Below are 72,089 nucleotides of genomic sequence, written 5' to 3'. Positions count from 1 at the left end.
GCCCCAGTAGAAGTTCGAATTGAAGTCCGGTAGCCCCACAGAGCAAATGGCAGCTTATCTGGGCAGTCCCGGTAGGTTTCCACCATCTTCTACAAAATGTGTTTGATGTTCTTGTTGGCGGCCTCGACTGCTCCGTTGGTCTGTGGCCGATATGTAGATGATTTGTCAAAAGCCACATTGTATTTTTCTAACAAGTCAATCACTTCTTTCTTGAAGTGGGAACCATTATCTGAGATGATCTCGTTTGGGATCCCATAGTGACAGATGATTTTGTTCCTGATAAACTTCACGACATGTGAAGCCTTCAACACCGCATAAGATTGGGCATCAACCCACTTCGTAAAATAGTCTATCGCGACCAGAATGAACTCATGCCCATTAGACCCCTTCGGAGTAACAGCCTCAATCACATCAATCCCCCAGACTTAAAATGGCCATGGTGAAGTCATATTGTACAGCTTCGACGGCGGAATGTTCATGCGGTTTGCATAGATCTGACATTTGTGGCATCGCCGGACAAAACCAATACAATCCTCCTCCATGGTAGACCAGTAGAAACCCTGTCTCAGGATTTTCCAGGCTAGCATCACCCTGTTCATGTGTGCTCCGCACTCTCCTCCATGGATGGCCTCCATCAGGCGCTTTGATTCTTCAGCATCAACACACAGCTTATGCATCCCCAGATGACCTCTCTTATACAGTTTTCCTCCGCAGATGATGAACTGAGAAACCATTCTTCGGATTGCCCTCTTGTCTTTGGCATTTCCCCTGGTGGATATGCTTCTTTCTCCAAGAAGTTCCAGACATCGTAACACCAGGGTTCTCATCTTGAACCTCTTTTATGGCAGCAATCGACTCGTAGGCTGGCACAAACTTCTGGTCAATGATGATCGGACGCATCTGGACTCCAAAAGGGATGTCTATCATGGAAGATAGAGTTGCTAATGAATCTGCGAACCTGTTGTTCACTCTTAATAGATGAGCGAAGTTCAACTTCTCAAACCGAGGAATCAACAAATCCAAGGTCTGGTGATATATTCTCATCTTTTCTTCTTTGACTTTCCAATCTCCTTTAGCTTGAGATACAACAAGGTTCGAGTCCCCGATGACTTCTAACCGTTTTGCCCCTAGTTCTAGGGTAGCTTCTAAACCAGCAATGCATGCTTCATACTCTGCTTCATTGTTTGAGACTTTGAATCAGAGTTTAAATACTAGAGGGATACGGGAATTGTCAGGCGCTATTAGCAACACCCTTATCCCATACCCGTATTAGTTTGACGCTCCGTCAAAGTACATCGTCCAAAATTCTTCTTCGACATGCAGAATGGCCTCATCTGGAAATAGGTACTCAACTGCTTCATCCCCTTCAACTGGGTGATTGGCTAGGAGCTCTACTACCGTTCTCCCCTTCACTAACTTGCGCGTCACATACTTCAGATCGAATTCGGAAAGCAGAAGCAACCAACGGGCTAGCCTACCCGTAAGTGCCGGTTTCTTGAAGAGATATTTGATGGGATCTAATCTTGAAACCAACATTACAGAGTGAGCTAACAGGTAGTGCCGCAACTTCCTGGTAGCCCATACCAAGGCTAAGCAAGGCTTTTCCAGCGGAGTGTAACGGGTCTCGTAATCCAGCATCTTCTTGCTTAGGTAGTAGATAGCTCTCTCTACTTTGTCCTCAGACTCCTGTGCAAGCATGCAGCCCATTGTAGTTTCAGTCACTGAAAGATACAAAATCAACGGTTTTTCCAGCTCAGGCGGTGACAACACAAGTGGGTTTTGTAAATATTGCTTGATATGTTCAAAAGCAGCTTGGCATCGGCCGTCCCATTGGAACTTCTTTCCTTTCTTCAGGAGACCAAAAAGTGGTTCACAAGTCAAGGTTAATTTTGCGATAAACCGTCTTATGAATTGCACTTTACCCAGAAAGCCTCGCACCTCCTTTTTAGTCCTTGGTGGTGGTATTTCTAAGATGGCCTTGATTTTGGAAGGGTCGACTTCGATACCTCTTTGTGTAATCAAGAACCCTAACATCTTCCCTGCTGTAACACCGAATGTACACTTCTGAGGATTCAGCCGCAACCGAAATTCTCTGATCCTTTGGAAGAACTTTTGCAAGGCGGTGTAGTGGCCCTCTCTTTCCTTGGACTTGACAATCATGCCGTCCACATACACCTCCACTTCTTTATGGATCATGTCGTGCAATATCGTGGTCGCAGCCCGTTGATATGTAGCTCCAGCATTCTTTAACCCAAATGGCATCACCCTGTAACAATATGTCCCCCACGGAGTGGTGAAAGCAGTCTTCTCCCAGTCTTCGGGTGCCATCAATATCTTATTGCAACCTGAGAATCCATCCATGAACGAAAGCAGCGCATGCCCAGCAATGAAATCCACTAATTCATTGATATGCGGCAAAGGAAAGTCGTCCTTCGGACTAGCTTTGTTCAAATCCCTGAAATCCACACATACCTGAATCCTGCCATCCTTCTTCAGCACCGAAACTATGTTCGCCAGCCAAGTCAGGTACTCAGATACCAGCAGGAACCCTGCGTCAATTTGCTTGGTGACCTCTTCTTTAATCTTAAGAGCCTAGTCCGGGCGGATCCTTCTGAGTTTCTGCTTAATGGGACGGTCCTCTGGGTCAAGAGGGATCCGGTGCTGTACAATCTCAAGATCGATTCCAGGCATGTCTTTGTAGGACCATGCGAAAACATCTTTGAAATCTTCAAATAAAGCGATTAAGCGCTCGCATTCCTCCGAAGACAACGTGGACCCGATCTGGACCAGTCGTGGGTCCTTCTCAGTACCAACATTAACTGTAGTGATTTCATCAACCAGGGGTTTAACAAATCTCTCCTGCTCTTGATCAATTAAACGTCGCAAAACCGGAGGAACTTCTTCCTCGTCGTTTTCGTCAAAATTTTGAAAGTCCTGATTAATACAATAAATCAAAGGCACAAAAAAGTACTCAAAAGCCACAACCATTCCATTCTCATTAGTCACTTCCAAATCATCTGATTCCTCTATTACAACAGACTCAAAAGAGAAAGAAAAAGACAACCTAAACAGGACTGTGGCATCCGGGTTGTCACCCCCGGGAATACCGGACTCAGACTCAAACGAGCTGGAACCTGGTTCCGACTCCACAGACTCAGTGGAATTAGATTCCGGCTCACTACCTGACCCGGTGCTGCTTGATAAAAATCCCTCCTCGTATTGCCAGATGAGGGAGGGTGCAATAGATGTATCCAAAATGTTTGAAGATGGGCTCACAGTCGTTTCATTCCCAATCATGGACACCGAGAAGTTATCCCCCAAGCACTTCTATACGATCGGAGGATCTGAAAGTAGACAAGCCAGTGCTACCCCCATTTCAATCTCGGTGCACTCAGAATCCACTCCCTTATACTGCTCAACTTCAGCTAATGGGTCTGTCTGCTCCTCGGCAACGTCATTCCCGGATAACTGCAGGTCAAAGAAGATCTCAAACCCTGGCAATCGACACTTCTCTGCATTCAACCATGGCTCTGGGAAGCCACAGAATGGAAAATCCTGCCCCTCCCAAACAAAGCGTCCATTTAGGGTACCCTAGATGGGTCGGTGCATTAACTCATAAGGCTTCCCCGCCTACTTTGCTCTGGCTCTCCCAACCATCACCTTGCCTTTCCTCACCCAGTCCTCTTTGGTAGGCAGATAACCTAAGCCAAAGGCATGCGGGTTGTGCGGCACTTCGATCGATACTGCAATGCCCTTCCGGCCACTTCTTCCTAGTCCCATCCTAAGGATGTGCTGGAGTTTGTTCATGAGGTATACTGACTGAGCGCTAATGTACAACCCCTCATCAACAGCTAAGATGTTCTGTATGACTCAGCTAGGGTAAATCTCGATAGGAACACATCCTCCGTGCCATGCTCGATTTCCAAAACCGGTGTAGACACTTCTGGCGGTGGATAAATTGATGAATTCGCAAAAACAATAGCCACTCCCTTCCTGTGGGGGTATTTCAACATCTGGTGCAGGGTGGAAGAAACTGCCTTCACCTAGTGCAGCCACGGCCGCCCTAGAAGTAAATTAAACGTTGCGGGAACATCCAAGACATGAAAGTCAATATCGTGTTGTCCTGGACCAACCTGAGTCTGAATCTGCACAGTCCCCATCACTTCTCTACTAGTGTTGTCATATGCTCGAATCACCTGGGCAGTAGGTATGAAGTCCGCGGGCTTCAATCCAATTGCATATGTTGTCCTTGACGAACATACGTTAATGGCAGATCCTGTGTCGACAAGAACCGCCGGTATCCACTTGTCTCTACATTCCAGAGAGATGTAGAGTGGTTTGTTATGGTTTGCGCCCTCGGGTGGTAATTCCTTGTCGGAAAAGGTCAACATCGGGGAAGCTCCTCCCGAAAAAACCAATCCTACCAACTGCTCAGGCGTGGTGTCTATTGAGAGTTTGGCCTTGTCCATTGCAGGTAGGACAGCTTGTCTATGAACTCGTGAAGCCATAAGCAGTCCCCAGATGGAGATGTCTGCTTGTATCTTTTTCAACTGTTTCAGCGCAGCCTCTTCTTCGAGTAGCTTTTCTTTCTGCTTCTCCGCCTCCTTGTCCTTTCTGGACGCCTCTGGTTGATCTAGGTGTGGGGGTTTGAAATACCGCCCGCTCCTAGTCATGTGGTCAACTTCGCCAATATAGCAGGTATCGTCCGGCTGGTTATTCCCCCAATCCTCATCGGTGTGGGCAAGACATAGGTCATCGTCTTCCCACCACATGCCATCGGCAGCAGACAGACATCTGTCCGGCTTCGTTACAACGATCCCTGTACTCATAGCGCCTTCCATCCATGTGCTCATATCATGCTCTATTCTTGTGCACACAGCACGTTCAGTCCCCACAGGGGCTTTGGCCTTTCTGGCTCTCTCAGAATCTTCGACCCCTTCCCGTTCAAACTGTTTCAACGCAACCTGCTGTTCAACATCTCCTGTATTCAAAATGCCCAGATCCCGAGCGAAATTCTTGGCACCGGCGCTCTCCGGCGATGCGTTCTGATTTCCGGCCCTTCAGGCCACAACTGATGTCCTTGTCCCTAACTAGCCCTGTTCTAGCTGAGATTCTTCAACAACATCTGGTTGGTCATCAAGCCACCCTGTAACCTCTGCTGACCCATCAAAATCAAACTAGTTGACTGTCATGTCTCCTGGATCTTATTCGTTGAAAAATTAAACGTTAGCCTCTGATCAAGTCCATCTTCCCGTACTACGCAAATCTCTGCCCCCATTGGCAATTCCACATTCGGCCTAACCTAGCCCACTGATGTAATGTAGCCACCCGGATTGTATACCTCCTCAGCAAAGCCCCCAAATTCCTCTGACCCTGAATCACTAGTCCCACTTTCTTCCAAAATCATCCCTGTTCTATCTTCGATAGTCACCACCATGGGTTCAGGTTGGGCTCGGGAGATGTCAAACATGCACAAGTCTGTGCTGTCAGGAATGAACACCTCTGGCTTGGGTAGGTAAGACGGGGTGATATATATGCTAGGGTCATATGAAACAACCCCAGTTTGGATTGATTTGATGCATTTGGGAGGTGGGGCTTGGTTGTGTGGTGGGAGAGGGTTGGTTGTGACATTCGGTTTCTCCGGAGGCACGATCACCCTGTTGTCAATGAGATCCTGAATCTCATGACGCAATCTATAGCACTGGTCGGTGTCATGACCATGCTATTGGTGAAACGCGCAGTATTTAGCTGGATTGTGGGAGGGGAGATGTTTTTCTAGCAACGGCCGCTGCTCTAGGGGCTTCAAGTGCCCTTTCCTGATCAAAACCCCTAAAGCCTTTGACAAAGACATGTATAGTGGGGTGAAGGTTCTTTGACCTCGAGGTGGGTGTTTGGTTGTTTATGAGTTACTTCCGGATGCGCCGATGAATGGTGTAGCTGTAAGGGTTCTTGGGGTGGTGGTGGTGACCATGCTCACATCTGAAGCTCTGGCAGCTGCAGCACTGCTTGTGCCTGCATTCGTACTGCGGTTGAAAGTCTTCCTAGGCTGCTCTCTGTCATTGTCAATCAAACCCTGTTTCAAGGCGTCCTCGATCTGCACCCTAATCTCATGTAGATCTCCAAAAGTAGGGAGATGGAGGACGATCATCTTTTGCATGAGCTTGGGCTGGAGGTTGCGCACAACCATTCGTACTTGATCTTTGTCAGTCGGCCTAATGGTCATCATCGAGGCCTTGGCCCTCCCGCGAGTCACAAAATTGGAGAAACTCTCCTTCGGCTCCTGCCTAGTCGTCTCGAGATCACGAGTTGTAATCTCGATCTATGTATTGTAGGAGTATTGAGCTACGAAGGCCTTAGTCATCTCCTCCCAGGTTCTCTTAACGGAATCTTCTAATTTTGCATACCAAATGGCCGCTACACCCGACAGTGTCCGACCAAACAGAGAAAGCTTCTGTAGTCTGGTGAGGCCCATCGGCCTTGGTATGTTTGAAAACAACTGCAGATGCACCATAGGATCACCGGATCCATCAAAATGGTCAATGTGTGGCATCTTAAACCGGTCTGGCAGCGTCACGGCCGAGTCGGCGTATCCATCCTCAATATCTGGAATGGACTTGACACCCTGAGATTTCTTGAACGGCTTTTCAAGCTTGCTCACTTTTAATGTCGTGGGGTCCACCTCGAACTCAAAGGGAGAATCCGGTAGGTTGGTCTATGCTTTGGATAGCTGGGGTAGGATTGCGGGCAGAACTAGCCATGTTGGAATGTCCGTATCTTCCTAGACATTAGCTGTCTCTTCGAGTATTGGCACTCTTGGCGGGAGAGGAGCTTGGTGTGAAGCGGATGCTCCGGTTTGCTGTTGTAGCCTGGTAATTAACTCTGCCTGTTGGGCCATGATTTCGGCCTGTTGTTTGGCAAATTCTACTTGACGAGCAACGTCCTGTTGCATGGTTTTCATACTCTCTTGGAGCTGACACATCATCTCTTCCATTCCTGCCATACTGTCGTGATCTAGCTGAACTACCGGTATATCTATCTCTACGGTAGGCTCAGAAATCTCAGCCTGACTACTCAAAGACCACTGATCTAGCAACTGCGGTACTGATACACTACGCCTTACCGACCTCTGTCTGGCAACCAGGGGTAAAGAGCGGAACACTGGTTGTCCGTCTATCAGATCATCAGATCGATGGAATCTGCGACCTCTAGTCCAGAGTGCTTAGGGAATATCTGCTTGGTCGGAAGCAATTGTGCTAAACTACCTAGCAAAAAGATAAATAAAGAATAATAAAGAAATAAACAACCAGAAAAACAGACAGCATAGCGGCTTAAATAAACACAACACACAGTCGGTATGACAACACACAGTTGGCAATTGTAAGCTGAATATACTGTTCTCAACTACTGATCATTGTTTCCAAATCACTGCCCCAAATCTGAATCTGATACCCGCGGATATAACTGATTCTTAAAACACTGATACCCACAGGCCTGATACCCAGACTTGCAAACAGATACATGCAACCTGTAGAGGCACACTCTAAAAGCACATGGCAAGTAAGTGAGAGCCAAAACACCCTTATGGAGGGGTAGGGTTTTCCTGTCCTAGTTTCGTCAAGAACTAGGATTCACTACGCACGCAGCGGTTTCAAACAACCTACAATCGGGTAAGCAACCTGTCCTAGTTTGGAATGGTCACTATAGATTCCGATATGCACTAGGTCGAATGGTCAAAAAGGGTGCCCCGGTAAAAATCGAGGTTTGTGTTCCCATTGTGGCAGAGCCCGTAACCGGTCAACATTATGGCACGCAGCCTCTGGCAAACCGTTCAGGAATAGCAGATGGCAAACACGGTGTCCTAGGCGCACCAATGCAAATGCAATGCAAAGAAACACATAAGTGTAATCAAAACAAGATATCATAAGTTCGAGTCAAGTTCTCTAACGTCCCCAGCAGAGTCGCCAAAAACTGTAGACGCGCCCGAACGTCCCGGTAAAATCCCATTTTGTTCATTGGGGCTCACTACAGTTCGGACTCAATGTCACGATTCTTAATCTGATCTTACAAAGTGCAACGTAAGATTGATAAATCACCAAAGAGTCCAAATCCGGCAAATCATTTTGAAAAATTGATTTTTAGAAAGAAGTGCCAAACATGGACTACTTTGCCAGATATAGAGTCGCCACCTAAATATTTTATTTTTGAAAAACTTAGGAAACCCTAACTCATGCCTAAGGCCACGTGTCCGTCATCACCAAAGTTGCCTCGGCTCGGGAACTTGGGTACGAGAGGGGAAGGTCATGCAATGAGCACCCCCGCTCGCCCGATCAAAGATCGGCCTTTACTAACATGATATCTTATTTTTAAAAACACATGTGCTCTTATTCCGGTTTATTAACCTAGAATTACTATGTGATGCGCACAACATACAAGTATAGACTGGATCGCCTAAGTTGGAACAAAACATCTCATGTGTGTTTTTTAAAGCGGTTTACTACTCGCAAGTAGGCTAAAATGCGGATTTTTCCACCCTCAAGTGGACTTAGAAAACATGGTGATTTGTCACTCTCAAGTGGGCTTAAAACTCGCAATCAATGAATTGTTCCAATTCAAGTAATCCAACCTTCACCCACAGGCATTCAGGCAGTTGTATCACATAAGCAGTTAGCCTCATGGCAAGCATGCTATCATGGCAGCCACTCACACACATGCAGGGATGCTAAAGCATAAACACTTATCGAGTACTCCGAGCCAAAACAAAAGCTATGTTAGAAATCAATGCATGATCCTAGCTATGTCAAGAATGCCTAATGCAACACATACAAAATGCAACTAAGATAGGCTCGGCTATTCTAAAATGTCATGCGAAATGCAATTTGATACATGTATTCAAACAGGAATTGAAATACAATGCAGTTAGTATGATGCGCCGAGCCCGGTGCATGCAAGACAAATGAATAGATGCAAACATGCGAACATAAGGATGCTAATTGAAACATGTCCTAAAACTACCCATCGTAAGCTGGTAAATAAAAGGGAGAAAGAAGTGGGGGTAGGAAGACATGCATCACACACACGCACACTTATTTACAACAGTTTTGCCCTCTCGACGGAGGGTCCGAATGAATAAAACAGCACCAACTAGCTAATCTAAGCTAATCTAATTAAACTAGTTATTACACAACAGAATGAATAACAAGCTACATCTAATTATTACACAACTCTAACCAATTAACAAATTAACTAAGCTAGCAATTAAATAAGCATGCAAACTATGTAAAATGGGCTGCCTCAGCTCTGCCTTGGATGATGAAGGATGCATGCATGCCCGAATTGCCTTGCTTGGAAATCCATCGCGATGCCCCGACTTGCCTCTGTTTGCAATTGATCTTAGAATACTGCACAAAGCTCCAGAAGGCTGAAACTCCACCAAGGGAACCTGTAGGAAGGCTGCCGACCAGTTGTTGGCTTTGGAGACCACCTGCCGACTACTTTTTGTGGTGAAAACCAGAAAAAGTGGTTGGCCTGCCACTTTATCTGGTCGGCCGACCAGTTTTTGCTGGTGGTTTTTGGTTTGCTGCAACAGAGAGCAAGAAAGAGGCGTGGCAAAGTATTTCCAAAACATGTATGCACAACCATCCTCCCTATCATTACATAAGCTCAAGGGAGTATAGTTCTCGACCCTCAAGCCACTAATCACGCATCTCGATGCATGATGGTCGAGGAGCCAAATTGCACGGCTCAATGTGATATGAATGCACGCACAAACACATAAAGTCCAAAACTCCATCATGTATAGTCAAGAGTGTCAATGATCGGGAATTGAGGCACGTTTCATCACTTCGAGTATGAAATGTCCCTCGTTTCCTGTGTTTGGACTAACGCCTATTCCAAACACAATGCAACAAACATGGCATGCACAATGCGACTCAATCATGCAACTTAATGCAATACAACTTAGACATGCAAACGTGCAAAGGGGTAAACATGTGAACATGCAACTAGCATACACAATGCTATGCATTCCATGGCATACTCAGTGCACAATGGACTTATACCAAAATAGATAGGCCTCGGCCATGTCCAAATCAGCGGCCATTGGTGATGAAATCAAGGCACCAAAACACACACAAACATGCATAATACAATAGCCCAAGTCTAAGGCACAAAACACAACTTTCCATAAGCATTGAAAGGAAGAAACATGGATTACAATGGCATATGTTCCAGCACTGAAATGGCATGCAAGATGACTTAGAATCATGCAAACAACTCATGTTACGCATGTTGAAGGACTCAAGCATCAAAAGCTAGTGAGGAATATTACACTAGAGGCATGCAAGGCGATGCCCAAATGATCAAACCAACCCTAAACAGACCCTATGCAGGCCAAAACAATAGCGAAAAAGAGTTGGGATGATGGCTTGAAAGGCACAAAAATGAGGCTCATGCAATGGCTCACAAATAGGGCATAAAAGCACAACTCTAAAGAGCACTTGAAGAGTGAAAAATATGGAAGTGTAGCAGCCCTACATGTTCTGAAATAACATTCTCAATGATGTCAAAACATGCAAATACCTCAAGTTAAGCATGCAAGGGACCTCAAAACTCAAAACTAGTCAAGGCTATTACAATATAAGCATGAATGGCAAGCATCATTCGACTAAGGAGCCTCAAAATATAGAGCTAAGGCAGCCCAAAATATGAACAAAACCATGTTGGAGCATAGCCAAAATGTGCTAGAATAAAGAGCCAAAACATCATGCACTCGAAGCTAGTGAACAAGATTTACACTACAAGCATATGGAGCATGTGAAAGGCTGCTAAACCGGCTAAAAACAGAGCCATGATATGTCAAATGATGACCAAAAATCCATTGAAATGGAGCTAATACATGCTAGGATGACATGTTACTTTGATGAGCCATGAATGGGAATACACTACACATGCAAGAAGCAAACACAAGGTGACCAAAACAGCCATAGACAGAGCTAAGGCAGGCCCTAAAAGTCACTAAAAAGTGCCTGAACCAAGCCTTGAAAGTATGAAGATGCATGCTCCTTTGATAGGCCAAAAATGCAAGCAAACAAAACCAAAAGAGAGGGGGTCACCCCCCTCTGGTTTTAGGCCTCAAAACCACACGCCTACCACTGAAAATCCACTGGATTTCAGTGGCTAAAAGGCCAAGCAAGGACTAGCTCAAAGGTCCTAAGGCATGGCACAACACAAGGCCAACTAGGGCATGCAAGAAGGTAGAAGACGCTCAATACCCAAGAGGCCTTAAACAAACATCAAAAACACTTAAATACAAGACTTTTTTCAGTTGAAAGCAAAACCCAAATGAGCATGCAAATATGGCTAAGAGAATGATCAAGACAAAGCTTAAAGGGGGATAAAAGAGGTTACCCTTGAAGCACTGCAATACCAGCAAGTTTCTCAGCCAAAAACCAGCTTTTCAACCTCCAAAAAGGTCCTCCAAGAACCTCAGTTCAATGGTGGGTTGTATGGTTAAGAGTTGTAGTGTAAAGGTGAAGAACAACGCACACTTTAGGCACCAAATATAGAGATATAGTGGGAGATATACACTTGTGCCTTAGGCAAAATTCAGAACCTCTGGAATGGAGAGGGAGAGCCTTTCTTATAGAAAAACAAAGGGTTCAAGCTTCTTGGAGAAGCTAAACTTGGATGCAATCCCTCCATACACGTGTATGGAGGATATAGTCTGTGCCCTCCAGCTGGCACAACTGGCATCCATTCAGTCTGACAAAATAGGAAGAAAGTTGCCGACCACTTAAAGTGGTTGGCCTGCTACTTTCAGTGGTCGGCCGACCACTTCAAGTGGTCTCCCAGGAAAAAAAATGGTCGGCAGGGGGAATTGGTGGTCTCTACACTGAAAGCAAGCCAGTGGTGTGGTGGGAGACCAGCAAATGTGGCCCAAAGACCAAAAAAACCAGTATCCCGACCAGAAAATCGGCTGGCGGGAAGAAAAGTGGTCTCCAAGGAGAAAAACGGGTCTCCCACCCTTGTACTACCTTCCAAATAAGGGAAACAAGGTTTGTGCCAAAACAAACCAACACAGATGCAAAACGAGAGTTCGGGAGGCAAAGCATGTAGCCGGGAGCCTCGAAAATTGGCTGTTGAGGACCAAAAGTGGTATGAAACCACAAAAGTGGTCTCCCGGACCACAGTGTCCCTCTAGACAGAGGAAACAAGGTGTCATCCAAAAACCAAGCCAAACGGAGAACGTTAAGCGATCCCGAGACAAGGCGCACGGTCGAAGGCTCCGAAAATCGAAAACTGATCTCCAAACGAGAAAAGTGGTCTACGACTGCGAAAAGTGGTCTACGACTACAAAGAGATGGTCTACAAGACCTCTCCCTCCCTCCAGGAAGAGAAACAAAGTTCAGTCCGCAAACCGAGCCAAAGCACAACGAGTTCAGAGACCCGGAAGCAAGGCTCTCAGCCAAAACTCTGAAGCTCGAAATGAGCACAACATGCACTATCACCGAGCGCTCAATCGATGACGTCTGAGTCTTAAGGCTGTCAAAAATGGAGTGTCTACACTACGGTAATAACCGGCCAATCCCAGAAAATTGCAAATCTCAAAGACACTCTTAGGTTGTGTCCAATCCTGCACTGTCTCTATCTTGGATGAATCTATAGTCTCCCCTTTCTCGGATACCACATGGCCTAAGAACTTAACTTCTCTTAGCCAGAACTCACACTTTCCAAACTTGGCATACAGCTTATGGGCTCTAAGCAACTCAAGCACCACTCTCAAGTGTTCCTCGTTCTCCTCCTCAGAAGGTGAATAAATCAGAATGTCGTCCACAAAAACGACCACAAAGCGATCTAAGAACTCCCGAAAAATCTGGTTCATCAAGTCCATAAACATAGTCGATCCATTGGTGAGTCCAAAAGGCATCACCAAAAACTCATAATGGCCATACCACGTACGGAATGCCGTCTTCGGGATGTCTTCCTCCCTAACCCTTAACTGGTGGTAACCCGATCTTAAGTCTATCTTAGAGAAATAACGGGACCCTTTCAACTGATCAAACAGATCATCTATACGAGGCATAAGGTACTTGTTCTTAACCGTAGCCCGATTCAACTTTCGATAATCAATACAGAGTCTCAAAGCCCCATCTTTCTTTTTAGCAAAGAGGGCCAGTGCTCCCCACGGTGAAGTACTAGGGCGAATGAAGCCCTTATCTAGCAACTCCTGGAGTTGAATCTTCAACTCACTCAACTCGGCTGGGAAAAAATGATACAGTGCCATAGAAATTGGTGTCGTGCTAGGCACTAAGTCAATAGAGAACTCGATCCCTCGGTGCAGTGGTAAACTAACAAGATCCTCGGGAAAGACGTCTGAGTACTCACAAACCACTGTGGGCAACTCAATCTGGGTCTCATCACACTCACTACTCACACAGCTAGCGAGAAGACAACTAAGCTCACTCTACCCTCGCGGTTCATACACTGGTGGCAAAACTCTACCAACCCGATCTCCCAAGAAGTGAAAACAATCCCCGCTCAAGGTACATACAGTAACCCTCTGGCGGTAGCAATCAAAATCACATCAAAACCCGACATACCCATTACTACAAAAGAAAATGGAAATCGGCGATCGGCAACCTCTATATCACAGCCTCGACACCCTTGTTTCAAGGTCAACTCACCCCTAATAGAAGACACTACACAAATAGGAGAAGCTAACTGTGCCAACTCCAATCCCAAAACAGATGCAAATGCAGCAGATATAAAGGAATGGGATGCACCCGTATTAATCAACACATTAGCAACCGAGTTACAAAACAAAAAGGTACCTCTTATAACAGACGGAGCCGATACAAGATATGGCGCTGTAACAGCATACACGCACCCTGTAGGTCTCTGATCAACATGCTCACCTCTCGGAGCATAAGACTGCTGTACAAACTGAGTCGAAGAGACTCCCTGATTGGCCCTCGAGGCTTGAACTGATTAAGCTGGCTGAAAACTCTATGTCTGTCTCGAACCAGACGCACCAGATGTGTCACTCAACTGCGGGCAAAACCTTTTCAGGTGCCCGCCCTGCCCACACTAATAACAAGTGAGCGGCTGACCTCTACCCTGACTCTGGTTCTGAGGACGAGCCGAAGATGAAGCTATTCTCTGCCCTCCTCCCCTCTGCGGGCAAGCTGGAGACTTGCGGCCCAGCTGACCACATTTGTAACAAGTGATGTCTCCTTGGCTGCCCCTCCCAGAACCTGAACTCGGCACTGGAAAGGTAGATCTCGCGAACGCTCTATGGGACTGCTGAGGGTTAGAACCCCTCTGCCTCTTACCGTCCCCTTGGCCTTCCTGACTCCTCCTAGAGCCCCTCATCCTATCCTCCTCCGCCTGCATAATGGTCTCAAGATGGGCTGCAGCCTGCATCAGGCGCCCATACTCCCTAGTCATGGACCCGGCCACTCGAAACTGGAGTTTAGTCCTCAATTTCTTCTCAAACTCAAGGCAGCAGCGTTCCTCAAATGCCACAAACTTAGGTGTAAACCTCGATAAACTGGTAAATGCGGCCTCAAACTCGGCCACTGGTGTATTCAGCTGCTTGAGCTGACAGAACTGATCCCTCAACTTCTCCCTAACAGTGGGAGGCAAAAACTTCTCTTGGAAAGCATCTACAAAAGCCTCCCAAGTCCCTCCAATACGCCCACGTGCAAATTTCCACCACTGACCCGCGTCTCTCTTCAGTTGGAAGGACGCTAAGGTCACCCTCAAACCTCCGTCTTCGATGCCAAGTATCTCAAACATCTTCGTCATCTGCTCAAGCCACTCATCAGCCTTAAATGACTCTTTAGGATCCCCTAGAAACTCATCCGGATTAGACTAGAAAAACTCCCTCTTCAGAAAGGACGGCCCTGCCTTAGCTACATGGGCCTGGACTTGATTCTCAGCTCGGAGAATGTCCATAGACTCCTTCAATGCTCCTGCCATCTCGCAGGCTAAGGCGCCCATGGCCTGCTGACCTACTGGCTCGGCCACGTTAGCCTGACCAACCCCCTCCTGCTGCGCAGGAATCTCATTCGGTATAGGCATCTCCTGCCTCCTAGGCCTACCACGCCTACAACCACGTCCTCGTCCTGACATTCTAATAAAGGTAACAAGAACATTAGCACATTCACAAATGTTTTGAAACTATTTCACTCGCGTCCTAATACATTGGACAACAGTAATTCATTCCACGTAAGCACATAATCACATAAGCACTTACGAATTTCATTTCCAGATAATGACAGTCCCATGGCGTTGCTAGAGTTCCAGTTAGAAACGGAAGTGATCAAGTGCCTTTCCAACAGGACTCCCAGAAACCCAAGGGTCCAATCAACATCCTAGAAACTAAATCGCATACCCAAATAATCACGTAAACATATTATCACATAAGCACATAACATCATACATAAGTCTCTAACAAGAGAGACAAGCCCACTGTGGTACTAACCACTTCCCACGTAGCCAAAGTATTCAAACCTGATATGCTCTGATGCCAAGTTGTAACGCCCTCAAAATAATACATATGAACCAATCATTCTTGACATCCATAGACATAAGAGAAATAAACATATATTCATTTATCAAAGTATTCATTACAAAAGTATTACATATTGACAGCAAAAGTAAATACCCTACGGGCTTACAACTTTCCAAGCCAACACTTGGTTACAAAAAAGAGTTCTAACTCTAAACACATTAAGCCCTTGGCTTGAATTTACATGTAACACCAAAAATAACAAAACAACCAAAAGAGTCTTCAACTCCCAAAACCTTCCAAGCTAAGACCTTAGAGGCGGCATCTCACCTGTACCTGAAAATGATGTCCCATATAGGGTGAGTCAAAGCTCAGTAGAGATATGCTAAACCAAATATGAGGAATAACTAAAACATTAGCATTTGACAAATGGTTAACACTTGTAAACCAACTCACAACATTTCCCAGTTCAACGACAATTACATTCGTGTTTCATTCCACTTCCCTTTATTTATCCAATTCAATTCATAGACATGGCTCATCATTCAGTCAAACAATTTAAATGAGAGTACAACTCATATTAAAAATACTTCCCATATACATAATTCACATGAGACTACAACTCATATTAAAAATACTTCTCATATACACAATTCACATGAGACTACAACTCATATTAAAAGCACTTCCAATATCAACATCATTCAGATGCATATAAGGTTTCGGGACTTTCACCCTGGACACTTCGGCCAACTTAATTATCAATGGAGTCCATCCCCTATCTCCTCCCAAACAATGGAGTACATCCCCTATGTCCTCCCACACATTGGAGTACATCCCCTATCTCTTCCCACACAAATATACATATGCAATGTATTTAAACACTTCATCATATACAATGATCAATCAATACACATATTCGATGTATTAACCCAACCATAATATTCAATGACATAACTCAATCGATTAGTTTCAGTTTTCCCTAATCAACATACAGTGTCTACAACAATCACGACTACCCTCCACCGATAGTCCAAAACAGTTATTTCTAAAAAGATAATAAATTTATCCAACAGATAAATAATCAACATTTTCATAGGTGAGCGATAAATTAATCCAACCACACCATTCAATCTCACAATTTTCCAATTCCATGGTTTTCAACTCAATTTCACATTTTCCCAAATTAATTATACAAATTAATTATTTAATTTCCATTAGGGCTTTTTCTCTCTTTTCTCAACTATTGCTCTCAAGGCCAAATTTCATCAATCATATACAATAACCTCATTTTAGGGACCACACATACACTTGGAATCCTAAAAATAGAAAATCCCTCTTTTATAATTTCAATTTCAAACCCCAACTTCACCCAAAAACCCCAATTACCACCATTTATACAAAATGACCAATACTTATGTTAAAACTCATAGAGAAGAGTAGAATATCCCTACCTCAAATTTCGGAGCTCAAAGGAGAAGATAAACCACGCAAGTGGTGAACTCCAAAGATGGCGAAATCAACTTCTATTCGGATGAAAATGGAGGTCTTAAGAAGCTCCAACACTTTAGTGAAGGCACAAGGGTTGGGTCTCACTAAATCAAGATCAAAATGTAGAGAGAGAGAGTATTCTAGAGTGAGAAGCTCTCAACCTAGGGTTTTGGAACACTTTAGAGAGAGAGAGAGCCGAAAAAGTGATTCAAAATGGTTTCCTCTCGGACTGAAATACACACAGTCCGCTCGAGCGTGGGACGCCCGCTCGAACGTCAGACACAGACTCCTGCTCGAGCGTGAAAATCGACGCTCGAGCGTCGAAAGCACACTTCTAGCTTCTGCAGACCTACGAAAAAATTACTGAAGGTTGAAGAATCCCGCTTGAGCGTCAGACAGCCCGCTCGAGCGGAGGAGCAAATACAAAAAGGCCCGCTTGAGCATGAAAAGTCCCGCTCGAGCGGGGAGGCCAAAATATGGGTAGAAGCTATTTTCTTCTAAACACAACCAACTTGTTTCAAACCTGCCCAACACATCCCAAGACTCAAATACAAAGTGTTAAAGGACAGAAACACGATACAGACAACAACAATCATCCACGGAACCGTGTCTGGAATACAATAAACAATGGAGGGAAAAACCAGGATCGCTATAGCAATCTTATACAAACTTAATTTAATAATTTACTTTAAAATAAAATATTACATAACTTCAACTAAAGAGAGGGACTCTGATGTAATTTGGAAAGATAAACTTTTTAATTTTTTAAACTTTTTTAAATCAGAACACTTCTTTATTTTTTATATATAAAAAAACTAAAAAAATTAAAAAATCAACTTTTTAACATGTAATCGATCACAGAACCCAATATTCAAAGCTAAAGAACCAAAATCATCAATGGTGATTGGACAAAGGCGCAGGAGCTTAAACTATAACCCAGAGGACACAGGGTTTAAAGTTGTGGTAAATCCATCAAGGGCACAGCCCTAAACATCTGAGTAGTCCTTGCCAGTAGGGTAAGAAGGTCTTCTTCTTCATCTCCTCTGCCTGTGCTCTATTCGCAGTGTAATGGCGATCGATTTTTTTGGGAGAACTTGTTTGCTTCGCTGTTGCTTTTGCATTTCCATTTCCTTGCGATTCTTTTCCTTCTCGTCCCTTGAAGATGATGAGCAAGTGAAGACCTTGAATATCCACTTCTTCAAGTTCCTTCCAAACGATATAGACCTTGAAGACGAAGCAGAGCCTGACAGTGTTGTCTCGATCGACGGAGTTTCAGCTTCTTTGTTCTCAGAATCTTCCAACTCCAGAATGCGATGATGATGATGATGATTATGATGAGAGGCCTCATTTTCTTCGTGTTCTTGCCAATGGAACTGTGTTTTTCGTAGTGGTGACATCAGCCGGATCTGACCATTCGAGAACCACTCGTCGGCCGAACTCATACCGCTTGGTGAGGACCCACAAGAAGATTCAAACTTGAACGAGCCAGTTGACAAGAAAGAATTAGACTCAACGTTTGGTTCGCCATTGTTACGGTTTGAAAAGAGAACTATTGCTATGAGTTCGAGAGCAGAAATGACAGAGGACCCCCACAACAACAATACCCACATAGACATATCAGTGATGGGTGATAGAAGAGAGAAAAAAATAAAAAAAAAAAAACAAAAAGTAAAAGGTTGAATACATTGGTGGTGGTGGGATTTTTTCGTTTGAGAGAGAGAGAGAGAGTTGGGGTGGGCTTACAGACTGAAACGAGACAGAAAGCTATGTTCTGTGAATAAGGAGAGAATGCATACATGGTTATGCCCTGTGCTTTCAATAAATATTGGAATTCAATTTTTTTAAAAATAATTTTTTATTTTTTATATATTCTTATTTGGAAAAATTATTCAAAAATACCATTTCAAAAAAATGTTGCTTCATTTAGTCAATTAAATGTACACCAGAGATTTCACGAATGTTGTGGTGTATCATACCAATTTTGATTTGTTTAGTGCACCAGCTGCTAATTTGAGGGACACTTTCTATTGTCATATGGCTCCGAAACCTCCAAATCCAGAGGAATTGCCCCCTCCTTGCAGGTATGTTATGAAAGGTTACTAGTACGGTTATAAATCGCAGGACATATAACGGTATCAGGATGGAAAATTAGCCGTTTAAATTGGCCATTATGCACGAATTGACTGCTTTTTTAATTCTATGATTAAATTTCATAAATTATTTTTACTTCTTGTGACAATTAAGTTGGTCAATTCATGTTATGTTGGTGCCTCTCATTTCAAAAATTATAATTTTATTATTGCATTTCATATCTACAAATAAAAATAATTTATGAGATTTGTATATATAGGATATTTTCTTATATATACTCAAACTGCATATTATGGTCGTTATGAAGAGTCTCCATTAACAATTCATAGTTGACATAGGTGAAGGTTGGGATCTCTATACCCAAACTTTTGTTGTCTTTCACACTCCTAATTATGTGATATGATGAAAATATACGGGAATAATTTCTCTCCAATATATGATCAGAGGACAATCATGCAAGGGAGTCTCAGTATAAAAAAATTAAGTTTATCAAAAATTGATAGTCATTTAATTGAATCGCATTAAAATATATATATATATATATATATAGAGACGGATTATGTTCAAAATCATACTATCCATCCAAGAAGCTGCTCCAAATAGATTATTTGTGAAATTTGAAAATTGTTACATACCCTCTGAAAGTGAAGTGTACGGTGTAGATAATAAAAATAATTTACTTTCTTGCTATGATGATTATGTATTTTTTTTATTTTATTTTATTTTTTTCAAGTAAAGTATTTGAGAGGAAGTGTTTACATCAAGAAAACAGTTATGATAGGACCTATCTTTTCCTCCAGTGTTGATTAGTATAGTTTTGTTGCAGAGATATTCATTTAGTCAATTAAATGTTTTTAATGTTCTATAAATAAAAAATTTAAAAATTTTGTTTAAGAAATTTTAAAAATGGTCAAATCATAAGGAATAATATAAGACGCGTTATTTTATAAATAAATAAAAAAAAAACTCATAATTATATTATCAATTCACATATATCAAAAGAAATAATAACAACACTATAAAAAATATACAAACATCTACCAAAAAAAAAAAAAAAACTCTAAATCAACTCTCAAAACAAAGGTAGTTAACAGATATATATTTATTTTCAATTTAGTTGGAACTAAAAATACATTGGGAAAAAAAAGTCATATAGAGAAAAAAAAAAAAAAAAACTCATACGGAAATATAAATTTACAAAAAAAAAAATCACAAACAAAGAAACTTGAAATCAATTTGGACTATTGGCAAAGAGAGAAAATAACCATTGCATCATTACATTTGGGGAGGAGTTCGCTGGGTTGGAAAAAAGATCAAATATTAAAGTATTTTAAAGAGATAATTGTATTAAATTTTTAATTTGATTGTGTTTTTAAAATTTTAGATTTATATTGTTTTCGGAAAAAGGTGAGAGTGAGATTAAGGTGGCTTACCGTATTATGTTGAAGTTTGAAATTCAAAATCATAGATAATTAGCGTCTTTTTTTTTTATTATTATTTGAATTATTTTGATCAACATTGTTTTTGGAAAGAGTAGGTGTGACTTATCATATTGTTTTGAATTTTAAAATTCAAAATTGCAATTAGATCCTTTTTTTTTTGTTTTTGGATTTTTGACTTAAGGAATTAACCAATAGATTTTTTTTATTTCTTTAAAAATTAATAAATTAACAAAGTTAGTTTGGAAGTTTGAAACTTCTACAATCATTGTTCTTAAAATGACCCTTTTCCTTATATATATATATTGGAAGTTTGGAGTTTTCACAATCATTGTTTTTAAAAGGACCATTTTCCTTATATATATAGATTGGAAGTTTGGAATTTCCACAATCATTATTCTTAAAAAGATTATTTTCCTTATAAACAAAAAAAAATTGTACAAAATACGGTGGTGTAAGTGCTTTTATTTATTTCAAATCAAAAGATTCATTAAAAGGGCTTACAATTTTTAAAATATTTCTATCACACCGTTCTTATGAATTTTTTATTTGCAATTAATTTTCATTTAGTAAAATATGTTCTGCACGCTTTGTGTGGGAAATAAATTCAAAAATCAACATGCCTTTTGTAGAAGACTTGCAAAGATATGATCACAAGTTATTTAGGATGATCTAAATAAGTGTAATTTTTTTATAAAACAATGTGCAGAAAATTAAAAAGATAATGCGATCCAAAAAAAATAAAATGTTATATTAAGTATCAATCAATCATTTTATTTCACAAAACTATTTATTAAACTAGATAAACATTTTAAGTAAATTAATTCTTTTCATCTCATAAAAAAATTAGACAATTAAAATATCACTAAAAAAATCAAATTTCCAAATGCACACTTAGGCCTCATTTATGAAAAAAAAAAAAAAAAAATCAAAAAGCCAAAACAATTTCAACTCGTACAAAAAATATATATATTTCCATTTACTCTACCTCTTGTATTTTTTTTTGTGTAAAAAATTAAAATTTTATTTTAAATATATTATTTTTTATCTCATATTTTAGTTAAAAAAAATATTTAAAAAAAAATCATCTCCCAAAATAACCCTTTATAAATTGTTTGGAATCACATAAAAAAAGTCATATTATCTTTAGTAATTTTTTATTTAGAAGAATGTCAAAAAAAAAATTATATTCACCTCAAGTAAACGAACTCAAAAATTTTATTTTCTTATTTTTGAAAAGTTATATAAGAAAATTTAAAAGTCAAAATAAGCCCCAAAAAATTCATTATTTTTATTTATATATTTTTTTATAATAATTATTTAATTTTTTGATGTCTTTAAAAGGCTGATTTTTTATTAAAAAAAATTAAAAAGAAAATAACTTAAAGATGAAAATAAATCAAAAACAAAATCAAGCGAACCCCAACAAACATACAATTAGCATGGGCAACGCGAGACAAGTAAAATTGTTTTAAAAAGATAGTTAAAAATTAATTTTTTAATTTATTTTAAATATATAAAAAATATGAGAAGCAATATAATCCAAATTAATTTAAAAATTAACCATAAATAATGATCGAATAAACAATTAGAGAGAGAAAAGACATTTAGAAATGACAAAAAATACTAAAAAAAAACTTATTAGTGTATTTTTTTCAAACGTAACACTCACAGTTTGAAATTATATATTTGTTAAAAACTTACTAGGGAATATTTGTACTCCTTTTGGAATGGTTTGAAGAATCTCACATTCTTTTTTTTTTTTTAGTGTTACATTAGAGTATTTTGTTTAGGAAAAATACACTAATATTTTTTTTTTTTTGGTTACATTGGAGCGTTACGTTTGGGATAAGTATACCAAAGAATTTTTTTTGTATTACATTAAAGTGTTACACTAAGAAATTTTTTTGGAGTGTTATATTGAAATGTTATGTTTGGAAAAAGTATACTAAAAACTTTTTTTGTGTGTTACATTAGAATGTTACACTAAAGAGTTTTTGTGTATTACATTACAGTGTTACACTGAGGATTTTTTTTTAGAATATTATATTAGAGTGTTATATTTGAAAAAAGTATATCAAGAAGTTTTTTTGTATGTTACATTAGAGTGTTACACTAAGGAGTTTTTGTGTGTGTTGCATTAGAGTGTTACACTAAGGAGTTTTGTGTGTTATATTAGAGTGTTACGTTTGGAAAAAAATATACTAATGAGTTTTTTTGTGTTACATTAGAGTGTTACAATAAGAAATTTTTTTGTGCGTTACTTTAAAGTATTACAGTAAGGAGTTTTTTTTTAAAATATTATATTGGAGTGTTACGTTCGGAAAAAATACAGCAATGAGTTTTTTTTGTGTTACATTAGTGCTACGTTTGGATATTAATTAATGTCAATGTTATAATGTTAATGTTACAATAGGGATGAACACCACAAAAATGAACAAACACCACACCAATAACACCATAAACGGGATAACATTATCCACCTACAAATCACTCCATTAAATCCCCACAAAAAAAAAACCCCCATAAAAACTTACCTTACCCATGCACACCCAATATTAGGAAAAAAAAATCCAAACAAAATCACATATAAGAGCAAAAAAGTAAAATTTCAAACCCCCAAATTAAGGAAATACAATATACCCAAAATAAAAAGAACTAATTGATTTGAAAGTAAATTTCTAAGACTAAATGAAATAATTTTTCTCCAAATGAGATTTATGAGTAATTTGTCCTTATTCTAACTTAAATTTTGCTATCTATATAAGTAGAATTTGATAATTATATAAAAAAACAAACTTGATTTATTTTTAATAAATATATGAAGTGCCATGATAAAGCTTCGGTTAAGGCCCGAAAAACTCTTATCATCTCTAACCCAAAGGATGTTATGCAGCAAGTGGACTCCAGGCCCAAGGAATGTCCACAGAGAAGCCCATAGCCCAAGTCATCTTGTAGCCAGTAGTTTGATTTGAATCACAAAATCTATTTTTGTTTGGTGACTGATGGAAATTCATTTTTACATCTCAAGTAAATATATATATAATTATTCTATTTGGTTTTGAAAATTTTTAAAACTATTTTTGAGTTTATAATTTATATTTTTTGATTTTTGGTGAATTTTTTTAATTTTATTCAAAAAGAAAAAAGCTATATTACTGTTCACTCCAAGGGTTGGGCCATCTCTCACTAGTGGACTCCAAATTTTACATAAGACCTATGTTTTGTGGGAATTATTAATGGGGAAATTACAACCTAGTAAGGTGTAGAATATAGAGATATATATATTATAGAAAGTTTGTAGAATATTTATTAAGTTTTCAACTGATTTGTAATTATTTTTATAAATAATTCTATTATACACACCTTTTACTATTTTCTTATTTAGTAAGAGGTGTGTATCGTTAGTTATTCTATTTTCTTATTTAGTTATAACTAAATTTTTTATTTTATTTATTTATTTTTCTTTAGTTAAAGCATTTCCAATGGAGGTGTCAAAGGTATAATTTGGCAAATGTAAAAATTTTAAAATCTATTTTTGAGTTTTTAATTTATATTTTTTGATTTTTGGTGAATTTTTTAAATTTTATTCGAATAGAAAAAAGCTATATTACTGTTCATTCCAAGGGTCGGCTCATCTCTCATTGGTGGACTCCAAATTTTACATAAGGCCCATATTTTGTGGGAATTATTAATGGGAAAATTACATCCTAGTGAGATGTAGAATATATATATATATATAATATAGAAAGTTTATAAAATATTTATTAAGTTTTCAACTGATTTGTAATTATTTTTATAGATAATTAGTAAGAGGTATGTATCATTAGTTATTCTATTTTCTTATTTAGTTATAACTAAATTTTTTATTTTATTTATTTATTTGTCTTTAGTTAAAGCATTTCCAATAGAGGTGCCAAAGGTATAATTTGGCAAGTGTAAAAATTTGAAAATCTGTTTTCGAGTTTTTAATTTATATTTTTTGGTTTTTGGTGAATATTTTTAATTTTATTCGAAAAGAAAAAAGCTATATTACTGTTCATTCCAAAGGTCGGCCCATCTCTCACTGGTGGACTCCAAATTTTACATAAGACCACCAAATTTTACATAAGACCCATATTTTGTGGGAATTATTAATGAGGAAATTACATCCTAGTGAGATGTAGAGTATATATATACATATATTATAGAAAGTTTATAAAATATTTATTAAGTTTTCAATTGATTTGTAATTATTTTTATAGATAATTCTATCATACACACCCTTAGTTATTCTATTTTCTTATTTAGTTATAACAAAAAATTTTATTTTATTTATTTATTTTTCTTTAGTTAAAGCATTTCTAATGGAGGTGCCAAAGGTATAATTTGGCAAGTGTAAAAAAAAAAAGTTTCTAATGGTTTGCTATTCTTCCTGTCAAATATAGCAAATGTCATTTCTGCTGTCAAATTTGACAGGAGGTTTGGCATTTGCCAAACTTGCCATATCATCAAAGATTAATCAATTTATTTGGTTTGAGTTTTCTAAATTTACTTTTTAGAAAATTGAAATTTTTTGTTTCATATTTTTCTATTTTGTTTTTAATATTTTAAGCAATTTTTTAAAATTTTTATATACACCTAACATAAATACACTTAAAATTTTTAATATTTATGAAAAACCCGATAATAATTCATTTTTTACTATCATCTATACTGTCATCAAGACTAATTTACTAATTTATTCATATAAAAGGTGAATAGTGAGATTATTTAAAACCAAAAAAAAAACAAAATAGCAAAATTTAAGGTTTGGTTTGGTAAAAAAAAAAAAAAAACAAACAAAATTTTGATCTTTCGTTGGTTTTCGTCTCGAATGAATTTTCTTTTTTAAATTTCAAATAACTTTTTCACGTGTAGGTTTTATTAGACTTGGAAGGAAAAGAAAGGAAAAAAAAAACTAGATATTTTTTTACTAATTTCAAAATACTTTTATTGAATTAAAAATTTATTTTAACTTTTTCACTATTTTTTGAAGCCTTTTTTTACACAAATTTAATATTAAACAATGCTTTTGATGGCATTTGTCATTAAAATGATGTGAGTATATATATAAATACATAAAAATGTATGGAATTATGTAAAATATATATTAAAATTTTAATTTTAATTTTTTTGATATTATTTGAACCTTAACCAACGCTCATTGAGGGGTAGTTAGTGTAGGATCCATTTTTAAAATTAAAAAAATTATTTATTTAATTTATGATTGCAAAAATTCTAAAATTAATTTTAATTTAATTTTTGAATTTATTTTAAATATGTAAAAAATATGAGAAGTAATATAATCTAAATTAATTTAAAAATTAATCATAAATAATGATCGAATAAACAATTAGAGAGAAAAAAAAACAAAAAAAGAGAGAAAAGACATTTAGGAATGACATAATTTATAAAGAAAAACAAGCACGGTCTTAAATTCCAACTCACAATACAATAATAACAATTACCCTCATTCTCTTGCCAATTCTAGATTTTGATCATATTTTTTCTCTAAAATTATTGTTTTTCGTTTCTGCGTATTGTTTAATTCTGTACAATTTCATGCTTATTTGATGAAAATGACCTATTATTAGATATCTAGATCTAGGTTTGAGTTAATTGAATTTTTTTGACTTGAAGTAAGGTTTTTATTGTGATATTTGTTCTTCTCATTCTTGGCACTCTCTAATATCTTGTTGTTAGTTGTTAGCCCAAAACTACTGTTTGGTTGCTGGGAAAGCAAAGAAAAATGAAAGAAAACAAAATTAGAGTATCATGCTTTTTGTTCTTTATGTCAGTAAAATTACCAGAAGTAATAAAATTAGACAACCTACAAGACACTTGAATTTCCGTGGTTTAGCATTGAGAGAAATGTTTAGTTTTATGGTCTTATGGATGAATCAACTGTACCCATTCAGAATGATTTCTCAGGATTTATGTTATTCACAGATGATTGATATTGTTTTAGGAAAACATTTTTTACACATACATCTTTGCAATCTGTGTGCTGAGTCTTAAGAAGCTCATGGGTACTTGGTAGGTTTTACTTTAAATTTTTTTAATATGAATTCTGTTTCTCACATATAGTAATTTTGGGGAGTAAAATTAATTATACAAATAAGAAAATTGGCTAAATCTTTAGTGCTCCTCTCTTTATTTGATTTTTATTTTTTAATAAGTTGTTGTTCATAGAAAATTGGCTAAACCATTAAAGGTATCCAACTTCTTTAATGAGCTGGTGTACATTTTAATTTTAATTTCTTTTAAATTGCAGAGCACTGGCTAGTGTGCATTATTTGATATTTAACTTTTTTTTATATTTGATTTGTTTGGAATTGTAAAGTACAGTCTGTTAAATATATTTTTATAACTGTATTTTAATCTTAATATTATTTATACCGTGCCTTTAGGCACGGGTATAAGCTAGTATATATATATATATATATATATTATAGAAAGTTTATAAAATATTTATTAAGTTTTCAACTGATTTGTAGTTATTTTTATAGATAATTCTATTACACACACCTTTTACTATTTTCTTATTTAGTAAGAGGTGTGTATCTTTAGTTATTCTATTTTCTTATTTAGTTATAACTAAATTTTTTATTTTATTTATTTATTTTTCTTTAGTTAAAGCATTTCCAATGGAGGTGCCAAAGGTATAATTTGGCAAATGTAAAAATTTTAAAATCTGTTTTCGAGTTTTTAATTTATATTTTTTGATTTTTGGTAAATTTTTTTAATTTTATTCGAATAGAAAAAAGTTATATTACTGTTCATTTCAAGGGTTGGCTCATCTCTCATTGGTGGACTCCAAATTTCACATAAGGCCCATATTTTGTGGGAATTATTAATGGGGAAATTACATCCTAGTGAGATGTAGAATATATATATATATATATAATATAGAAAGTTTATAAAATATTTATTAAGTTTTCAACTGATTTGTAATTATTTTTATAGATAATTCTATTATACACACCTCTTACTAGTAAGAGGTATGTATCCTTAGTTATTCTATTTTCTTATTTAATTATAACTAAATTTTTTATTTTTTTTATTTATTTTTCTTTAGTTAAAGCATTTCCAATAGAGGTGCCAAAGGTATAATTTGGCAAGTTTAAAAATTTTAAAATCTATTTTCGAGTTTTTAATTTATATTTTTTGATTTTTGGTGAATTTTTTTAATTTTATTCGAAAAGAAAAGAGCTATATTACTGTTCATTCCAAAGGCCGGCCCATCTCTCACTGGTGGACTCCAAATTTTACATAAGGCCCATATTTTGTGGGAATTATTAATGGGGAAATTACATCCTAGTGAGATGTAGAGTATATATATATATATATTATAGAAAGTTTATAAAATATTTATTAAGTTTTCAATTGATTTGTAATTATTTTTATAGATAATTCTATTATACACATCTCTTACTATATGTATCCTTAGTTATTCTATTTTCTTATTTAGTTATAACTAAATTTTTTATTTTATTTATTTATTTTTCTTTAGATAAAGCATTTCTAATGGAGGTGCCAAAGGTATAATTTGGCAAGTGTAAAAAAAAAAAAAGTTTCTAATGATCTGCTATTCTTCCTATCAAATATAACAAATGTCATTTCTGCTGTCAAATTTGACAGGAGGTTTGACATTTGCCAAACATGCCATATCATCAAAGATTAATCAATTTATTTGGTTTGAGTTTTTTAAATTAACTTTTTAGAAAATTGAAATTTTTTGTTTCATATTTTTCTATTTTGTTTTTAATATTTTAAGCAATTTTTTTTTAAATTTTTATATACACCTAACATACATATACTTAAAAATTTTAATATTTATGAAAAACCCAATGATAATTTATTTTTTATTAGTAATTTACTAATTTATTCATATAAGAAATTGAATAGTGAGATTATTTAAAACCCAAAAAAAAAAAACAAAATAGCAAAATTTAAGGTTGGGTTTGGTTAAAAAAAAAAAAAAAAAAAAAAAAAAAAAAAAAAAGAAAAAAAAAAAAGCAGCAAAATTTTGATCTTTCGTTGGTTTTCGTCTTGAATGAATTTTCTTTTTTAAATTTCAAATAACTTTTTCACGTGTAGGTTTTATTAGACTTGGAAGGAACTAATTTCAAAATACTTTTACTGAATTAAAAATTTATTTGAACTTTTTCACTATTTTTTGAAGCGTTTTTTTTACACAAATTTAATATTAAACAATGCTTTTGATAGCATTTGTCATTAAAATGATGTGAGTATTTATATAAATACATAAAAATGTATGGAATTATATAAAATATATATTAAAATTTTAATTTTAATTTTTTTGATATTATTTGAACTTTAACCAACGCTCATTGAGGGGTAGTTAGTAGGATCTATTTTTAAAATTAAAAAATTTGTTAATTTAATTCATGATTGCAAAAATTTTAAAATTAATTTTAATTTATTTTAAATATGTAAAAAATATGAGAAGTAATATAGTCTAGATTAATTTACAAATTAATCATAAATAATGATCGAATAAACAATTAGAGAGAGAAAAAAAAAAAAGAGAGAGAAAAGACATTTAGAAATGACATTTTTTTTGCACACACCACTTCCCCTCTCCTCACACACTTAATGACATTTTTTTTATTACATTTTTATCCTAAAATAAAATTACCAAAATATTCCTTTCTTCTCCAACCAAAACCCCTTTCTTCTCCAACCAAAACCCTAACCCTAACCCTAACCCTAACCCTAACCCTAATACCCAATACAGAGCCTCCCCTCCAATCATCTCCTTCCTCCCTCCGTCGCCTCCCTCTATCGCCTCCCTCCAGCCTCCCTTTTCTCGAATCGAAGCCCCACGCCACCCCATCGTTCGTCGCTCACTCACCCTCCCCACCACCCCCGTAACCCCTCACTTCGGAACACAACACCGTCGCCGCCACAGCTCCCACCCCTTCGCGACCCTCAGTTTTGCACACCCACAGAGAGAGAGAGAGGAGAACCTAAATCTGAAAGAAGACAAATTTGGTTCGACTATCAACCTCCGAAACCCCATTTTCGCGACTGAGAGAGAGAGAGAGAGAGATCGAGGGGATGAGGTGGGGGTCGCGATAGTGTCGCCGGTGGTGGAGTAAGGGGTGGGGATGGCGACGGGAAGTGAAAGGGAACGGTGGTGCTGCGTCGCTGCCGGCGAGGTGGTCGCTGGTGTGTGGATTGGAAGGGTTGGAAAGTTGTGTGTATGAGGATATAATTGGAATAAAAGTGTGTGTAATAAGTAAATTTTATTTATTTATTTTTTTAAGGTGTGTGAACTAAGAAGGATGTGTAAAAAGTAGAATTGGTGTGTTCAAATAGAAGCTCTCCCCTTAGCCATTTAATTTTTTTAAATACCAATTTTGCCCTCACTAAGTAAATTACATTGACACCCCTCACATTTTAGAAATTACAATTCCCTCCCTAAGATTTAAAGTAACATTACCAATTGCCCCCTCGGTTAGTATTAATTAGAAAAAAATTAATCAAAAAAAAAATTAATCGGGAAAAAAAATATTTGAAAAAAAATAATTAATTGAAAAAAAAAAATTGTTAGTAAAATTTTTAAATTTCTGTTTAAAAACCAATGTAAACTCATTTTTTGAATTTACGTTTTTTTCTCAAATTTACAAACTGAGACAACCATTTATAAACCAAAAAAATTATCAAACAAGTTTTTATGACAGGTTTTAAAATTTTTGTAAATAAAAATTGAAAACGAAATGGTTACCAAACATGTTTCAGATGGTAAAAATATCATAAAATTGACAAATAATTAAATAAATTACCAACATAATAAATGACTTATTAAAAGATTCTTAAGCTATATATGGTTTGATTTTTAGAATTTTTTTAAAAAAATTAAAAATTAATTGGTTAAGAAATAAAAAATAAAAAATAATGATTATTTTTATATCATTTTTATCTTTCGAGTGGTTAGAAATAATGTTTTACAAATTAAATTGAAACAGTCATACGTATATATATAACCTGTCTAAAAGTTAAAATGATAATTATTTTTTACCCTAAAATGATAATTATTTTTTATTTTTTATCTCTTAACTAAATTAATTTTTAATTTTTAAAAAAAATTTCTAAAAATCAAACCATACATAGCTTGCGAATCTTTTAATAAGTCATTTCTTATGTTGGTAACTTATTTAATTATTTGTTAATTTTACGACATTTTTACTATCTGAAGCCTGTTTGGTAACCATTTCGTTTTCAGTTTTCAATTTATATTTACAAAAATTTTAAAAAACTGTCATAAAAACTTGTTTGATAATTTTTTTGGTTTGTAAAATGTTGTCTCAGTTTGTAAATTTGAGAAAAAAACGTAAATTCAAAAAATGAGTTTATGTTCATTTTTAAACAGAAATTTAAAAATTTTACTAACAAATTTTTTTTTCAACTAATTTTTTCTCAAATAATTTTTTTTTTCAATTATTTTTTTTTTCAAATAATTTTTTTTCCAATTAGTTTTTTTTTTCAAAGAATTTTTTTTCCAACTAATACTAACCGAAAGGACAATTGGTAATGCTACTTTAAACCTTAGGGAGGGGATTGTAATTTCTAAAATGTGAAGAGTGTCAATGTAATTTATCTAGTGAGGGCAAAATTGGTATTTAAAAAAATTAAATTGCTAAGGGGGAATCTATAATGAAACTTTAAACCTTAGAGGGAGATGTAATTTCCAAAACGTGAGGGGGGAAACTGTAATAAACATAAACCTCAGGAGGTGTCAGTGTAATTTACCCAAAAATATATAAAGATGATGTAATTAAAAAAAATTAAAGAACCAAAAAATTAACTTTTAATCCAAATGCCAAAATAAGCTAAAGTTTTTTAAAAAATAAACTTATTTGTTATTTTTCATCATGATAACACACCATCATGTGTTTTCAGCTATTTTTAAGCACAATAACCTTTGTAACTAGGTGCATTGAATATTATATCCTTACATTATGATTTATTTTTTACTCTCATCTAAACTATCATCAACACTAATTTATTCATATAAAAAAAAAAAAAGAATACGTGAGATTATTGAAAATAATTTAAATAAATATATTTTTTAAATTTTTATGAAAAAATATTTTTAAAAAATAAAAAAATAATGTAACAAAAACAATAAAATTAGTGTATCCCAAACACGCTTGTAATATTTGATATCACAATATTATCAAGATAAAACTATTTAAAGGAAAAATTATAGTATACACCTCTCAAAAGGTATGTATTAATATAATTTCTTATTTTTTAAATTATAATTAAAAAAAATCATAATTAAACACTTTTAGGATGAATGGCAATCTTATACAAACTTAATTTAATAATTTACTTTATAATAAAATATTACATAACTTTAACTAAGGAGAAGGACTCTGATGTAATTTGGAAAGATAAATTTTTTTAACTTTTTTAAATCAAAGCACTTCTTTATTTTTTATATATAAAAAAATTAAAAAATCAACTTTTTAACATCAGGCAATGGATTACAGAACCCAATATTCATAGCTAAAGAACCAAAATCATCAATGGTGATTGGACAAAGGTGCAGGAGTTTAAATTACAACCCAAAGGACACAGGGTTTAAAGTTGTGGTAAATCCATTAAGGGCACAGCCCTAGACATCCGAGCAGTCCTTACCGGTAGGGTAAGAAGGTCTTCTTCTTCATCTCCTCCACCAATGCTCTATTCGCAGTGTAATGGCGATCGGTTTTTTTCGGAGAACTTGTTTGCTTCAATTTTGCTTTTGCATTTCCGTTTCTTTGCAATTCTTTTCCTTCTCATCCCTTGAAGATGATGAGCAAGTGAAGACCTTGAATATCTACTTCTTCAAGTTCCTTCCAGACGATGTAGACCTTGAAGACGAAGTAGAGCCTGACGGTATTGTCTCAATCGACGGAGTTTCAGCTTCTTTGTTCTCAGAATCTTCCAACTCCAGAATGCGATGATGATGATGATGATGAGAGGCCTCATTTTCTTCGTGTTCTTGCCATTGGAACTGTGTTGTTCGTAGTGGTGACATTGGTCGGATTTGACCATTCAAGAACCACTCGTCGGCTGAACTCATACCGCTCGGTGAGGACCCACAAGAAGATTTGAACTCGAACGAGCCAGTTGACAAGAAAGAATCAGACTCGACGTTTGGTTTGCCATTGTTACGGTTTGAAAAGAGCACTATTGCTGTGAGTTCGAGAGTAGAAATGACAAAGGACCCCCACAACAACAATACCCACATAGACATGTCAGTGATGAGTGATAGAAGGGAGAAAAAAATAAAAAACAAAAAGTAAAAGGTTGAATACACTGGAGGTGGTGGGATTTTTCCATTTAAGAGAGAGAGAGAGAGAGAGAGAGAGAGAGAGAGAGAGTTAGGGTGGGCTTAGGGACTGAAACGAGACAGAGAGCTCTATTCTGTGAATAAGGAGAGAATGCATACATGCTTATACCATGTGCTTCCAATAAATATTGGAATTCAGTTTTTTTAAAAATATTTTTTTATTTTTTTATATTTTCTTATTTGGAAAAATTATTCAAAAATTTCATTTCAGAAAATGTTGTTTCATTTAGTCAATTAAATGTACACAAGAGATTTCACAAAATCTGTGGTGTATCATACCAATTTTGATTTGTTTAGTGCACCAGCTGCTAATTGGAGGGACACTTTCTATTGTCATATGGCTCCGAAACCTCCAAATCCAGAGGAATTGCCCCCTCCTTGCAGGTATGTTTTTAAAGGTTACTAGTACGGTTATAAATCGCAAGACATATAACGGTATTAGGATGGAAAATTAGCTGTTTAAATTGGCCATTATGCCCGAATTGACGGCTTTTTAATTCTATGATTAAATTTCATAAATTATTTTTACTTCTTGTGACAATTAAGTTGGTCAATTCATGTTATGTTGGTGCCTCTCATTTCAAAAATTATAATTTTATTATTGCGTTTCATATCTACAAATAAAAATAATTTATGAGATTTGTATATATAGGATATTTTCTTATATATACTCAAACTGCATATTATGGTTGTTATGGAGAGTCTCCATTAACAATTCATAGTTGAAGGTTGGATCTCTATACCCAAACTTTTGTTCTCTTTCACACTCCTAATTGTGTGATATGATGAAAATATAAGGGAACAATTTCTCTCCAATATATGATCAGAGGACAATCATGCAAGAGAGTCTTAGCGTAAAAAAATTAAGTTTATCAAAAATCGATAGTCATTTAATTGAATTGCATTAAAAAATATTTATACATATATAGATGGATTATGTTCAAAATTATACTATCTATCCATCCAAGAAGTTGCCCCCAAATAGATTATTTGTGAAATTTGGAAAAGGAAAATGTTATCTGCCCTCTGAAAGTGAGGTGTACGCCGTGCGGTATAGATAATAAAAATAATTTGCTTTCTTGCTATGATGATTATGTTTTTTTTTTTTTTTTTTTTTTTTTCAAGTAAAGAATTTGAGAGGAAGTGTTTACTTCAAGAAAATAGTTATGATAGGACCTATCTTTTCCTGCAACAACTGAACACAAGGATAGAAAATTAAAACGATTTTTGTTTTCCAGTTCCGGAACTGCAGTGTTGATTAGTATAGTTTTGTTGCAGAGATATTTATTTAGTCAATTAAATTTTTTTAATTTTTTACAAATAAAAAATTTTAAAATTTTGTTTAAGAAATTTTAAAAACAAAAATGATTCAGGCCTCGAATTTGAGGCTCGAATTTGCCTCGAAATCAATTTTTTTTTTCTTTTCTTTTCTTTTCTTCCAAAGCTGTTTTAGTTGGTTTTTTTTTTTTAATTTTTTTTTTCTCTCTTTTCTTTATAGGGGTGATTATGTATAAGGATGTACTAAAAAATTAGACATTTTGTAAGTGAGTTGGGTTGGACTGATTGGATAATAAAATTGACTGATCAATTTTTTTTTTAATTTAATTTAATTTTATTTGTTAGGTTGTGTTGGTTTTTTTTTTTTAAAAGTGTTTATATGTAGGGGTGTGCCAAAAAACTAGACATCCTATTCTAACTCATCGTACAAAATTATATAGAATTATCGAATTTTAACCAACAGTCTAATTGATCAGTCAATTAAGTTGGATTGATTAAATGATAAAAATTAAAATTGACTGATTAGTTAAACTGTTGGTTAAATTTTGTTAATTTCATATAATTTTCTATGATGAGTTGGTGGAAAATGTATAATATTTTATATTAGACTTAAAAAAAAAAAAAAAAACTAACACAGAAGCCCCAAAAAAAAAAAACAAACAAACAAACAGCAGTCGAGCCAAATTCGAGGCCTCTATCACTATTGTTTTAAAAATGATCAAATCATAAGGAACAATATAAGATGCATTATTCTATAAATAAATAAATAATAAAAAAAAAAAACTCATAACTATATTATCAATTCACATATATCAAAAGAAATAATAACAATATAAAAAATACACAAACATCCACCAAAAAAAAAAAAAAAACCTTCAAATCAACTCTCAAAACAAAGGCAGTTAACGTATATATATTTATTTTCAATTTAGTTGGAACTAAAAATACATTGGGAAAAAAAAGTCATGTAGAGAAAAAAAAAATACTCACACGAAAATATAAATTTGCAAAAAAAAAAAAAAAAAAAAAAATCACAAACAAACAAACAAAGTTGAAATAAATTTGGACTATTGGCAAAGAGAGAAAATAACCATTGCATCATTACATTTGGAGAGGAGTTGGCTGAGTTGGAAAAAAAATCAAATATTGAGTATTTTAAAGAGATAATAGTATTGAATTTTTAATTTGATTGGGTTTTTAAAATTTTAGATTTATATTATTTTCGGAAAAAGGTGACAGTGAGATTAAGGTGGCTTACCGTATTATTTTGAAGTTTGAAATTCAAAATCATAGATAATTAGCGTCTTTATTTATTTATTTTTATTTAATTGTTTTGATCAACATTGTTTTTGGAAAGAATAAATGTGACTTATCATATTGTTTTGAATTTTAAAATTCAAAATTGCAATTAGATCTTCTTTTTTTTTGTTTTTGGATTTTTGACTTAAGGAATTAACCAATAGATTTTTTTTTATTTCTTTAAAAATTAATAAATTAACAAAATTAGTTTGGAAGTTTGGAACTTCTACAATCATTGTTCTTAAAAAGACCATTTTCCTTATATATATAGATTGGAAGTTTGAAGTTTTCACAATCATTGTTTTAAAAAAACCATTTTCCTTATATATATAGATTGGAAGTTTAGAGTTTCTACAATTATTGTTCTTAAAAAGGCTATTTTCCTTATAAACAAAAGAAATTATACAAAAAAATTGTACAAAATACGGTGATAAAAGTGCTTTTATTTAGTTCAAATCAAAAGATTCATTAAAAGGACTTACAATTTTTAAAATATTTCTATCACACCATTCTTATGAATTTTTTATTTGCAATTAATTTTCATTTAGTAAAATATGTTCTGCATGCTTTGTGTGGGAAATAAATTCAAAAATCAACATGCCTTTTGTAGAAAATTTGCAAAGATATGATTACAAGTTATTTAGGATGGTCTAAATAAGTGTAATTTTTTTATTTTTTTATAAAACAATGTGCAGAAAATTAAAAAGGTAATGCGATCTAAAAAAAGATAAAATGTTATGTTAAGTATCAATCAATCATTTTATTTCACAAAACTATTTATTAAACTAGATAAACATTTTAAGTAAATTAATTCTTTTCATCTCATAAAAAAATTAGACAATTAAAATATCACTAAAAAAATCAAATTTCCAAATGCACACTTAGGCCTCATTTATCAAAAATAAAAATAAAAAAGCCAAAACAATTTCAGCTCGTACAAAAAATATATATATTTCCATTTACTCTACCTCTTGTATTTTTTTTTGTGTAAAAAATTAAAAATTTATTTTAAATATATTATTTTTTATCTCATATTTTAGTTTAAAAAAAATATTTTAAAAAAAAATCATCTCCCAAAATAACCCTTTATAAAGTGTTTGGAATCACATAAAAAAGTCATATTATCTTTAGTAATTTTTTTTTTAGAAGAATGTCAAAAAAAAAAAAAAAAAATTTATATTCACCTCAAGTAAACGAACTCAAAAAATTTATTTTTTTATTTTTGAAAAGTTATATAAGAAAATTTTAAAAGTCAAAATAAGCCCCAAAAAATTCATTATTTTTATTTATATATTTTTTTTATAATAATTATTTAATTTTTTGATGTCTTTAAAAGGCTGATTTTTTATTAAAAAAAATTAAAAAGAAAATAACTTAAAGATGAAAATAAATCAAAAACAAAATCAAGCGAACCCCAACAAACATACAATTAGCATGGGCAACGTGAAACAAGTAAAATTGTTTTAAAAAGATAGTTAAAAATTAATTTTTTAATTTATTTTAAATATGTAAAAAATATGAGAAGCAATATAATCTAAATTAATTAAAAAATTAACCATAAATAATGTTCGAATAAACAATTAGAGAGAGAAAAGACATTTAGAAATGACAAAATTTATAAACTCACAGTACAATAATAACAAATAAAATTACCATCTAAAAAAAAAAGAAAAAAAATAACTCGAAAATACAAAATTTATGAAGAAAAACAAGGACGGCGGAACGCGCAATCCGACGCCGTTCGCCGGTTTTTGTTTGGTTCGCTTTTGCATTTGCGATTCTTTTCCTTCTCGCAGTGTAGCCGACGGCGGAACCCTTCCGACGCCGTTCGCGATCTGCTATTGCTATTCTTTCCCTTCTCAGTGAGCCATTCCCTTCTCTCTCTGTCTCTGCCTCTTTTCTGTGACAGGTTGGATGTTAAAATCATCACAATTTTTTCAGTTGTCTGGAGTAAAGACAATTCATATTGTCTTATGGATAGACCTGAAGCTTCTCAATATCCATGTTGGTTGCTTGTTTGTTTTGTTGACTCCTTCTGCATGCATTAAAGGGTAATCGAAACAGATTAACAACACTTTTATTGCTATCATAAAGGATTATTAGTATTTTTGTTATGAATAAAGTACTATTGTTCCTAACTGTTTTATATCTATATATATATTTTATTATTAAAAACGGGACTGGGAATTTATATTTTACTGGTGGACAGGTATGTTATTTGTGAAAGTTCTGTATTTTTGTTGGATCACATGCCTACTTGACTTTCCACCTCTATTCACCTTTTGTGTTTTTGCTATTTTGGGTCGATTCAGGTTAGTTGATATAGCACCACACTACTTTGACCTTGCAAACTTTCCACCTTGCAAGGCACGGCGTGTTGTTGAGAAGCTTTACAAGAAACGGGAAAAGGAGAGGGAAGAGAGCAGGAACAGAAAGTGAAGCTGTCCCCATGTTTATGCTCTCCTTGAGAATGTGTCTCAAGAGCTTTTTAGTTATCTGGATTTTATTAGCCCAGCAAAACCTCTCAACAGATCCCAGTTTCAGGAAAAGCACAATGGACTAGGTGGCCGAATTTCATGTACCATTAATGATGTAGGTTTTAGTCAAGTTAAAATTAAGAGCTGTACGAATCTGTTGTATGAACTCCCCCTTTTCTATTTTTTTTCTCTCTTTTGGATGTGGTTTATTCGCATTTTATTTTTATTAGATAGATTTTTCAACTGAAGCAAGAAAGTGGAACGACCATGGGCAAGAGAAGATAAATTCATGAGCTGTATGAACTCTCCTTATTTGTTTTTGATGTAGTGATTTTCTTGCATTTTATTGTTATAGATTTCTTTCTCTAGTTTGACACAAGAAAGTGGGTCTTACCGTGCGAGGATGAAGACGTTTTCTCCTCTCACTACTCTCTTCCCTCCCAACCCGTTTCCCATCACTAGACCCACCTCCAATTCCTACACCAACAACCCGACCACCAACAGTCTCTGCCCCTAACTTCCATGCTTCAGTTATTCCCACCGCCAACAAAGCCACCAACGCCATTACAGCAAACATTGCACCATTCTTTAAAATCTTCCCCATCGTTCCCCATCGTTTTACTCAAACGAAAAGAGAGGACCAGAAAGAAAAGAGTAGCAAGAGCTTTGTTTACTGCATACAAGAAATGTAGTGTGGTATTTATAGGGGTCAATTAGAAGGAGAAAATATTTTATGTAACAAGTATATGACATGATTAAGCTATTGTGGTATATTTTTTAACTTATTATTTATTATATGGTAAAAGTGAAATTAAAGTTGATGTAGCCAAAAATTCAATATTTTGAACTGAGCTCAATTACTCGAAAAGTCACTTGGAGCTCAACCTAAAGTATTGAGTGTTTAACCATATCAAATTCAGATTACACATACTATTACCACATGACACAAATTATAAGTTTAGAAATATACAAATCAAACATAGAAAAACACAAAAAAAAAAAAAAAAAAAAATGATGAAATTTTGTCCATTCAATTTTTTTTTTTTTTTGGGGTTCAATTCTATGTTTGATTTTTGTATTTCTAATATTGTTGCATGGCAAAGAAAAATACACTTCAGGCAGTGTAAGCACCCGTTACATAAAATCATTTCTCAGAAATAAGGGGTATAAATGCATGCATATCATCATCCCCTTATCTCTCTATCTCTTCCAAAGTGCCAATAGACAAAAGAAATTCAACCAACCATGACCAGGGATGCTCCACGACGGTGCACCCATTATTGCAACCCTAATCTCAACCAACTAAATGCCATCTTCCACCGCTATCTCTCTCTCTCTCTCTCTCTCTCTATGTGTCTGCGTTTGAAGTTTTGTTAGTATATAGTATTATGGACATCATCGTCGGCGAGACTGTTGACATTGTACATACATAACGCCACCACCACAGATGACATCAAACTTTTTTCTTTTTATAAGTTTTGGACAAGTGGGATTAAACGTGCCTTCAATAGAGCAATTCCAGCGAAAAATCGAACCATCTTGATGATCTTGCTCTTGAAATTACAGAGACTCTGTACACTCTGTTATATGTTAAGGTGCTATCTTGCTATATTATCTTTGAGTTTGAACTTAATAATTAACAATTTAATAATTGGTAATTTTTGTTACATTCATAGCATTTTTTTGTCTAACATCAATGTAAATAACTTTTTTTAAAGACAATAAACATTAAAATAAAAATATATGCTCTTAAAAAACACTGACACTCCTAGGGTATTTCATTGCCTATATTTTTAATTTTTGTACAACTTTGAATATATTTACGAAACAATTAAATTTTGGTTAACCCGACAGTTAAACCAATGACTCCTTAACCCGAGCCCTTTGTTCAAAGGCTAAAAATATCATTTCATATCAATGATTTGATACACTGCTGATTTTGGCAATGTAAGCATCATTAGGAAATGTTAAAACACAAATGCAACATAAAGTGTGGCTTCCTGACTATACATTCAATTCCAATTAACTCCTGAAAGTATGGTTATTGTACTTCCTGCTAAACTCATTGGTTTCTTATACATTCAGTTACAATTTGCAGTAAAACCGAGGAGAGGAAAAACTGTTTGCTTTCACTGAAGAAGCTACAAAGATACATTTGCGAGTTTTACAAGAGAGAGAGAGAGAGTAGATTTTCGGATCACTTAATTACACAGAATACAAACGTTGGAAGCAAAGACCTTTTTTTAAAAAAAAGAGACAAAAAAACCCACATAGAAATACAACCTACTACAAGGGGATTGTTTGCAATTCAGGAATATGCTCCAATCTTGCAGTTTCAGATTGATTTCTGTCATCCTGAAGAATGAGGACTTTCATCGTCCCTGATTCTTTCAACCAGGCCGCCACTAGAGCTCCAGTTGCTATAAACCGCCCAATATTACACTGGGCAACCCGAAACGGTGCACCCATGCCAGTAAGAAGTGTCTCGATTGCTCGCTTTAACGTGCCATCACCAACTACTTTGCTGTGTTTGCCCCACCCTGTTAAAATGCTGCACAGTCGACAAAAGTTGACTATTCTCTCTCCGATTGAAATGTGATTTTAAATGGTGAAAGTACAGAATCATCTGATGGTTTTTTGATATGATGATATACCTTAGTAGTTTTGGCAACTCATGACCTTCGAACACAATAGAGCGTATATTGAGCAGCCAGGCATGAACCATTGCGCGTGCAGCACCAGAAGACATCAGATGCAGATCTAAGCAAGAATCAGACCATATGTTTTCCCAGACATGACGTCGTTTCCCTTCAAGCACCACCAGTTGGGCCCCTCGTCTCTATAGGAAAACAAATACAGAGTCAAGAACAAAAGTTTTGGGATCTGTTAACATGAAACTCTTTGGAGATTTCCAGTTGGAGGAGGTGAGAACTGGGAGGAGAAAACTGAAACAAACAGAAATAAAAGCTGTTCTAAGGAAAACAGAGGAGAGGACAGTCTATACAATATCAAGCAACGGAGATTTAGAAACCCTTGCAACAAATACCAGAGAAAGAATCGTGTTCGTTAAAGTAAGGTGATGCTGCAAAAAGTGAAATAGAATAACATTGAATTTCTATCATCTCCTTCATCTACACAATTCAGTTATATGTAAGGCAACCAACCAGAAAATTTTTGGAGACCTTTACAAAAACTTTGGACACTCTTCACTGGCTTTTGTGATATTTAAAAAATAAAAATAAATAAATATTTAAATTTCATTTAATTAGCAACTCCACACACTAGTATCTCTGGACACGCAAATAGTAAATGGGGCAAGTTATTAGATACAATGGTAACAGCAACTCTGGAGCCATTTTGTGCCCCATGCAATAGCCAAAATGACGTATGAACCACACGACCATGATGCCAACTTTTCAATTCCAGCACAATCCAAGAGAAAGAGAGTTAGAACCTATTGGAATCATTAAATATGTACCAGTTAAACAACCTTGACCTTATAGTGTCCCAATTACCTACCGAGAAAAAGGGAAAATTAAAATAAATAAATAAAATAGAAACCATGTAACTTCAATTAACAGCAATTACTAAGACATACCTGCCCAAAGTGCCATAGCATGTCAGTCAACGCATTGTAAAATGCAGATGACGTTGAAGAGTCCATATGCTTCACCTCATTAAAAAGAGAGAGAGCATGCATCCATACATTATCCCTATGGCCCATGAGAAGTCCATGTGCCACACCATAGACTTGATTATCAAATAAACGAAGTTCCTCCAATAACAATGAAGCTTCTTCAAATGAATTACAACGGCTGCAACAAGTCACCCAATTGAATGACTAAGATAAACCATAATTTTCAGCAAAATGCATAAAATAGTGCTATCAAGAAGTTGGAAAATGACACAGGCAAAAAACCAGCAAGTTTAAACTTCTAATACACTGATGACAATCTCCAAGTCCTGGGTATAACAAATCCTTCCAATCATAATGCCTATTAGTGGTTCCTTCACACACACACACAATTTGGTTACCATTATTCCCGCGCCCCCCCCCCCCCCCCCCCCCCTCCTAAAAAATATATATATATAACTGATAAAAATAATTGGGCGTTTTTTTTTTTTCCCCAACCTAAAAAAAATATATATATAACTGATAAAAATAATTGGGCGTTTTTTTTTTTATATATAACTGATAAAAATAATGGAAGGAGATTTAATAGAAGTCTCCCTTAGCCTGCACAAGAACCAAAGGAGACATAATAGAGAACTAGCTCTTAATCTACTGCAAAGCCACAAATTAAAACAAAGTTTTCAAAGATATCCTTGAGGAATGCCCTAGGATTAGGCAACACCAGTAAAACAAGAAGGCACAACATATAAAATTAAACATCTGAAGAGGTAAATTGCAAAAGGACAGGGATAATAAATATATAGAAAAACACGCTTTGCGCCATATTGCAGCATGACTTGAGTGTTCCTTTCTTACAACATTTTAAAGGTTTTTTAACATTGGGCTTTTGGATTTACAAATGATAACTTCCATTACTTGATAACCACCTCACCTCACCCACCTAGAGCATAATTGTTGTAGCAGTGCAAAAATGTAAGCTTGTGAGTCCCATAAGGCATATGTCACATGAGCCACAGTATTATAGTTTCAGAAGTTATCCAACAACAATAATTGATTTGAGACTTGTTGAGGAGTATTTTATGTCTTTTTTGATACATCTTCTAACTCGTTATGATTTTAAGGTTACTGATCTGGACTGATAACTCAATCAAATAAAATATTTTTGCAACCCATACTTTACCTTATGGTGAGCAGTAACTGATTGATACTTCAAGAATATGAACTTGAATAAAGATTTACTCAAGTTTAGAAAAATTTAGTTGATGTTTTGAAGCCCCAAATGAGTATGGATTAAGCACATACTTGACTTCGTCCAGCCAACTTCAGCTTGTGGTACAATTACTAGCACATAGGACTACAGGTCATACATTCATATTGTATTCCAAAATCATTTATTCAACATAAGATGCATAAATAGCATCTGAAATGTTTTCAATTCATGTGCTCGACTGGCCTGTTTCACGAAGCAAGTTATGTAAGAAGGTCAGCCCAAATAATGGGCTACAGAGTACAGGTGAAACCAAGACAGGCAGAAGTGAAATCTAACAACAGCACAACATGTCACAAAAATAATATAGAGGCTAGATAAAATAGCAGATACTAGGTATACAGCCACATTCTTCACTTTCAATATTTTCCACCGAACAAGGTATGCAATTTAGTGAAGGATGGTAGGGATCAGACAGAAAAGTATACCTGCAAGCATTCAAAATTGCCGAAAAGGTGACAACATTTGGTTTTATTTTCAGTTCGTGCATCTTTTGAAAAACCCCCAAGACACACAAAATCTCCTGTCTGCCCTGTGATCATTCTTTGAATGATATGAATTTTCAGTAGCCAACTCCTCAAAAATCTTTATGATCCTGTCATCCTCTGCATATTCAATCTTGCTCTGAAAGGCATCCCGAAGAACCATTGACTCTGAAGATTCAACCTGTGACTCATCCTCTGCATATTCTCCAATTGCTGACTGACCAAAGGCATTAATTATAGAATTGTAAGTGACTACATTTGGTTGAATCCCTCTCTCGGTCATCTCATCAAGCAATAACACAGATGACTCGACTAACCCCTTTTTACACAATGCATCAATGAGTTTGCTATAAAACACAACATCCGCTTTCAACCCTTCTTGCCTGAACTCTTTATTTGTTTCAAATCTTTGCCAAAAATGAAAAACCCACCATACACTGTTTGCATATGTGGTGGAAAATTAAGTATTGCTATAATTATGGATCTGGGGAAAAAAAAATATAAAAAGATACAGAACAAGGAAACTGCATAATTTCGAGCAGAAACATAATAAGCTTGAACAATGATCACAATTTTTTATTAGTATTCAGAAGATATATAGCTGGGATATAACATATACTACAAGAAATCAGCTTTTTAGGGGCAAATTTATTTCGTCCCTAAAAGCGTAATATTTGTTGGAAAAAACTTTAGCCAACAAATTTCCACCGTCGCGAGGTTTGTCCCAAATAGCCCGTCCGGAAAAGTCAAAAATTGACTTTTAGAGACAAAATTTTGCATTTGTCACTATAAATAGACTTTTAGAGACAAATATATGTGGTTACAAAAAGTTTTGATTTTGAGACAATCAAAATTTGTCTCTAAAAGTCTAATTATAGTTCAAGGCCACCGTAGTAGTTATGGAGACGAAATTAATTTTTAAGACAACACAAATTGGTGTCTAAAAGTTTTAATTTTTGGAACAAATGATAGTGGTCTCTAAAAGTTTTAGGTTTTTTAGGACAAATGAAAGTGGTGGTTAAAAGTTTTAATTTTTGGGACAAATAAAAGTGGTGGCTAAAAGTTTGTTAAATTTTTTTTGAGACAAGTAAAATTGGTCTCTAAAAGTTTAATAATTTTTTTTTTATTTTTTTTTTATTTTGTAACAATTATTCTAAAAATACTAGTTTGAACATCAACTTATATTCCTTTCTTGATTTCTCAACAACCAAATAGAAAATATTTATCACCAGACCATCTGCTCATCTCCAAATTAAAATTCAACTACACCAAAAAAAAAAAAAATGCTCATCACATTCAATAACGAACAAATACCATGCTCTGATTCATTAGTACGTAATATCTTGATTGTATATCTGATAGAGATTTCAAAAGTACCATTTCTAATTTGTAGCATTCAACTATTCAATGAACAGATTGTAATTAGAGTTATATCTACCTACATAACAAAACAACTCAACTCATCGCATCTTCTTCTCAATGGCTTCGTTGAAATGGCATTCAAAATCTAGCAGATAGCTCCTAAGCTTTAAATCGACGCAAGCTTGCAGGACCTGCATAGAATAGGCCAAACTCTCACAATCCAGAATGGTCAAGTAATATAAGCAAAAGTCAACCAACAATCTAGTGCTTTGATTATTAATTCCAAATATAAAAAAAGCCACAATGTGGACTAGGTTCTCAACAATATTGATTGAAATTCAGCAATTAACAATCATGGTTATGTTAAAGAAAACAATTAGCATTTGAAGAATTAACAAACCTTGATTTGGAATTTGGTTTTGGGAACATCGGTGCATTCGGGCCAAACCTCATAAAGAATCAGCAGGGGTTCCAGCATCCCTCCATATTTTTGAAAAACCACAAAACAAGAACCCTGCTAGGAATAATGAGAAAGATTAGTATTTAGCAAACAGAGAGCTTAACAGGACAGTGAATTACTATCGGGAAGATGATACAGCCTACGGCTAAAGCTACATATTGTACAATAAACAAGTAATGGAAGCTTCACTAATCGTCTGTACGGCCCCCCTGAAACAGGTTACCTGTTTGGAAATAAATAACTCGGTTATAATCCTTAATGGATACATGACACGGACCAAAAACTAGTAACAAGCATGCTTAAATAATTTTATAGAGCAGGCGTAAAGAAACATAACCGGATTGTGGGGAAACTATAAATGTTCACACCGATTCACCATTCATAACCCACATAAACAATTTTCTAGTTTCATCGTAACTGTTTGGTTTTCAAGTGGGATCAAACACAGCAAGAATGGCAGTTACAGAAACAAAACATGTTGAAAAGTCCACCCAAAAGCACCTATACAAAAAAATCAATAACTTTTTGGTTTTCAAGTGGGATCAAACACACCGATTCAACTTATTCTTGCCACATCTCACCTATTATTAAATGCATAAGTCATAGTACAAAGTGTTTCTTTTATTATTAAACATTTCTCATCTACAGGACATATAGAATTGGAGATAGCAGGTTGCACTTGTTTGTTGGTAGGCTTTCATCACTTTCACTTGCAGACTAGCAAAGTGAAGTACTAATGTAGAATTGTTTTCTAGTGACAATTTGAGTCCGTGATTGTGAAAATAATGCTTCCAAAACTTTCGCATGCCAATCATAATAAATCATATAGTCAAAAAATAAAATATGCATATTTTTCTTAATGCGTAAAGTAGTCTTTCCCATAATGCAAAAGCCTCTTAACAGTTGATCCAACAAAAATCTACAACTTCTCTCAGTTGTGTTAACTCTAGAATTACAAAGATGCATTTCCTTTTCTTTCATAAATTCCTTGTTTAAAGATTCAACAAATTCACAAGCATTCTGCAAGGTGATGTTTATTTTACATCAAACTCGGCATTTAACTTCGAATAGGAACACAATTACTGTTCATACCATAGCATATTATGACACGGAGCTTAGGGCACTTCATATTTAAACCACTATGTTTGACAGAAAATGAGACAAGATTGACAAAGTTACCTTATAGTCCTTGTCAGACCACTTTTCGCACAAGAACTTCCACGCCTCCTTTTCCATATTTTCAGGTGGATCTGCAAGGGCAGATTCCATTGTAGGGAAACTTCTAAAGCGTTGTCGTAGGTCATGGCGATAGCTCTTATACCGGTCGTGCATCAAATAGAGGATAGATTCAATAGCATAGGGTTCATTGGTAAACTTAAAACCTTCCTGTCATACCAAACAAGAAAAAATTAAAGCACATTAAAACCTTCCCTCAAAGTTATTTATGGTGCTTGTTAATTATTGTGCCAGAAACAAATAAATGGTACAAATAGTGCTATCAAAATGCTTGATGAAATAATGTGGGAAGAGGAAATTTACTGGGGAAATAACTATCTAGAAAATAATTTGGAAAGAGGAAATCTAAATCTCAGCAATTGTACCACTTACCTGAAGGTATGCAACCAATGTTTCTTTATCCTCTTCACTAATATCAGTCCACGATGGCACATTTTGTGGGGCAAATTGCCTAGTGACAATCCCTAATTCACTAGTAAATTTTTCAGATGCTTCACCATATGGTCGTCTACTAACCTTACAAATCTGAATAGGTAGTCGCACCCCTATTCAGATTAAATCCACAAACCATCGATCAGACTCTCTGAGAGCAGGGATGAAATCAACAATGAAATTAGGGATGAGAGAGAGAGAGAGAGAGAGAGAGGTGTGGAGAGGAAATGAAATCCCGATTATAATTGTGGAAATAGTGAAAACATAATAAAAAAATAAATGAGTCAGGTTTATTGGCAACCAACTAAAGACGTCTGCAAAAAGGCATTAACTCTTTTACAACCAAATGGCTTTGTCTTAAAAATATAATAATATGATTAAGTATTTCTTTTTTCAAATTTCCTTATTTTGTCCTTAAAAGTATAATTTTTATAGACAAATTATTTTTGTTCCTAAAATTTTGTCTTTAAAACTTTGATTTCTTGTAGTGATATAATTTTTGTTGCATTATTTCATTAACTTGGTACATAGTAAATCGTACACCTTTTCATGCTTATGATAGGCCCCATGCATGTCACGTCCTCCATCTCTATCTATTACCATGCCCCTGCCACATGACCACCCTTGCCACCCCTAGGACCACCGCCTCCACCTTCCCCACCCTCAATACCACTACCTTCACAACCCCTTTTACCTTTGTCATCACAACCCTTGCCACCGCCATCGTGGCCACCTCCACTTGGGGCGCCCCCATGACCTCCACCTATTCTTCCTCCACCATTGCCACCTTCTCCACTACCTCCACCCTTGCCACCTCCACCTGGGGCACCCCCAACACCACCACGACCTCCACCTATTTCACCTCCACCACCTTCTTTGCAATTGCCACCTCTTTGCTACCTCCACCTTTGCCAGCGCCACCTTCTCCCCCTACACCTCCACCGCAGCCCCTAGAAACACAACCACCATGGCCCCCTCCACCTCCATAGCCGCCACCGCCGGCATGGCCACCTCCCCCATCCATGACCACCTCCAAATCCAAGTTTTTCACCTCCAGCACCATCACCTGGCACGGCACCATCTTTGCCCACCCTAGCATCGCTACCACCACCTTCAACATCCCCATTACCACCTCTTCCACCAACATTGTTTGCCTTGGTGCCTTCACCAACCCCAATATCACCGCCTGCCTTGCCATCCTCATCACTGCCACCATTAGTCTCTTCCTCAAACCTTCGTCCTTCGGTTACTCCCACCACAAACAAAGCTACCAACACCATTACAGTAAACATTCCAACATTCTTTAAAAACTTCCTCATCTTTTACTAAGAGGAAAAGAGAGGAACAGAGCTTAGGAAAAACTTTGCTTAATACAAGCAATCGATTCTGGTACTTATAGGGGTAAACAAGATCTTGGTATGACTGCATGCATAAACAAGACTGTAAATGCATACATAAATGAGATATTGTCCATGTTGGGTGTAGTTTTTTATTTTTTATTTTTGTAACCGGAAAGTTGATAATAAGATCGAAGATAAAAGTATCCCTTTGACACTTTCTTTAAGAAAAAAAGAGCTCTTATAAACTAACCAAATAAGAAAATTTATGCATGCGTAAACATGATCTTGGTATAAATGCTTTTAACTAAAACATCGTCTCTTTTATCTCTTCCTTTTCAACGAGCTCTTATAAACTAGCCAAATAGGGAAATTGCTATAGATGCATGTGTAAACATGTTCTTGGTATAAATAATTTCAACTAAAACATCATATCCTTATCTCTTCCCAAATCTAAAACGGCCATGAAGCACATTAAACTCCTAATCCAGAATTCAGAGTCTCAAAGTTGTGTTCCCCATCATTGAAACTTCTACAAAAATCAGTCTTGAAGCTGAATTGTGGATGACTCAAGAGACTAAAGACTAATCATGAATATAATTTCTCTCTTGTATTAATTTGGTTCATATAATTTTGATTATATTGCATCAATTTATTCCAATTAAGAACACTTGTTAAGAAATTGGACGGAAATGGGTAAAATCCATAGTGAGATGGTTTGTGGAAGAGGGAAAGGTGAATAGATCATTTTGTCTTTAATTTTTCTCAAAATTTTAATGGACATGATCAATTGAACCAAATTGAAATAACATTAACAAATTAAGTGCAAAATTGATCAATTGGAAAATCTTTTTTTGATAATTCTTACAAGAGTTTCATCGTCACTTTTTTCAACCAATATTTTTTTTTGTTGATGATTTTGTTTGTTTATTTGTCAGTTTTATGATTTATATAGTTGAACTATTAATTTTAAAGGAGTAATGCTAGGAATTCTAAATAATTTACTAAATGTTTTATCAAACCTCTTACATGAGTGTGGGATTCACACACATGTGAGTTTGTGTGGATCCTACACCCATATGAAATATTTGTTAAAAAATTTGATATATTATTTGGAGTTCATAGCATTTTTTCATTTTAAAGTACACACCTAGTCACCATTCTAATTTATATGAAGGTGAATTTAACGAGGTCATTAATTTAATTTACTCATTTTTTTTTTTTTCTAAAAATAGGGGTTCCATGAAGCCCAGCCAAATCAATTGTTCAAATTACTCTTGAAACAAGTGAAATTTAAAGCCATCCCAATGGTTTAGTAGCCCATCTTAGGGTGTGATAAATGGGAGGTTAAGTTAATGGAAAAGTGGTGAACTTTTTAGTTGTAATTTAACTATATCAATATATTAATGCTATCTTTGACAAAATAAATAAAAAAAAAAACAAAAAAAAAAACATACTTTACATAATAAGCTCAAGCTCTTGGGGCTATGTTTAAAAAAAAACAAAGATAAAAAAAAGGGAAGACTCCTAGGGGCTTAAAATAAAATAATAAAAGGAAGAAAAAAAGATACAATGGGATTATTCGCAATTTGGAAACAATAATGCTAGGTATCATGAAAACAATGTCATGAAAAGTTTTCATGAAGATTCTCCACCCTTGAATTAGATTATAGTGTTTGTAGTGTTTTATTGTATGTTATGCATTCACCATTGAATTAGTTTCATGAAGTTTTTCATGATATTTATTTCATGATATGTAGCATTATCCATTTGGAAATATGCTCCAATGATGCATTATTTGATTGACTTATTTAGAGTACATAACTACACACACAATAATATAAGATAACACTTGTTTCATATTTTTATGATAATAGCCCTACGCCTCCACTATCACATTTTTCGTTACTTTTTGCTCCACCACCATCACCTCCTCCTTTGCCACCACCTTTACAACCTCTACCACCGCCACCTTTGCCACCGCCAATACCGCCGCCTCCGCCTACAGCACCACCTTCACCACCCCCAATACCGCCTCCTCCACCTCCACCTCCACCTCCTTGCCACCCCCAGCACCACCGCCTCCTTTTCCACTCCCAGCACCGCCACCTCTGCCTACACCACCACCTCCCTTGCCGCCGCCACCTACACTGCTTCCACCAACGCCACCACCTTCCTTACCGCCACCACCTCCGCCTTCACTGCCACCTCCACCTACACCACCTCCTCCACCACACCACCTCCATTGCCGCCACCTTCACAGCCACCTTCGCCTACACTACCACCTTCACAACCACCTTCACCTACACCACCTCCCTTGCCACTCCCAGTACTGCCACCTCCACCTTCACAACCTCCTTTGCCACTCCCAACACTGCCACCTCCACCTTAAACACCACCTCCCTTGCCTTCACCTTCACCTCCGCCTATCTTACCACCTTCACAATCACCTCCCTTACCGCCACCTCCACCTACACACCACCACCTCCACCTTGACCGCCTCCCTTGCCGCCCCCAACACCTCCACCTTGACCACCTCCCTTGCCGTACCCAACACCGCCACCTCTGCCTACACCACCTCCCTTCCCACTTCCAGCACTGCCACCTTCACTTACACCGCCACCTTCCCTACCTCCCTTGCCACCCCCAACACTGCCACCTCCGCCTTCATCACCACCTCTACTTACGCCAACTCCCTTACTGCCTCCAGTACCACCACCCTTGACATCCCCAATATCGCTGCCTCCACCAAGACCATCAACGGCCTGATTTTTCTGCTTGATTGAATAGAATTCCGAACCATATCACTATTTACTATGTATCTTTTTGCTTTTTGCCGGATATAAATTTTATAGAAGTGGTGTGTGCTTGTAGAATCTGATTCAGACCTCAAAGAATACTTGTGTTCACATTTGTATAATAACCCCCTTCAGCAACTGGGCCACAGGGATTTGAAACCACCCTTCCTTCAGCGGTGTTTGGTTTGTGGATATAAAACAGATAAATTGACATTTTAAGGTTGGGTTTGGTAAAAAATAAATAAATAAATAAAAAGAAGCAAAATTTTGGTCTTTCGTTGGTTTTGGTCTTGAATGAATTTTCTTTTTTAAATTTCAAATAACTTTTTCACGTGTAGGTTTTTTTAGACTTGGAAGGAAAAGAAAAAAAAAACTAGATATTTTTTTACTAATTTCAAAATACTTTTATTGAATTAAAAATTTATTTTAACTTTTTCACTATTTCTTGAAGCATTTTTTTTACACAAATTTAATATTAAACAATGCTTTTGTTAGCATATGTCATTAAAATGATGTGAGTATATATATAAATACATAAAAATGTATGGAGTTATGTAAAATATATATTAAATTTTAATTTTAATATTTTTGATATTATTTGAACCTTAACCAATTTGAGGGGTTGAGGGGTAGTTAGTAGGATCTATTTTTAAAATGAAAAAATTCATTAATTTAATTTATGATTGCAAAAAATTCTAAAATTTCAGCTTCCAAAATTCTAAAACGTTCGAGGAAATATAGAATATATATGAATTACCAATAATTTACAAAATGTATTAATGGGACTAATTTTTAAAAAATCTTCTTTATTCATGTTTAAAAGTTTACTTCAATTACTTGTGCTTCATTTGTTGCTTTTCTTTTTTTCTTCTAAACACAATATAAATCAAGTCAATTACTGGTTTTCCAAGACACTTCAGATACTCCACATTTATGCTAGCTATGTTCAAATTTTTTTTTTATTTAAAAAAAATGTTTAAAAACTTATTTTAATTTGATCACAATAATATAATATGATGTGTCAAATTTTAATTTATCACACACCACATTATTATGAGTAAATTTATAAATTTAAAATTATAAATCTATAACATTTCTTAAGAACTGATAAACTTAAAAGCTCAACTGCATTTATAGAATTATTATAGGGCCTAGATCTCAATAGATAGGCTGGTCCATCCTAAAACAAATTGATATGAATTTGGGACATTGACCCTTTCTTTCACCCAATTGAGTTTTTTAAATTCACTTTTTAGAAAGTTGAAATTTTTTGTTTCGTATTTTTCTATTTTATTTTTAATATTTTAAGTAATTTTTTTAAATTTTTATATACACTTAACATAAATACACTTAAAAAATTTAATATTTATGAAAAACCCAATAATAATTTATTTTTTACTATCATCTAAACTGTTATCAACACTAATTTACTAATTTATTCATATAAGAAATTGAATAGTGAGATTTTTTAAAATAATTTAAATAAATATATTATTTATACTAAAGAGCTTAAATTACAGAGTTTAAATTACATAGTAAAAAAAATAAAAATAAAAAATTACATAGCTAAAGAACCCAAAAGCTTCTGTATCTACTATACAGAGCTTAAATTACATAGCTAAAGAACCCAAAAGCTTCTCTATCTACTATACAGAGCTTAAATTACAACCCAAAAAATGCAAACGCTAATCCTAACATCCGAGCAGTGGTCTTCTTCTTCATCTCCTCCATGAGGACCCAGAAGAAGATTCCAACTCGAACGAGGCAGACTCAGTTGAGAAGAAAGAATCAGACTCGACGTTTGGTTCGCCATTGTCGCGGTTTGAAAACAGCACTATTGCTGTGACTTCGACAGCAGAAATGATAGAGGACCCCCCCAACAACAATACCCACATACACAGGTCAGTGATGAGTGACAGGAGGGCAATAAAAACCAAAAACAACCATTTCCAATACATTGTCGTTTAAGAGAGAGAAAGAGAGAGAGTTGGGGTAGGCTTATGACTTCGAGAGCAGAAATGATGGAGGACCCCCCCAATAACAATACCCACATCGACAGGTCAGTGATGAGTGATAGGAGGGCAAAAAAAACCAAAAACAACCATTTCCAATACATTGTTGTTTGAGAGAGAGAGAGAGAGAGAGTTGGGGTGGGCTTAGGGACTGAAACGAGTCGCTTACACAGAGAGCTCTATTCACAGAAGAGAATGCATACATGGTTATGCTCTGCTTCCAATAAATATTGGAATTCAGTTCACAAATTCCATTTTAGAAATTATTTTTTATGGTATGGTGTGGGTTTATAATTCCATTCCATTTCACAAATTCCATATTCTTATTTGGATGTTTTCTTCTAAACTAATTATTCAAAAATTCCATTCCATTTCAGAAAATTATTTATGGTATGGTGTGGGTTATGTTTTTTTTTTTTATGTGTTTTCTCTTACTAATTTGACTTGTATGTATGTACTATACTCTACTGCAGGTCAACATAGAATATGGTCTTGACCCGTCCATAGGGAAGGCAACAATGCAAGTAGCCCAAGAGGTGGCTGAAGGAAAGCTTAATGACCATTTTCCACTTGTGGTGTGGCAGACTGGCATTGGGACTCAAAGCAACATGAATGCCAATGAGGTAAGTAAACATTTATGAATCTTTGGTTTTTGGTTTCATGTTTTTCTAATTTTGTATGCTACTAACACCCAATTTGCATTGGTGGAATTTTAAAAAAACTTTGTTCAAATTTTTGTTGGTCTTGTTTTCTTTATGTTTTTGTTGTTGTGTGTGGACCTGGGGTCATTATGTTCCAAATTTAGTCTCATATGATAACTTTTAGGGTATGTAGGCGGCTTGGCCTAACTATAAAGGCTTGTTATTGGTGTGGGTGCGGGTTTGAGTCACGGGTGATTTAAGCAACCCTTGGCTTGACCATTGGGCAACTTTGGTGCTCACTGCTCACCCAAGGCCCTGCATAAAAGGGGGCCTCATTTTTTTTATATACAATGTATATATCAGATAAAAATAAAAATAATGTTATAAAGGAAATTGGAAAAAGCAAAAATAGGCAAAAATGATCTCTCTTTAAATCGTATTTCATACATATCAAAACAAACTACCCTATCATTATTATATCTCTCAATAGTTATCGTTATACTTTGCCCTTTCTCTGCATCGTAACAAAGAAAATGACAAACGTATTTCTTACTAGAGAGGAGGAGATAGAAGATGTATGTAGGAAAATGACAAAAGAAATTGGAAATATGGGAGATGCCTGCAGGCCTGTGAAAGCAGTGCCGCTGTATTCTACGCTTCCTCCTGCTTTGGAGCAGAAGATATTTGAACCTGCTCCTACCCCCCTGACTGTGGGCGGCCCTCCTGGGAGGAAGATTGTAGTCTCAACAACATTGCAGAAACCTCTTTGACCATAGATGGTATAGTTTATGTGATAAACCCTGGGTTTGCAAAACAAATGGTCTATAACCCTCGAATACGTGTTGAATCTTTGTTGGTCTCTCCGATATCAAAGGCTAGTGCTCACCAAAGATCAGGTCGTGCTGGAAGAACGCAACCAGGAAAATGTTTTAGACTCTACACTGAGAAAAGTTTCAATAATGATCTTCAGCCACAGACATACCCAGAAATACTGCGATCAAACCTTGCAAACACAGTTCTCACCTTGAAGAAACTAGGGATAGATGATCTGGTCCATTTTGATTTTATGGATCCCCCTGCCCCAAAGACATTGATGCGCTCATTAGAGGTTTTGAATTACTTGGGAGCGTTAGATGATGAAGGCAACTTGACCAAGCTGGGTGAGATCATGAGTGAGTTCCCCTTGGATCCGCAGATGTCAAAGATGCTTGTTTTTAGCCAGGAATTTAACTGTTCAAATGAGATTCTGTCTATTTCTACCATGCTTTCAGGTTTGTTGTCTGTTACCTGGCTTTCTTTGTGTTTGTGAGTCTAATCGTGGGTCTAAGTTGACGTAGACCACGATGGGCTGAGAATGTTGCTTCATTATTTGTGAATGCGTGCCCATTTTGTATCATGTGCATAGACATGTATCTAGGCATATGATGTTACGTGTTTAATTGCATTTTTTGTACATGGTGTACATCTGCATGCAGTTAAATGTGTGTCCACTTAGGTTGTCTTCAGCAACTGTCTTGTCTGGGTTCCATGCCCCCTGTTGGCATGCACCATAGAATTTCTAAGTGCTGATACAGATAGTTGCAGTTTTTCAGTATTCTCTCATGAAGCACATGGTGTCGTCTCGCCTCTATGCATCTGCTGACCTATCGTGGGCGTCCTCTGTGATAACCAATTTTTTCTTTAGTACCCAATTACTTTATCTGGCCTAAGGAGGCTTAAAAAGCAGCAGATGAAGCAAAGGCACGGTTTGGGCTCATTGATGGGGATCACCTTACACCCTTGAATGTATACCATGCATACAAGCAAAATAGTAAGTATCTAACTGCATTCTCTATTTCTTGCCTTTTGCTTTGAGAATCAGAGAGGCTTTTATTAATGATGTATGCATTTCTTATCGTGCTTACATGTAAATGGGTTTTAGACGAGGATCCATCTTGGTGTTATGAAAACTTTGTCAACCAAAGGGCATTGAAAGCTGCTGATAATGTGAGACAACAGCTAGTTCGGATCATGGTTAGGTTCAACCTCAAGCAATGCAGTACAGATTTTAACAGTCGTGACTACTACATCAACATCAGAAAAGCTATGCTAGCTGGATATTTCACGCAGGTGGCTCATCTGGAGCGCACTGGACACTATTTTACTGTGAAGGACAATCAGGTACGTAGATATGTTGATTCATCTCTTGTTTTAACCTTTAGGAGATTGTATATTTGACTCACACGGGACAAGATTTTTTCTTACATTTTTCTAATACTGTAATGTGGCATATGTAGGTGGTTCACTTGCACCCTTCAAATTGCCTGGATCATAAGCCAGAGTGGGTCATCTATAATGATTTTGTCTTAACAAGTAGAAATTTCATCCACACAGTAACAGGTGTTCGTGGGGAATGGGTAGTTTCTCTTTCTAATATGCGGTTCTATTGGTTCTTGTTCAATACAGTTGTCAGCAGAGTAATGTTCACCATGGAAATAGGGAATTTAATACATGAAATAGTGCAAAATTTATACACATTTTGTATGAGACAAAAATACCAAACTTTGATTAGTTTCTTACTGTTTATGCTAACTATGCATAATATGGAAGTAAAGATCTACAAATCTCCTGAACAAAAATTATGCATAATTCTACTACTATGTTATAAGTGTCTGTTTTCTTGTTTGTCTCATAGTGTTTTCTTGTTTGTCTCATAGTTGTTGAGTGTATGATGTCAAATTTAGTACTAAAAGAAGTGATAGGTAATGAACTGCGGAGCAAAGAAGATTGAAATTTATGTTTATAGGAGTGTTCAGATGCGTTGCTACTGATGCTTGTCTAATACAGATGTGTCTGCTTTATAATAGTGTCAATGCCATTTGCATTGAGGATTCTTCCATAAACATAAAGCTTGTTGTTGTTCTGTTTTGTAGAAGGCTTCTTTAATTTCTATCTCCATTCCTTCATAATAGTGATTTTATTATCACTAGTTCTATATTGGCTCAAAAAATTCTCGTGAATTAGGTAGACGACTTAGAAGCAGTTTGGGGAAAATGTCCACCCTTACACCATAGCTTGCTTGGACTATCTCTCTCTCTGTCTACCTGATGAAAGGATGTTGGGGTTGACCTCATTTTGAGTTTTCAATGTATAGGCTTTGCTCTGTTGTTCTTGATAGTTAACCCAGCTTTCGCTGAAAATTGGTGAGGCAAAAAAATAAAATAAAATAAAACTAGATGTTTTTTAGGCCCGATGTTACTAAAACTAAGGTTTGCCCTGCACAGAGAGGAACAATTCCCACTCAAACCAAGTTTTTGCCGTTTCCAAACAAGCCCTTCCCTTCTCTCTCTGTCTCTTCGCGCACCCAATGCTAGTAGGTTGGTCAGAGTAAATGTTTATGATCAAAGGTTAGACGGTAATGACAGTTTGCAGGCGTGGTTTATTTTCCCAGTAGATTGTTAATGCGAGTTAGTCTATTATGGGAATGGTTATTGTTCAATTAACGACAAACAGGTGCCATGGATGGTGAAGTATCGACTTGAAAATTTCAATATTAAAAGGGGGGTTACGTATTGTAAAATAAAGGGGTATCTGAAGTATTCTACGAGTGACATGCCAGAAGATTCGCAAATGAGGGCCCCCTCTATTGTTGTGTTATCTAAAAAATATACTAATGATAATATTGATGTCTGGCATTGTCCTCCAACGAAGGCCATTCTGATTCTGACACGGACTAAGTCTGTTGGTTTATTGGAGAGGCGAAGAGATTTGTTGTTAGGAGGTTTTGGGGAAAGTGGTTCAGCTATTCATGAACGCAGAGGTCGTCTGAGTTTGTCAGATATTAATGTACGCCGGGGTGGTGATGACACTATTGATGTTGATCTTGATCCGTCGATTTCAGAGATTGGTGTTAGCAAAGGGGATGTTGATCGTAGAGGATCAGTTGTTATGGATCCTGCGGAATTTTTTAATTTTTACGAAATGTAATAATCAGTGTAAAAAATAGTGATGTGACTCAAGATGTAATAGTTGATGATAAGGGAAATGTAGTAAGTAAATAAAACTTTGAGTGGTTTCATAAATAAATTTAATAAAATTTTTCATTAATCATGACAATGGTTACATTAACATCAAACCATTCTCTCATTTTTGGGGACATTGAATCTAACCAACTACTGTCCCCATTTGTTAATAAAATACAAGGAATTCCTCCTCTAATAGTGAGATCTGGTTGGAACTTAACAAATACATGGAAATCTCTCTGGCATCCTACTAAATTCTTCATTAATTCGGTAGGGACTGTCGAGTATTTGATGTCGTCTATGACATTGTAGACGGCGTCTTGGTCATAGTCCTTGAAGCTTATTCTGCTGAAGAAGTAATTGTGTCGTCCGAGGCTTCTGGCCCAGGCGGTTTTGCCAGTTCTTGAGGGTACTTCGAGGTAGAGGGAGATTGGGCGAATGGGCCTCTGCTCTGGTTCCTGTTATTAGAGGAGGAGGAGAGTTCTTTGGCAATATATAAATTATTGATATTGTTTTTGTGTATCCCTAATCTAAGGAAGTCGTCTTCCCTCCAAACGGAGAGACAGCAATTTTGACATAACTCGTACTAAACGAAATTTCGACTTACAAACAAAATATTATTTTCTGCCCATTTTTTTACTTCTTCATTTAAGAAATGAAATGAATTAAAGGGGCTAGTATATGGGGGTCTCTCTCTTTTGTAATGATCCCTCGAAAATGTTTTTAATTGGGGGTATTTTGTGACGTAATCAGTGGGACATCTTTCTTTACAGAGAGCAAAGAATTGTTCCTCCATTTCTGCTTCGCCAAGTATTCCCCTCCAGAGTTAGTCTCTGTTTTTCGAAGGACTTTTCCCCTTAGATGAAAATTATCCCCATTCGACGAACTCGCCCCCTTTCTGTATATACTATCGACTTGCTATTGGCGAGTGGAGTTTTTCTATATTTGGATGGTAGATCCTCCCATTGGTTCCAGTGAGATCGAAAAATCTCGGATTGGAGGTTTGGATCTTCTTCGTGCATTGAACCATGGTATGAAGGTGAGGGTTTCCATCCTCATAGAGCTCCCTTGCGACAAGTATGTAGTATGGCTGACAGGCTAGTTGGAGGAGAGATTGGAGGAGTTCTAAGAGTTGTTCTTTTGGACATGGGCATTATGGGTAGGTGAGGAAAACATTCTTGGCATAAAAACGGAAAGAGGCTTGGCGAGACATTATTTAGCTTATTTAGTGATTAACACTTAACTTACACAGGTGTGAATGTTGTTTGTTGAGGCTTTATATAGGGGGAGGTCACACCAGCTGGGGGGGCGCTATATATAATATTACTAGCGCCCCCCCGTTGAAATTGTACCCGTTAGGCAATTTCATCCGTTGATGGACGTACGGATGGTGACGTATAAGGTGGAGATTAAATCCCACCAAATAGTAATCACTATTTGGTGTGAGTATCCGGGGCTTGGTGTGAGTAGACGTGGCCATCTCCTGTCCACCCACGTGTTACGATCGTGGTGGTTTTGCTTGGATATAAAGCAAAGGTGCACAGAATTCTGCGTGAATGAACAGTAATGGGCGGGAATTCAAATTTTAAATTCCGAATCTTCGTATTTACAGCTGTCTATATATCTGGATGTAGCCTCAGATATTTGTCAGTGGAGAGAGATAAGAGAGATATGCTTTTGCAGTTGGAGAGTTATTACACTGAGGTGATTTTCTGGTACCTTGTTTCGTCCCTCCTTTTTTTCTGCCATTTTTGTCGATTTATTTGGTATACAATGTTGTACTCCTTAAAAGAGTATCCCGAGAATTACGGGCAGTTCACTCAAATATGTGTAGATCGCTTTTTGACGTGGCAACTAGGACTGTGGGAAGAGAGCCGGCGGAGAGCTCCGGTGAAGTTTGTTCCGGTGTACGAAGAGCAGAGGGCAAAAATATCAAAACTGAGGTGACTGAACAGAAGGGTTAGCAGAGGTAACAGATCCTGTAGAAGTGTTCGTATAAAAGATTTGGAGTTATTTATAAAAAATGGAAGGAATAGGAGGCAGCCATTACCGGACCCCCCTTGCGTACCGGAGGTCAAGGACATCGGCGACCAGTGGATATAGGCGTAGTTACCATAGTCGTGCACCTTTTAAGACCCAGTATGTTCGCAGACGGTACGTTCAGAATATTCCCCGATTTATTAAGAAGACTAAGAGGGGAGTAAGGAATAGGGGTGTGCGCGGTGCGGGTCGGTGCGGTTTGAGAGAAAAATAGAAACCGTACGGCGGGTGGCGGATTGATAAAAGTGTCACTAGAATTTGCCATTTTTCTTATCAAAAACCGACGGTTCGGTTGGCAAATAATGGCGGATTTACCTTGGCGGTTCGGGCGGATTGGCGGTTTATAAAAAATATAATTCAAATTTCAAAACTTAAATCAATGAGTAAAAAAAAGACGAGAGATACCGTGATGTTAAGCATCTTGCGAAGCTTTTTTCTGATGCAGCAAGTGTAGCAACAACATGATAATATCAACGACTATGCAATCAATTCATTACAAGCATTTGTGGAAGCTACAATGATCAAATATAATACATAAAATTAATATCATTCAGGGTTTACAATATACTGAAAATGTTTACTGTTGAAAAGTATTTAGATTGAAAAGTGAGCTGATTCAAGTTTGCAACATGGCCAGAAAAAAAAAAGATTGAAAAGTGAATTGGAATCCAACTTTATTTTAGATTACTGATGTCTTGAATTCCCCTCGAGCTGTAATGTAATACTATATTCTAAGGTATAGAACAACAAGCAAACTTAAGTAAAAAAGAATTTTTAGAATCTTATAAAACATGACTTAACAGCGGTGCAGGTTGGTGCGGTTTGGAAGAAAAATAGAAACCGGCGGATTGATAAAAGTGTCACTAGAATTTGCCATTTTTCTTATCAAAAACCGGCGGTTCGATTGGCAAATAGTAACGAATTTGCCTTGGCGGTGCGGTTCGGTACGATTTTGGCGGTTTCGGCGGTGTCGACGGTATTATGCACACCCCTAGTAAGGAAATTACAGCTATACGATGAACAATTAAGGGACATTAAGTTTGATAATAAAGGCGTGGTGAGATTACTTAATGGTATTGAGTTGGGTAATAAAAGATCTGACCGTCAATCAGACAAGATCGTGGTTAAGGGTATCAAATTCATTGGTAATGTTCAATTGGGACAGGATGCTAAGGACGAAGCTGTGGTCCACCACGTGTTGTTTTTTGTCATCAGTGATAATAGTCCGTCAGATTCTGTCCCTACACCTGACAAGATATTTATTGGAGTTGGCGAGGGTAATCCTGAGACCTGGATTGTTGATCCTGACCAGTCCGACCGGTTTCGGATGCTAAAGAAAATGAGATTCAAGCTCGTTGGTGGCAAGGACAAAGAGTACGTTCGTCACGGGATAGAAGTTGTAGACCGGTTCCTTATTACTATTATTGATATTGTTTTTGTGTATCCCTAATCTAAGAAGACTAAGAGGGGAGTAAGGAAATTACAGCTTTCTGACGAACTACAATTAAGGGACGTTAAGTTTGATAATAAAGGCGTGGCGAGATTACTTAATGGTATTGAGTTGGGTAATAAGAGATCTGACTGTCAATCAGACAAGATCGTGGTTAAGGGTATTAAATTCATTGGTAATGTTCAATTGGGACAGGATGCTAAGGACGAAGCTGTGGTCCACCACGTGTTGTTTTTTGTCATCAGTGATAATAGTCCGTCAGATTCCGTTCCTACACCTGACAAGATATTTATTGGAGTTGGCGAGGGTAATCCTGAGACCTGGATTGTTGATCCTGACCAGTCCGACTGGTTTCGGATACTAAAGAAAATGAGATTCAAGCTCGTTGGTGGCAAGGACAAAGAGTACGTTCGTCACGGGATAGAAGTTGTAGATCGGTTCTTCCCAGTTGATGTTTGGACGGACTACAAAGATACGCTGTTGGGAAATGTTAGAAGCATTCAAAAGGGTGCCATATATTCAGTGGCGGCTACTGTTAGTGGAAAGGAATGCAAAATTACTTTAAGGAGTCAAATGTACTTTAAAACTGTTTAGAATTGTAATTTGATGTATTTTTATTTTTAATGTTCAGGTTAATGGAGGTGGACAATATAAAAACTGGGGTTGTTGAAGGTGTTTCGGCAAGTGATTTCAGTTGTATTGAACTTGCGTTGCCTAATTTATTTTCTCAATTGAGGTTAAGATACAAACAAAAAAGCATTAAAGTTGATAAAATATTGATAAAATATTCTCCCTTTGCGCACCCAATGCTAGTGGGTTGGTCAGAGTAAATGTTTATGATCAGAGGTTAGACGGTAATGACAGTTTACAGGCGTGGTTTATTTTCCCAGTAGATTGTCAATGCGAGTTAGTCTATTATGGGAATGGTTATTGTTCAATTAACGACAAACAGGTGCCATGGATGGTGAAGTATCGACTTGAAAATTCCAATATTAAAAGGGGGGTTACGTATTGTAAAATGAAGGGGTATCTGAAGTATTCTATGAGTGACATGCCAGAAGATTCGCAAATGAGAGCCCCCTCTATTGTTGTTTTATCTAAAAAATATACTAATGATAATGTTGATGTCTGGCATTGTCCTCCAACGAAGGCCATTCCGATTCTGACACAGACTAAGGCTATTGGTTTACTAGAGAGGCGAAGAGATTTGTTGTTAGGAGGTTTTGGGGAAAGTGGTTCAGCTATTCATGAACGCAGAGGTCGTCTGAGTTTGTCAGATATTGATGTACGCCGGGGTGGTGATGACACTATTGATGTTGATCTTGGTCCGTCGATTTCAGAGATTGGTATTAGCAAAGAGGATGTTGATCGTAGAGGATCAGTTGTTATGGATCCAGCAGAATTTTCTAATGTTTTACGAAATGTAATCATCAGTGTAAAAAATAGTGATGTGACTCAAGATGTAACAGTTGATGATAAGGGAAATGTAGTAAGTAAATAAAACTTTGAGTGGTTTCATAAATAAATTTAATAAAATTTTTCATTAATCATGACAATGGTTACATTAACATCAAACCATTCTCTCATTTTTGGGGACATTGAATCTAACCAACTACTGTCCCCATTTGTTAATAAAATACAAGGAATTCCTCCTCTAATAGTGAGATCTAGATAGAACTTAACAAATACATGGAAATCTCTCTAGCATCCTACTAAATTCTTCATTAATTCGGTAGGGACTGTCGAGTATTTGATGTCGTCTATGACGTTGTAGATGGCGTCTTAGTCGTAGTCCTTAAAGCTTATTCTGTCGGAGAAGTAATTGTGTCGTCCGAGGCTTCTGGCCCAGACGGTTTTGGCTGTTCTTGAGGGTCCTTCGAGGTAGAGGGAGATTGGGCGAATGGGCCTCTGCTCTGGTTCCTGTTATCAGAGGAGGAGGAGAGTTCTTCGTCAGTATATAAATTATTGATATTGTTTTTGTGTATCCCTAATCTAAGGAAGTCGTCTTCCCTCCAAACGGAGAGACAGCAATTTTGACATAACTCGTACTGAACGAAATTTCAACTTACAAACAAAATATTATTTTCTGCCCATTTTTTTATTTCTTCATTTAAGAAAGGAAATGAATTAAAGGGGCTAGTATATGGGGGCCTCTCTCTTTTGTAATGATCCCTCGAAAATATTTTTAATTGGGGGTATTTTGTGACGTAATCAGTGGGACATCTTTCTTTACAGAGAGCAAAGAATTGTTCCTCCGTTTCTGCTTCGCCAAGTATTCCCCTCTAGAGTTCGTCTCTGTTTTTCGAAGGACTTTTCCCCTTAGATGAAAATTCTCCCCATTCGACGAACTCGCCCCCTTTCTGTATATACTGTCAACTTGCTAATGGCGAGTGGAGTTTTTCTATATTTGGATGGTAGATCCTCCCATTGGTTCCAGTGAGATCGAAAAATCTCGGGTTTGAGGTTTGGATCTTCTTCGTGCATTGAACCATGGCATGAAGGTGAGGGTTTCCATCTTTATGGAGCTCCCTTGCGACAAGTATGTAGTATGGCTGACAGGCTAGTTGGAGGAGAGATTGGAGGAAACCCTCAATCTTTGTAGTCCGTCCAACATTTCCCAACAGCATATCTTTGTAGTCCGTCCAAACATCAACTGGGAAGAACCGGTCTACAACTTCTATCCCGTGACGAACGTACTCTTTGTCCTTGCCACCAACGAGCTTAAATCTCATTTTTTTTAGCATCCGAAACCGGTCGGACTGGTCAGGATCAACAATCCAAGTCTCAGGATTACCCTCGCCAACTCCAATAAATATCTTGTCAGGTGTAGGGATGGAATCTGACGGACTATTATCACTGATGACAAAAAACAACACGTGGTGGACCACAGCTTCGTCCTTAGCATCCTGTCCCAATTGAACATTACCAATGAATTTGATACCCTTAACCACGATCTTGTCTGATTGACGGTCAGATCTCTTATTACCCAACTCAATACCATTAAGTAATCTTGCCACACCTTTATTATCAAACTTAACGTCCCTTAATTGTTCATCGTATAGCTGTAATTTCCTTACTCCCCTCTTAGTCTTCTTAATAAATCGGGGAATATTCTGAACGGAACATACTGGGTCTTAAAAGGTGCACGACTACGGTAACTACGCCTATATCCACTGGCCGCTGGTGTCCTTGACCTCCGGTACGCAATGGGGGTCCGGTAATGGCTGCCTCCGATTCCTTCCATTTTTTATAAATAACTCCAAATCTTTTATACGAACACTTCTACAGGATTTGTTACTTCTGCTAACCCTTCTGTTCAGACACCTTAGCTTTGATATTTTTACCCTCTGCTCTTCGTACACCGGAACAACCTTCACCGGAGCTCTCCACCGGCTCTCATCCCACAGTCCTAGTTGTCACGTCAAAAAGCGATCTACACACATTTAAGTGAACTGCCCGTAATTCTAAGGATACTCTTCTAAGGAGTACAACATTATATACCAAATAAATCGACAAAAATGGCAGAAAGAAAAGGAGGGACGAAACAAGGTACCAGAAAATCACCTCAGTGTAATAACTCTCCAACTGCAAAAGCATATCTCTCTTATCTCTCTCCACCAACAAATATCTGAGGCTGCACCCAGATATATAGACAGCTGTAAATACGGAGATTCAGAATTTAAAATTTGAATTCCCGCCCATTACTGTTCATTCACGCTGAATTCTGTGCACCTTTGCTTTATACCCAAGCAAAACCACCACGATCGTGACACGTAGGTGGACAGGAGATGGCCACGTCTACTCACACCAAGCCCCGGATACTCACACCAAATAGTGATTACTATTTGGTGTGAGTACAGATTTAATCTCCACCTTACACGTCACCATCCGTACGTCCATCAACGGATGAAATTGCCTAACGGGTACAATTTCAACAGGGGGCGCTAGTAATATTATATATAGCGCCCCCCCCAGCTGGTGTGACCTCCCCCTATATAAAGCCTCGACAAACAACTTTCGGTACACAAGGGGGGTCCGGTAATGGCTGCCTCCTATTCCTTCCATTTTTTTATAAATAACTCCAAATCTTTTATACGAACACTTCTACAGGATCTGTTACCTCTGCTAACCCTTCTATTCAGACACCTTAGCTTTGATATTTTTGCCCTCTGCTCTTCGTACACCGGAACAAACTTCACCGGAGCTCTCCGCCGGCTCTCTTCCCACAGTCCTAGTTGCCACGTCAAAAAGCGATCTACACACATTTGAGTGAACTGCCTGTAATTCTCGGGATACTCTTCTAAGGAGTACAACATTGTATACCAAATAAATCGACAAAACTGGCAGAAAGAAAAGGAGGGACGAAACAAGATACCAGAAAATCACCTTAGTGTAATAACTCTCCAACTGCAAAACATATCTCTCTTATCTCTCTCCACCGACAAATATCTGAGGCTGCACCCAGTTATATAGATAGCTGTAAATACGGAGATTTGGAATTTAAAATTTGAAATCCCGCCCATTACTGTTTATTCACGCGGAATTCTGTGCACCTTTGCTTTATATCCAAGCAAAACCACCACGATCGTGACACGTGGGTGGACAGGAGATGGCCATGTCTACTCACACCAAGCCCCGGATACTCACACCAAATAGTGATTACTATTTGGTGTGAGTACGGATTTAATCTCCGCCTTACACGTCACCATTCGTACGTCTATCAACGGATGAAATTGCCTAACGGGTACAATTTCTTTGTAATGATCCCTCAAAAATATTTTTAATTGGGGGTATTTTGTGACGTAATCGGTGGGACATCTTTCTTTACAGAGAGCAAAGAATTGTTCCTCCGTTTCTACTTCGCCAAGTATTTCCCTCCAGAGTTCGTCTCTGTTTTTCAAAGGACTTTTCCCCTTAGATGAAAATTCTCCCCATTCGACGAACTCGCCCCTTTTCTGTGTTTACTGTCGACTTGCTGTTGGCGAGTGGAGTTTATCTATATTTGGATAGTAGATCCTCCCATTGGTTCCAGTGAGATCGAAAAATCTCGGGTTGGAGGTTTGGATCTTCTTCGTGCATTGAACCATAGCATGAAGGTGAGGGTTTCCATCTTCATGGAGCTCCCTTGCGACAAGTATGTAGTATGGCTGACAGGCTAGTTGGAGGAGAGATTAGAGGAGTTCTAAGAGTTGTTCTTTTGGGCATGGGCATTGTGGGTACGTGAAGAAAACATTCTTGGCATAAAAATGGAAAGAGGCTTGGCGAGACATTATTTAGCTTATTTAGTGATTAACACTTAACTTACACAGGTGTGAATGTTGTTTGTCGAGGCTTTATATAGGGGGAGGTCACACCAGATGGGGGGGGCGCTATATATAATATTACTAGCGCCCCCTGTTGAAATTGTACCCGTTAGGCAATTTCATCCGTTGATAGACGTACGGATGGTAACGTGTAAGGCGGAGATTAAATCCGTACTCACACCAAATAGTAATCACTATTTGGTATGAGTATCCGGGGCTTGGTGTGAGTAGACGTGGCCATCTCCTGTCCACCCACGTGTCACGATTGTGGTGGTTTTGCTTAGATATAAAGCAAAGGTGCACAGAATTCCGCGTGAATAAACAGTAATGGGCGGGATTTCAAATTTTAAATTCCAAATCTCCGTATTTACAGCTATCTATATAACTGGGTGCAGCCTCAGATATTTGTCGGTGGAGAGAGATAAGAGAGATATGTTTTGCAGTTGGAGAGTTATTACACTAAGGTGATTTTCTGGTATCTTGTTTCTTCCCTCCTTTTCTTTCTGCCAGTTTTGTCGATTTATTTGGTATACAATGTTGTACTCCTTAGAAGAGTATCCCGAGAATTACGGGCAGTTCACTCAAATGTGTGTAGATCGCTTTTTGACGTGGCAACTTGGACTGTGGGAAGAGAGCCGGCAGAGAGCTCCGGTGAAGGTTATTCCGGTGTACGAAGAGCAGATGGCAAAAATATCAAAGCTAAGGTGTCTGAACAGAAGGGTTAGCAGAGGTAACAGATCCTGTAGAAGTGTTCGTATAAAAGATTTGGAATTATTTATAAAAAATGAAAGGAATAGGAGGCAGCCATTACCGGACCCCCCTTGCGTACCGGAGGTCAAGGTCACCGGCGGCCAGTGGATATAGGCGTAGTTACCGTAATCGTGCACCTTTTAAGACCCAGTATGTTCGTAGACGGTACGTTCATAATATTTCTCGATTTATTAAGAAGACTAAGAGGGGAGTAAGAAAATTACAGCTATACGATGAACAATTAAGGGACGTTAAGTTTAATAATAAATGCGTGGCGAGATTACTTAATGGTATTGAGTTGGGTAATAAGAGATTTGACCGTCAACCTCTTTTCTGTGACAGGTTGGATGTTAAAATCATCACAATGTTTTCAGTTGTCTGGGATAAAGACAATTCGTCTTATGGATAGGCCTGAAGCTTCTCAATATCCAAGTTGGTTGCTTGTTTGTTTTGTTGACCCCTTCTGTATGCATTAAAGGGTAATCGAAACAGATTAACAACACTTTTATTGCTCTCATAAAGGATTATTACTATTTTTGTTATGAATAAAGTACTATTGTTCCTAACTGTTTTATATCTATATATATTTATTATTATTAAAAATGGGACTGGGAATTTATATTTTACTGGTGGACAGGTATGTGATTTGTTAAAGTACTGTTTATTTTGGGTCGATTCAGGTTAGTTGATATAGCACCACACTACTTTGACCTTGCAAACTTTCCACCTTGCGAGGCAATGCGTGTTCTTGAGAAGCTTTACAAGAAATGGAAAAAGGAGAGGGAAGAGAGCAGGAACAGAAAGTGAAGCTGTCTCCATGTTTATGCTCTCCTTGAGAATGTGTCTCAGGAGCTTTTTAGTGTATTTGAGAGCTGTGTTATCTGGATTTTATTAGCTCAGCAATACCTCTCAACAGATCCAGTTTCAGGAAAAACACAATGGACGAGGTGGCCGAATTTCATGTGCCATTATTGATGTAGGTTTTAGTCAAGTTAAAATTTAGAGCTGTATGAAGCTGCGGTATGAACTCCCCCTTTTCTATTTTTTTTTGTCTCTTTTGGATGTGGTTTATTCGCTTTTTATTTTTATTAGATAGATTTTTCAACTGAAGCAAGAAAGTGGGACGACCATAGGCAAGAGAAGATAAATTCATGAGCTGTATGAACTCTACTTATTTGTTTTTGATGATGTGGTTTTCTTGCATTTTATTGTTATAGATTTCTTTCTCTAATTTGACACAAGAAAGTGGGTCTTACCGTGCGAGGATAAAGACGTTCTCTCCTCTCGCTACTCGCTTTCCTACCAATCTGACTGATTTTTTTGCTTGATTAAATGAAATTCCGAAACATATCACCATTTACTATGTATCTTTTTGCTTTTTGCTAGATATAAATTTTATAGAGGTGGTGTATGCTTGTAGAATCTGATTCAGACCTCAAACGATAGTTGTGTTCACATTTGCATGATAACCCCCTTCAGCAACTGGGCCACAGGGATTTGAAACCGCCCTTCCTTCAGTGTTGTTTGGTTTGCGGATGTAAAACAGATAAAATTGACATTTTAACGTTGGGTTTGGTAAGAACAAAAAAATTAACAAAATTTTGGTTTTTGTCTTGAATGAATTTTCTTTTTTAAATTTCAATAAACTTTTTCACTTGTAGGTTTTGTTAGACTTTGAAGAAAAAAAAAAAAAAAACTAGATATTTTTTTACTAATTTCAAAATACTTTTATTGAATTAAAAATTTATTTTAACTTTTTCACTATTTTTTGAAGCATTTTTTTACACAAATTTAATATTAAACAATGCTTTTGTTGGCATTTGTCATTTAAATGATGTAAAATTTAATATAAAAAATTAAATGATGTAAAATAGATGTAAAATACATAAAAATTTATGAAATTATGTAAAATATATATTAAAATTTTAATTTTAATTTTTTTGATATTATTTGAACATTAACCAACGCTCATCGAGTGGTAGTTAGTAGGATCTATTTTTAAAATTAAAAAATTCATTAATTTAATTTATGATTGCAAAAATTCTAAAATTTAAGTTTCCAAATTCTAATACGTATGAGGAAATATAGAATATATATGAATAGCCAATAATTTACAAATTTTATTAATGGGACTAATTTTTAAAAAATCTTCTTTATTCATATTTAAAAGTTTACTTCAATTTCTTGTGCTTCATTTGTTGATTTTCTTTTTTTCTTCCAAACACAATGTAAATCAAGTCAATTACTGGTTTTTCAAGGCACTTAATATACTCCACATTTGTAATGTTTAAAAACTTTTAAAAAGTTATTTTAATTTGATCACAATAATATAATATGATGTGTCAAATTTTTATTTACCACACCACATTATTATGAGTAAATTTATAAATTTAAAATTATAAATCTATAACATTTCTCAAGAACTGATAAACTTAAAAGCTCAAATGCATTTATAGAATTATTACAAGACCTAGATGCTGGTCCTCCTAAAACAAATTGATATGAATTTGGAACATTGACCCTTTCTTTCACCCAATTTTGCCTCATAATTTTTATGCTAATTTTGTCACATTGTAATAAGAGTGAGGTAAAATTAGTTATTGAAAATTTCATAAAATAATTGGATCGATATAAATTAAAGAAGAGATCAAATTAGGATCTTTTCTTTAAAAAGTCATTTTTTCTTGTGAATTCAAAGTTTTCTTTTTATATATTCAAAATTCTTCATGTACTAAAATGACATCTTATTTCGTGTAATATTTTTACTGCATCAAATAAAGTATCGAACAGAGAATAAGATAAAAATTGAGATTAGAGACTAAGACCAAGTATAGGGATTAGAGGTGGGTTTAAGCATTTTTCTATAGCATATATCTTTAAAAAAACAGTACATCTAATTTATTGGTGGGGTATGAGAATGATAAATTAGGTACAAATTTAACATTTGGCATTATTTACACAATGTAATTGTTTTCAATTTCCAATCCACAATCTCAAATTTAAAGGAGCATTTCTTTTACGTCAGATGTTCAGTCTGGCTTACTATAAGTTTATTGAAAGTCCACTTCAATGAATTTTTTTTTTTTTTTTTAAATAGTCGCTTCAATGATTCAAATCAATCATTTTGTAAAGTTTGTCGAATATATTATTCATATCGAAAATCAAATTAATCAAATATAAGTAATTATTTGATGTGATTTGATCAAATAATTATATCAATCAACTCAAATTTTTATATGAATAATATGTTCAAAAGATCTCACAAAATAAATATTTTGAATTATTAAAATAGATCTAAAATAAATCCATAAGAAGCCGGATTGAGGAGGAGCAACTTCTAAAAATTGAGAGATAAACGTTTAATTTCAAAATTTCATTATAACATGAAACACCTAATCATAACCTCATTAATACCTGGGTCACATGGCCAGACCCTCCCTCTCTTTTTTTTTTCTTTTTTTTTTTTAAGAAAATAGGAAATATTATATTAATAAGACAACAACAGTATGCAATGACAAATCATATTTTATATAATACCTGTGTGTTTTTATATAATAATGGCAAATTATATTTTTGAAGAAAAGTTAATTACATTTATAACAAAAATAAAAATGGTAACAATGACCTTTAGCAATAAATGAGAAGCACATAATGCCGTAAGAATAATGCTATGTATGTATCAATTAATTTAAGATGTTTTAGATATTTATAATTTGTGTAATAAGTGGAGTCAGTAATAATGACATAACACTAGTTGGTACACTAATGTTTACATTAATTAATGCATGTAGCACCATCACAACCATAATTGTGGAACAATCAATACCACCATGCACCTAGTTGATGGAACAATACCACCACCACCTATCAAGCAGGAACACAACCATTAATTTTTGGATAAAAGCCAGTACTATTTTTCAATACGCATTTAATACATTTTTTACATATATTTTAACACTAACAACAATTCTAAAGACTAATTTGGGATTATCAGTAAGAAGTATAGAAAATATTTATAATTTTAATAAACATTTCATATAATTTTGCATATTTTTATACTTTCTGATACATTTTTTACACATAATTTAACACTAATAACAACTCTAAAGACTAATTTAAACATTTTCCTTATTATTATGATAATTTAACACTAATAACAACTCTAAAGACTAATTTAAACATTTTCCTTATTATTATATAGCAATACTTACTTGGTATTATACTCGCTGGGTCTCGCTTCATTCAAGTTGGGGTGAAGACTTGACCCATCTAGTACTCGTTCAATTTATTATAGTTCTTTTAGTTTGATAATTTGAACTATTCATTTTTAGGCCACTATACATAGATTATTCATGAAGAAAAAAAAAATATAGATTCATCAATAATTGTAATTGTATGATTTCATATATTTGTTCTAAAAAATGGACAAGTATGATTTCAAAAATTAACCTTCCAATTTTTTCAAAATAAATATGATAAAACCATGTAATTAATTACTATAAACGAATTGATTTAATTTTTTTCATAAATAATTTACACAAATTTCAATAAAGAACGAAATTAAATTTCAAAATAAAAATATGTATCAGATCTACAAGAGCATGGCTCCTCCTAGAGACAAGCTTTTCTCATATTTCATCACTTGCTTGGTGTTATTTCCCTTTATTTCACCTTATCATTCCATTGCTGATAATAAAGAGACTGATTAGAACAAATCTAAGGAAGGATCATTCCACTATCCGCTCTCCCAGTTATAACCAAACACTACTTTAAACATAACCAAAGATTTTTACGGTCGTGACCAAAATAACAATCATAATAGGTCATAACTACTATCATATTGAGTCATAACCAAAAATCATGACCAAACACCATTTAAGGCAGACCAAAGACCTCTTCATAAC

At 35.8% G+C, this 72,089-nt stretch overlaps 2 protein-coding genes, 1 long non-coding RNA gene and 1 pseudogene across 4 annotated transcripts; 2 read left to right on the top strand and 2 right to left on the bottom strand.

Annotated features, from left to right (window-relative positions):
* Window positions 1-37,400: 37,400 nt before the first annotated feature.
* On the top strand, window positions 37,401-38,329 carry LOC114279488 (uncharacterized). The gene is made up of 2 exons (XR_003635324.2): window positions 37,401-37,551; window positions 37,813-38,329. It is a non-coding gene; the product is annotated as an uncharacterized LOC114279488 (long non-coding RNA).
* A 1,758-nt stretch (window positions 38,330-40,087) lies between these two features.
* LOC145804741 (pentatricopeptide repeat-containing protein GUN1, chloroplastic-like) lies at window positions 40,088-43,758 on the bottom strand. The gene is made up of 4 exons (XM_082899714.1): window positions 43,307-43,758; window positions 41,576-41,792; window positions 40,632-40,816; window positions 40,088-40,528 (listed from the first exon to the last, which is right to left on the bottom strand). The coding sequence occupies exons 1-4, from the start codon at window positions 43,366-43,368 to the stop codon at window positions 40,264-40,266; spliced, it is 729 nt and encodes a 242-aa protein (XP_082755840.1). The 5' UTR covers window positions 43,369-43,758; the 3' UTR covers window positions 40,088-40,263.
* A 900-nt stretch (window positions 43,759-44,658) lies between these two features.
* On the bottom strand, window positions 44,659-48,172 carry LOC114311942 (uncharacterized). The gene is made up of 6 exons (XM_082898034.1): window positions 47,905-48,172; window positions 47,468-47,706; window positions 46,794-46,946; window positions 46,365-46,571; window positions 45,126-45,239; window positions 44,659-44,916 (listed from the first exon to the last, which is right to left on the bottom strand). The coding sequence occupies exons 1-6, from the start codon at window positions 48,170-48,172 to the stop codon at window positions 44,824-44,826; spliced, it is 1,074 nt and encodes a 357-aa protein (XP_082754160.1). The 3' UTR covers window positions 44,659-44,823.
* Window positions 48,173-52,988: 4,816 nt separating this feature from the next.
* On the top strand, window positions 52,989-56,346 carry LOC145789314 (putative pre-mRNA-splicing factor ATP-dependent RNA helicase DEAH2; annotated as a pseudogene). The gene is made up of 7 exons (XR_014345978.1): window positions 52,989-53,047; window positions 53,378-53,390; window positions 53,474-53,623; window positions 54,172-54,912; window positions 55,326-55,451; window positions 55,563-55,801; window positions 55,918-56,346. The product of XR_014345978.1 is annotated as a putative pre-mRNA-splicing factor ATP-dependent RNA helicase DEAH2 (transcript).
* Window positions 56,347-72,089: the final 15,743 nt, after the last annotated feature.

The sequence above is a fragment of the Camellia sinensis genome, chromosome 12 (assembly GCF_055761805.1).
Source record: "Camellia sinensis isolate YWXY chromosome 12, ASM5576180v1, whole genome shotgun sequence".
NCBI classification, from domain to species: Eukaryota; Viridiplantae; Streptophyta; class Magnoliopsida; order Ericales; family Theaceae; genus Camellia; species Camellia sinensis.
Note: the sequence above shows the minus strand (reverse complement) of the source record. Positions and strands in the feature narration are given on the sequence as shown.

Excerpts from the sequence above, each read along its gene's own strand:
- LOC145804741 (XM_082899714.1), bottom strand. The coding sequence starts at position 43,368 with ATGCACGAACTGAAAATAAAACCAAATGTTGTCACCTTTTCGGCAATT. Across the intron at positions 41,793-43,306 it reads GCAATTTTGAATGCTTGCAG|CCGTTGTAATTCATTTGAAG; the intron begins GTATACTTTTCT and ends GACTTGTTGCAG. Across the intron at positions 40,529-40,631 it reads GAGTTGCCAAAACTACTAAG|CATTTTAACAGGGTGGGGCA; the intron begins GTATATCATCAT and ends TCGACTGTGCAG.
- LOC114311942 (XM_082898034.1), bottom strand. The coding sequence starts at position 48,172 with ATGAGGAAGTTTTTAAAGAATGTTGGAATGTTTACTGTAATGGTGTTG. Across the intron at positions 46,947-47,467 it reads GGGGTGGCAAGGGTGGTCAT|ATTTGTAAGGTTAGTAGACG; the intron begins GTGGCAGGGGCA and ends CTACCTATTCAG. Across the intron at positions 46,572-46,793 it reads CATTGGTTGCATACCTTCAG|GAAGGTTTTAAGTTTACCAA; the intron begins GTAAGTGGTACA and ends TTGGTATGACAG.